Raw genomic sequence first — 72,089 nt, forward strand, 5'->3', positions numbered from 1 at the left:
CAAACCAGCATTGATGGTACATGCCTATTTTGCGCAATAAACAACAAACAAATGAAAATCAAAATGGGGCAGAGTAGTGCTAAGTGTAAGTAAACAGGTGTAATGAGTCTGACATGCAGTGAGCCTTGGGAGGAGAGAGTCTCTGCATTGTGTGCAGGGTCTTGGGCCGTGAGCCTCACCACGTATCTGTCCATATTGCCTCAGCCGATGCCCGTCCTGGAGGCCATCCCTGTATCTCCGTTTCGGGAGTCCGCTTTAGTGCGTCTCTTTTTGGTGTGCTGTCTCACAGTCGCTTGTGTTGTGGCCGCTGTTGGGAAGAGGCGCCTGGTGCTGCACTGATAGCCGGGTTTAAGGTCAGGCGCTTTATTTGTGTGCGTCGCAAGGGTTTGTGGTCTTGGTATTGCTTGTGTGCAGATGGATGCGTGAGCCCGAGAGGCCTGGTGCCGAGTCCTGCCGCGAGGCCCTCCGGTGTCTATGGTGCCTGACGGCCATCTTGGATGCTCGGTGTGCCTGCTTGTAGTACCTGTGTCGCGCTGCTGGTCGTATCCAGGAGGCCACCATTAGATCCGCTTGGCGGAGAGTCACCCCTCGACTTTGCAGTGCTGCCCTGAGGCCAGCGCAGGTCCTGTCAAATATCTCTATTGGGGATGTGTGCGCCTCTGGGCATGTGCTCCGCTTTCTCCTCTTAGGTCGGGCGGCCATATTGGCTGCACCTCGTGGGTCTGTTGCCCCTTCATTTCTCGTGGCTGGTATGCTCATGTTCCATGCTGGTCCATGCGTCCAGAGGGGACCGGGATGTCCCCCACCGGTCCAGGGGGGGGGGGGGTACTCTGAGGTAAGATCGCTTGTGGGCTCTGGCCGAGAGTGGAGCGGCCGTCTCCCCCCTGCCTCAGCCCCAGTAGGCCGCATTGAGATCTCTGCGTTCCCGGGGTCTGCAGACACCAGGGTGTAGTTGATTTGCTCAGCGGGGCACCCCCGATGTGAGTGGTGCACCCTCTGGTGAGTGTGGGCTTGGTAGCCTGCGTTGTAACCCCCGGATTCTGCCTGCCGGTTCGGAGCTCGTAGCAGGTGCGTCCGCTCGGCTCGGCGGCAAACTCCGCCCCCCCTGGAACACATTTTTTAATAACTTCCTTTTAGACCAAAGTGTTGGTAGTTTTAGTCTAGGGCTCTAGGCCAATAGTTCCTAACCAAACCAAAACCAGGTCCTCATGCTTTTTTGGTGGTACAAAGGGCCATGGTAATAACATGTTATCTGCCTATATAATAAAGGGTATATAATAAAGGGAAGTGACCCATGTTCTTTTTGGATTGTGTATTGCCTAACCTCCACAAACTTTGTTCTGATTTTTGTATTTCCTTGATAAAATTAAACACCTTCAAAATCAAAATAAAGAATTTTGAAAATATATATATAATGAACGGAAGGTTGATGAACCAAATTTATATGTTGACCTACTAATCAAGTGAAATATATCTGAAGTTGTGACCAGAAGGAGGGGAACCAAAGCAGTATTTTACTGTAATACATAACATAGACCCGCTTCACAGCAACGATCTTCGGGAAGGCCAGGTCTGACCTCTGTAAGCATTAAGAAGATTGCGAGAAGCTAAGAGTCTCTGCTCTTCTCTGGTTATGTTGGATGACAGCTTCTTGCTGTCTCTAGGGCTAGTAAATGTCATTGAAATGTTAATCCAATCCAATCATTGCTGTGGTTACATGTTTATCTTTTACCATAAAACTGGTTTTAAATAACTGTATTCTATAATGCTAGATTAGATTCCATTTGTAATTGAACGAAAACAAAAACAATCAACTCTGCATGTATACACTGTACCCGAGTTCAGCCGTTGTCTAAAGTATGCATTTTCTAAAATCTAAATAAGGGGCTATTCCATGAAAATATCAGGTTGTCCACCTATAGCCAAATACTGTATCACGCATAGTACTGCATACTTCTCAAATCCCAGGCTCCCTCTTTCCTACCCTGCTGAGTTCCTCATATTTAAGGGCTCTGAATGTTTGTGTGCTGTGTAGGAGTGTGTGCAGTAAAACTCGCATTTAATGTGTTTAAACTGCAGTATACTATGTGTGTGTATAAATGAAAACAATGTTTGTGTAAATAAAAATGTCTTGTTTTGTTGTAAATTTTATTTGCATTGTCTAGCACTTTGAGCACACCCCAAGCAGTAAGATAGCTTAGCTTTTATGAGAAAAACAATGGAAATGATCAAATTGAAAACACAAAACACGGCTTCTTGTAAAAAAACAAAACAGTGCTGTGTTTTTAACCGTAACAAAAATAAGTGTAAGGTCCCTTTAAATATTTCTGTCTTTTCAAGTTGTGCATCCTGTGTGACCACAATTTGAACTCTGTTTACTTACACCAACTTCTAATCAATGATTAGTCTGATTTAAAGACCAATTAAAATAAACTCACAGAAGATAACAGTCTCAGTGTAATCTTGGAACAATTTTTTGTTTTAGATCTCATCACATTTTCATAAACAAACCATGACCTTGTAGTCTTAATTGGCTACCTGAACCATTAGGGGAATGGCTTGCGATAAACACTGCCGGGATTGTGACTTGTGCAGAATTCAACGTGAATTTCAAACTTTGGGTCAAACTACCCAAATTTAAGACACGCTGACTTTCTGCCTAGATTTTGTTTCAATTCTCCAGAATTCACATGGCAGTGAATAGCCCTGTGTGTGTTTGCTTTCAATATCTAATCTGTAAATGTGTTTTGTTTTTTGTTTGTTTTTTTAATTTCCTCTTGCAGACTACATCATTCTCTGCCAGCCGTTGAATGGATAAGCTTTGTAATATCTACTGTCCATAGAATGCATAAGTCTGTGTGTCTGTGGTTTACCTAAATGAGAATTCTTACGTCCATTTGTATTGAGGGCATGAACAACAAATTGGGGTGAATTTTCAAAGGAACTAGAAAAACGAGACGTATGAAACCAAGCTGGAAAAAAATTCTCCAACTCAAATATTTTATAACTTCGTTCAACAGCATTCGCTGCATTCGCTGCATTCGCTGCATTCGCTGTATAGTAAAACAAATTCTGTTCAAATGTTCAAAGCAAATACAATTTAGCAATATGATACCCATTGAACCAATCTAAGTATATATTGTTAATATTGCAACAACTTTCTGTCATTTTGTAAATAGGATACATTAAATAACTAAATATTTTATTTTTTTGATGAGGATTTTACATGTAAAATTATTTAATTATTTAATTTAGTTTTATTATTTTCACCCAATATTCTTTCACAACTTGTTATTAATTTTTTTTATTATTATTATTATTTTTTAATATTTTATTTATTTTTGTAAAAATTTATTTTCATTGTATTGTGGGTAACTTTGTAGACTTGTTGTTAAAACTCGTGTATTATCAATGTTTATTGTTATTACATTATGTTTATATATTTGAAAAACTCAATAAAAAATATTTGAAACAAATTGTGTTCAAATAGCGATTAAGAGAGAATAGAATGTGTATGCACCAATGGCTTCATTCACACGTCAAATCATTTTTGTTTTAATTTGTGTTCTGACGGACAAGGATAGATATCTTTTTCCACCGTGAGTTGGCTGTAATTAGTGCTCCGAGGTGTCCGAGCAGTTTCTGCTCTCCCTGTACTTCCATCCTCCCAGCTTCTGCTATTTACAGCTTTGGAAACCGGCCAACAGGGCTATAAATAATGAAGGCGGCATGTCATTAACCCCAAACAGAAGCGGGCTTGTATTTCAATTAAACATCTAATTGAAAAATCCAAGTCACTGTTTCAAATCTTACCCGCTTATTCTGCTCCGTGACCATTATGTCACCAGAACCGCCGTATACCTCGAAGAAAATCTAACGCCCATTGGAAGAGAAAAATACGTGTACTTGGTTACTTGGATGGCTGTATCCTACACATTTTTTCATGTGAATATCGATCGTCTCCTTATTCTCTGTTTAACGATAGCAGAAATATTAGATTTAATGAAACTATGAGCAAACAAGTCATTGACATTCGTTGGTCCCATCATCTGAATCCTACGATGTCCTTCAAATGTTCAAATGGGCCAGTATCACTCTGCAATCTATGCAAGTCTATAATAAGTAGACAGCCTTAAAGTTTTACACAGGTAGAATTTAATATATAAAATTCCATATATCTCACAAGCACAAACATGTCTATAGTTTTTGTTGAGCTTGCTCTATATACTATGACAAGTAATTCATTACAGCGCTACAGAATTTTTGCTGGTGCTATATAAATAATAAAATAATAATAATAATAATATTTGGTCATATAGGCTAGCAACTTTCCTGGACCAATTTCTAGTATACTGTTACAGGTAAAATCGTCTTGGCTTTAAATCTAATCCCAACAGGCCCACCTTTAACAAGTGTAATCTATATGGTATCTGTATTTTATACATTGAAAGGCCTGGGTATTAATATTTAATAAAAAGGAACATTGAAGGATCATTGTTTTTAATCCCCAATATTTTCAGTAACCAAACACACTTACTTTGTTTATTACACTGGTACTCAGGATAGGGACGATGAAAATTTTAGGGGACTGCTCCCCGTGAGTTGTTTATAGCTGTTTATGTAATAGATCAAATGATTTCATGCTTTAATTCCATGAATTTATTATGTAAACTGACTTATATGTTAGTCAATGCAAAGAAAAAATTAGTAAAAAATAAATAAAAACAAAAAAGAAATCACTGAAAGATAAAGTATGAAATAAATACAGTTAGGGTTATTAAGATTGAAGTGTTAGGAATTTAAAGTGTGTTTAGCTACTTTGTTCTAAAATATAAGAAATCACTATGTATAGTGTAATATGCATATATAAAACAGAGCTTCATAACACACAGTAGAGCACTCACAATCTTCAGAGTTAGCAATTTTCAACTTGTTTGTATGGCTCTAAGGATAACGTTTCTTGATATTGTTCTAACCCAATTTCATCCTGTGTTCCACTTCATTGCTAAGTTTGGATTGAATGCCGAGGAGGAGAGAATTAAGGAGTATATCGATGTAAGCATTATCCTTAGAGGCATACAATGAAACCAATATTGCTGGCTCTGAAGATTGTGAGTGCTAAACTGTGTGGTGTGAAGCTCTGTTTTATATATGCATATACATTATGAGCATTGTTTTGTGTTTTCTCTCGTAGATTTATCTATCTTTTGCGCCTGTAGGGTAACATTGTACTAAGAGTTGTGTGCGTTTCCACTTTATTTTTGCATGTTTTGTGTATGTTTTTGTGTATGTTTTTGCATGTTTTTGTGTGTTGGGTGACCATACCAGTTACCTCCGCTAATTCCCTTCCTTCAGTCGTTCAGGAACCCTTACAACAAGGAGGCATCCATTAACCCCCCAGCAACTGGATGCCACGCAGTTCTGGAGTTCTGAAGACATTGACAAACCTTTATTTATACACACAGCTTTTTAAGTACAGACCCTGGCAGGGGGTCTCTATTCAGTTCAACACAATCCCTGCAAATAGCGGGGCTATCGAAATGTACAGAGCCCAAGAAATAATCGTATCAAGTCTGGGGCTCGAGGCTCTGTACGTCCCTGCAATTAGTTCCACAGCATTGCTTGGTTTAGTCCAGGGAATTCAAACTTTGCGCCTAAACCAAGCAACAGCCAATCCAGAAAAAGGGCTCGAACCAAATCGTGCCAATCAGCGCTCAGGGAGGAGAGTGTGAAGACCCTGCAGGGGAAGCGTATTCTTTTGGGATACGAATGCTCCCCCGGAGTTGCCTTCACCTATATGAAATGGCGGCCACCCAGGAGAGAACTCATTAATAAGTTCCCTTGCGGTTTCACACATGTTGCAGGCGCGAACGTTCTGATTATTGATTGGTGTGAACATTCTAATGGGGCACTGGGGTGGTCCACATTCAGCGGACGAATGGGATTGCGTTCGCAGGAACGCTCCCCAACGGTCAGCAGGGCAGATTACACGAAGTACATAGGAATATATGGGGAAATGTACAATGCACAGGGGTAAACACACAAATGGGCAGTGGGCGGTCCGCCACATTTTGTTTTTGGTTTTGTGAATTGTATTATAATTGTATTATATGGTATAAGCGCCATTATCCACTATGATTTATAACTTTACCTAGCTTCATCGGCCGAGCACTAGAAGGATGCGGTACAATTGGGTTAATACATTTATGGAACATGAAAAAGTCTTGAGGTTCACTGGAAGTGATGTAATAGTGGTGTAGTAGTGGAAGTGATGTAATAGTGGAAGTGATGTAATAGTGGTATAGTAGTGGAAGTGATGTAATAGTGGAAGTGATGTAATAGTGGTATAGTAGTGGAAGTGATGTAATAGTGGTATAGTAGTGGAAGTGATGTAATAGTGGTATAGTAGTGGAAGTGATGTAATAGTGGAAGTGATGTAATAGTGGAAGTGATGTAATAGTGGTATAGTAGTGGAAGTGATGTAATAGTGGAAGTGATGTAATAGTGGTATAGTAGTGGAAGTGATGTAATAGTGGAAGTGATGTAATAGTGGTATAGTAGTGGAAGTGATGTAATAGTGGAAGTGATGTAATAGTGGAAGTGATGTAATAGTGGTATAGTAGTGGAAGTGATGTAATAGTGGTATAGTAGTGGAAGTGATGTAATAGTGGAAGTGATGTAATAGTGGTATAGTAGTGGAAGTGATGTAATAGTGGTATAGTAGTGGAAGTGATGTAATAGTGGAAGTGATGTAATAGTGGAAGTGATGTAATAGTGGTATAGTAGTGGAAGTGATGTAATAGTGGTATAGTAGCGGAAGTGATGTAATAGTGGTATAGTAGTGGAAGTGATGTAATAGTGGTATAGTAGTGGAAGTGATGTAATAGTGGAAGTGATGTAATAGTGGTATAGTAGTGGAAGTGATGTAATAGTGGAAGTGATGTAATAGTGGAAGTGATGTAATAGTGGTATAGTAGCGCAGTTTGTGAAGTGAAGAAGTCCAAACTTTATTCAAGATCATGTTCGATGTAGTACATCAGAAGTGCAGTATTGAAAGCATCATTCACACATAACTAAGCAGACCCTTGTATAATCCCATGAACATATTTAAGGGTTTTTTATCTAGAAATCAATTTTTTACAAAACGTGACCGTTTTGTCCTTTTTCCTGACTTGATCTATAGGTGATACACAACAGTACATTTTGAATTTGCATCAATCAGTTGCCGTTTATCATGTTTTATTCTCATGACAACTTTCTTTGACACCTAGTTTATACTGCCAGAAACACTTCAACTCCAGGGGCAGTACTGTCAGGCTTGCACTTACCTGCTCCTGGCTACTGCACTGTCTGTCGACGTAGGAGGCAGGGCGCCAGGGGGTCTGCATCTCGGGACTCACTGCAGTGACCCCTTACTCTTTCTGGGCTGCATCCTTCCCTGGGAGGTCTGGGGCATTCGGCATTGGTGCATATTGGTGCATTCTCGGCCACCATGGGCAATATATGCTCTCATTCAAAAACACAGAGCACAGTGTTTATACGCTTTGGACCCACTGCCTTTTTGGATCTTTGGCCTATTGCCTGTTTAACCGTATTTCTCCCTTTCCGTCTGGAGTTTGACCTTGGAACGGACTTTGACTTTGCTGTCGGATTTTCCCCTTATTTCCCAGCTTCCCACATTTAGAACTCCCATCTTTATCACATGACAGAATTGCACCAAGTTGATGAGTCCCAGAGAGCAAAACTGTACAGACCATGATTGCTCCTCTGTGCTTTTTGGTCCATCACTCTATCACCCGATTGCTGAGTGCCTATGTTACTCCCTATCTGTTTCAAGAACAGCAGGGATGTTCACTATAGTGAGAATTTAAAAATGTATTTCTCTTTTAAGGCCGAAGTAGCCAAATTGAAAGCATAACGGAGTTAGAGGTATCATTATTTTCCAGTTCACTTACTGTACTCTTGAAATTCACAGTGAATTGTTACTTTACTTAATAAACTTGAAGTATGGTGACTGGTCCAATCATAGCCGTCACTAAAACTAAACCCCCAAAAAGTGTATATTGTCCAAACATAGATACCGCAGGGTATATTCCTTAGCAGTATTTGGGCACTTTGCATGTGTTACTTTTATCACCGATCCACACCATTTTTTGTATTTATATTGTTTTGTTTATTCATTTGTCTGTTATACATGCAATATTATTTGTATAGAGTTAAGTCTCTATTAGTACAGCAGTGTAAAATGTAATGTGTTTGGAAGATTATAGGAGACATATTTTGAGCACACCCGGTTCACTTTTTAAATTGTAATGATCGGTCCATGTCCTATTTGGGGCTGTGTAGCAGAAATCCAGTTTTCTTAATTGTTCCCTTAGAGAAATGTTGCACACACATATAGGCCTGAGACACTGTGTTAGGAGTTATGGGGACAAAATATGTATGCTTATCACAGCCTTCAATCTTACCTGTTCCACAATTAATCTAGGATAAAAATTAACTCCCCACTGTAAAACTACCAAGCGAAGTTGCAGGTATGTCTGTTACTGTTGTTGTTGCGCTGAACTATGGATGTATTGCTGATAACAAGTGTGACATCCCCTCTCCTCCCACCCCACCCCCCACCCTACTTTTTCCTTTCTGTACCCCTCATTCCCTTTCCTTGTGCTTAAAAAAAGCAATAAAAACCATTAAATATAAATACAAAAAAGTTCGGAAGCATGAGAGTACAAAACCGACGTCTATGGATCCGGCAAAACTTCTGGAACTTGCACAGACAAAGCCCTTTTCCCCTTGGCAGGACAGCGCTTTGGAAAATTACATAATAGGAAGTAGCCCCTACTTTGTCTTATGATATCTTTTAACTGTTTAAATTCCAATATCTTTATAAAATACAATCATTTTTTTGAAAAGAGATGTCCACAATATTTGTGAGAACCCACAGAAAAGAAACCCTATGTGTAAACAACATCATTATAGTTATACCCACTTACATGTATTCACACATAAATGCAAACACATATACATACGCACATACCTAGAAATGGCCATAGACATATAGCACTCGACATTACACTGCAATGCATACATGCAAACTTATGTTTATCATCGACCTGGCTTGTGTTTGATTCATCTAAGTTCTAACTTAAGAAGTACAATACGTCTCATGTCTTTCCAGGCTCAAGTTGCCATTTGATTTAAGGCTCCTAAACGGGGCTTTACAGCTTTTTAACATTCCTCAGGTCTCCTGACTCCAGGTAAGCATAAAAACGTCTCGCTTTCACTAGATCCTGAAAGGTTTGTGCGGTTTCCAGTTTGTCTGGAGCGCTGGGCAGCGGACACAGTATTATGGCTGGATGGAAAATTACAGAGAAACTCCAACTTTATCTGCACATCTATTAAATACAGAGAAACTAATTCCTATTGAAACAGATTGCATTCAAGCATTAGGAGGGGATCCCGCTACTCAGTTCAAGCAGCAGAGAGCTCAGCCTTTCAAGGGGATCTAGCACCAAGGACCACCAGCTTGCCATATTTTCTGCCCCTGTACCCTTTTTTAGGAGTTTCAAATGTTTGCTGTGTGTGAATATGCAGAGACGTATTACATAAGTTATTTAGTATCTGGGATAAATATTGCCATTCTCCTCCCCCCTAGAATTGTGTGTGTGTTCCCCTGGACAATTTAGGAAGGGGGAGTATGCCTGCTGCAAACTATTAGACTTTCCTGGGATTAGTTTAATTTAAAGATGTTGTTACAATGTCTCCAAAGTGAGGGTGAGGAATAGGGGATAGCTGGGTGGGCCTTCGGCAGCAGGGGGTTGAGCGAGGCTGGCCTGTTTCCCTGTTCGTCCAAGTTTGATGGTAGGGATGGATAGTTGGGTATTGGGTTGTTTGTCACCTTGTTTTGTGTTTTGTTTTCTTTCTGTGTTGTCACAGCGGCGGTGCCCTTGTCAGCTCAGCAAACATATGAGATTAAAGGATCACTATAGTGTCAGGAAAACAAAGCGGGTCAGGGTCCCCCTCCCTTGGCGCTGAAGGGGTTAAAACCCCTTCAGCCGCTTATCTTTAGCCAGCGCCGGGCTCCCTCGGCGCTGGTGACCTCTCTTCCCCCGCCGACGTCCGCTCCCAGGTGGAGCTGAATGTGCATGCGCGGCTGTCCCAGAAGCAGGACAGCAGGGAAGTACGGTGGGACAGTACCTGAAAATTGGGACTGTCCCGCTAAAAACAGGATGGTTGGGAGGCATTGGTATGTTACAGTATGTACTGGAGAGGAGAGCATTTACAAATATAATGTAACGTAATCTGACATATATAGTTACACATTATTAGTATTTTAAAATACTAGTTTATTCCAATTATGAGACGTGTTTTCTGCTATAGATTAGTGGCAGATTTAAAGTTTCTACAAGGTTACTATATGAGAGTTGTAGAGGAATCCTTGACCCACCTCCTTATTGCAGAGTTAGAAAAGATTAGAAAGGTAAGTGTAATCCTCGGGCCTCTTGGTGGTATACTGGAATAAGCATGCTGCTCAACTAGTAGATCATTTTCCTGAGAATTGATTAAGAACCAGGTAGGGAAGATGAAGGCTACCGGGGATGTCTGCATTCAGTAGTTATAAAAAGATTCAGTTTATAGATACGTGTTTTCCTCATTCTTCATGGATGTTCTAAGTAGCATTTGATTCTGAATTCAGAAACTAATTTGGGATCCGATTTATATATAAATGAAATAATGTATATTTATATATATACATTGGACCCGAATGTAGCCTATTTTCATTTTGACCTTGTCTTAATGCTTATTTACATAATGTTTGCTTTTAAGGGCCCATCATTTCAATATGAATGAATTCTGTAGCACAGCCTCAATATCTGATAGATACTCTATCAGCGAGTGGAATACACTGCGGGCAACCAGCATAAACGGGTTCTGTAGGATAAACACGAATAGTTTACGATTACGAAGAAGTTCTAGAGAAATCAAAAATGTAAAAATAAAGTTTGGCATATCCCAAAAACATCATATTTATTATATAATCTGTGCCAGAACTGCCATTTGGTATGTTCTTACTGATACATAGGGCTTAGTATCTCCAGTAGTGAAACAGGTTCCTAATCTGAAGTCAATCATAAAAGGACGGCAGCCAGACAACAGATGATTTACACGAAATAAAAGTGCAGTTTATATGAAACTCATTGTACTGTATCGGTGGAGTTATATAGGTTTCACTGCAGCATGGGATTATTTACATCACAAGGACCAAACACCATTCAACATTTCAGGTAACATTTGATTATTATTGTATAAAGCGGCAACAAATTCCGCAGCGCTGTACAATGGGATCTAAATGAACCTCTTCCATTTTGTTTGTTCTGTGAAGCCTGTATACTCCGTCGATGCACAGTGATATATTGGGGTTTGCAGGTACCTCTATAAGGTGCTCCAGTTTGGCAGCAGACACGCTTATGATCAATGTTCCTGCGTGCAGTCTCCTACCACTATTGCCATAAACTAATTGTAGGTTAGAATTAATTAACCTCCGTGAGGGTTCTCGGAATACATCACACTATACACCCCATTTGTTTGCTTGGTTACTTTGGGCCAGAAACAAAATATTGCCCATGTTATCTCCCAAGATCCAAACAATGAAGATTTGTCATGTTGTCAATATGCTACAGCTCTCTGGATGCTGGGAATTCTAAAAGCTGTCCCTGTGGTTACATAACTGCAGATTGACCTGAGCCGGTAACTTATGGCAACGGCTTAAGCCACTCAGAGGACCCAAATATGATCTGGCACTGTCTAAAGCTGCCCGGTCAATATGAGTCCTCTGGTAAGAAGGAGAGGTTGGAATCCCGTTACGTGTCATGAGTCATCAGGAACTAACACAGGAAACTGCAGGAAAAGCACCACTGAGATGGTTATTCTCCAAGAGTAGAAACAGAGGCCAGATTGACTCCAAAAAGACATAAACCAACGCCCTTTCTGCACAGAGACATAGAAATGGGCATAAATACCAAGATGTTACAAGGGCCACTAAATGAATAACAAGTAAAAATATACATTATTCTAGATATAACCTCGTCTAGAAAAAACGCTTTCCTAGCTATAATCTCATCATGATCTGCGCATCACGTACGAATAATGTCACCGTTTGTGGAAACCATAGATAAGGAATATATAGTTACACACGTATAGATATATATATATATGTATCATCAGATCGTGTTTTAGAATTCCGTGGGTTACTGCATCGATGATGATGTCATCTGTGCAATGATTCTCCGTTCTGAGTTGGTAATAATGCGCAGATCATCTCCAAGCAGTCTGGGGGCCTAAATATTGGGCAGGAATGAGACATGCAGGTCCCAGTCTGCTCCGAATTAGTAGGAGTTACACTTCGCAGCAGACATACCATTATTTTAATGATGGCAGCTAAAAATGCTGTCAACTGGGCCTGTAACTCACACTAATCTCAGGCAGCAGTGGGACTTATAGGTTCCAGGCTGCCCTAACAAAAAACGTGCCTCATTACAGACCCGGTTTAAAGCTTGCACTGCAGAGAGGCCCAAGAGGATGTCCCAAGCAATGCTCCCTCTCCCTCTAGTCCTCCCGATATTCCTTATTCCTATTCGTGTTCCTACCTCTACTATCTGCGCTAACAACAAAGATGATGTATTTTGGGATAGGGATGGTGAATAAGGGTGAAGGCGAAGGAAGTCAGAAAAATAATTAAATGTGAATAACTTTTCCCACTAGACACTGTCATGGTGTCTGTCTGGTGTGTGAGAAAGGAGGAAGCACGAGGGTTGTGGCCTAAAGGTTTGGAACTGCTGTCCTACTCTGAAAGTTTACAAATAGCCGATCTCAATATTAGGAGACATTGGGGATGTGAATGTGATCTGGGTTACAAGGGAAGCAGCGATAGGACTGCTTCCCCCCCAAATCCCTTTTAATAGCTGTATGTTTTAATGCACTGCTTTCAAACAGAACTGATGATCCTGACAGTGGGAGATCCACACATTTCCACTTGTCATTGGCTAATTGGCAGGTTCAAATATTATGCTTTAAATTAATGAGAGTGAAGAAGCAACATTCAAATTACATTCTATATGAAAGTCAACTATGTATAGGAGAATCTAAATCCTCCTATTGCTTGAATACACCCTCTCCCTATAACGCATTGACGCAAAGGCCTCACACACGGGGAGGACTGGCAATTTCATAGACTGGCAACAAGTTTGAGGAAGCCTGGGTTGGAGGTGAGTGGCCCGTGGCCTCTGTATGGCCCCTCTCTGACTCAATGTTTGGCAGAGCCATTTTATTAATCTACCGACGGCTTCGCTATATGAAATGTCATTGACTGGGGAAATATACACAAACAGTGGGAACTGTAAAGCGAACTCTCCCCATATCACCAGCAAAGCAACATGTGAGCAGCAGTTTAGAAAAGAGGGAGTCTTGGATTTCCTTTACATCCACTATCTCTCCTTGTATCCGGAGTATTCGGTCACAGGGAGGGTTACAAATGTCCCAGCAACTGACCTGGGCATTTTATAGCCTGGGGCCAAAATCCACCCCCCTCCTCCCCTAATTCACTGCTATTACTGCTGGGAAAGGAAAACAAACCAGGACACGCCAGACTGGTTTTGGGAGATGGGATGGACCTCAGAGCCAGCCATACAGGGGGACTTGAAGTGTATCATTTCCAGGTGATGCCAGCAACAGATAACGAGATGCCGGCTGTCTAGACATGTAATAAGACTAAACTAAGGCCAGGGTATCTGCAGGCAGGGTAGGGGGCACCCACTACTCTCAGCACACATACAACAACAACAAACAAACACAAACACAAAACACATTCTATACTGTTTTCAGCAATACAAGTAATCGTAATGTGTTTGTCATTTCAGAAGATAAATTGCACCTTACCGTATGAAAAGAATATTTCACCACAATGATTAATATAGTGATACACATGGCTTAATGTCACCCAACCCAGCTGCCTTCTGTGGTCTTAGGTCAGTGTCATTTTTACAGGCACAGTCCCACTAGTCCAGTGCTCCCCAACCTTTTTATTGCCGCGGACCGGTAAACGTTTGATAATTTTTCCGTGGCCCGCTTGTTTTGATTTAATAAGACAAAAAAAAACCAGTCACATATATTAAAAAAACACAGACACATACATAGTGAGAAAATCACAAACACAGTCACATAAAGACATAGACTCAAAATTGTTGGTTCACGGTCCCACACATTTCAGACTGAATGTATATAGCATGCTCATGTGAGAGTTAATAAAAATGGGGTACATATGAGGGTATGTGACAGACAGGATAGGTAGGTAGTGTTACACCAGCAGACTAATGCTGATGTAACACCACCTATACTCTGCAGGTTCTTTCCCAGTCACAGACTGGGGGAGTTTCTGTGGCTGGGAACTCAAGGCTGTATTTCAGTCTCCTACCTACCTTGTCCCAAGCTGCCTCTGCTTCCATGCAGTGCCCCTTCTCTCTGTTGCCCGATCACAAGTCTCCTCTGCCCTCTGTTATGGCGCCAGTAGTGTATGCATGGGGGCAGTGTTTGTGGGGCAGTGTGTGTAGTGTGTGTATAGGGGCAGTGTGTGTGGGGCAGTGTGTGTATGGGGGCAGTGTGTGTAGTGTGTGTATGGGGGCAGTGTGTGTAGTGTGTGTATGGGGGCAGTGTTTGTGGGGCAGTGTGTGTAGTGTGTGTATGGGGGCAGTGTTTGTGGGGCAGGTGTGTATGAGGGGGCAGTGTTTGTGGGGCAGTGTGTGTAGTGTGTGTATGGGGGTAGTGTGTGTATGGGGGCAGTGTGTGTAGTGTGTGTATGGGGGCAGTGTGTGTAGTGTGTGCATGGGGGCAGTGTTTGTGGGGCAGTGTGTGTAGTGTGTGTATGGGGGCAGTGTTTGTGGGGCAGGTGTGTATGAGGGGGCAGTGTTTGTGGGGCAGTGTGTGTAGTGTGTGCATGGGGGCAGTGTTTGTGGGGCAATGTGTGTAGTGTGTGCATGGGGCAGTGTGTGTATGGGGGGTAAGGAGGGTAAGGAGGCTTTTTAATATTTTTTTTATTTAATGAAAATTAATATATTCATGTCCCCCCTCCCTTCTTACCTTTACTGGGAGGAGGGGGGACATTTCTTAGTCCCTGGTGGTCCGGTGGGGAATCCCTGGTGGTCCGGTGGTGGTGAGATGAACTCTAGCCCAGTTACAGGGCTAGAGTTCACTCTCGCGAGATTTGGAGCGTTGCCGTGGTTACCGCGGCAACGCTCCAAATCTCGCGAGAGGAGGACCCGGAGGAGCTGCAGGTAAGAGCTCCCGAGTCCTCTCTCATTCACTCCGCTGCCGGCTGTCAGCACAGTGCCTGCGGACCGGGGAGGGAGATCTCTGATCTCCCTCCCCGGTCCGCAGGCACATTGCAGGGCTGGCACTTTGACACTGCCAGCCCTGCATTAGCCGGCAGACTCACACACCCCTGGGCGGCCCGGTACCATTTGATCCACGGACCGGTACCGGTCCGCGGCCCGGGGGTTGGGGAACACTGCACTAGTCCATTAAATATGTCTCTGCCATTAGGAGAAGCCTTTTAACTCTCACAGTGCCAGCGCCAACCTGTTTCTCACCAGCCTCTTGCCCATCAGTGAGTTCACCCAGCCTCAAAAGCTGGCAAAGCATCTTGGGAGTTGTAGTTTTACTATAGTTCGGTTGCGAATCGACCCTTCACTGATGAATCTCACATAGCTACCCCGATATGGGAAATATACCAGCAAATAATTATAATTATCCATTAAGCATGTTACTATACATCATTATTATCTAAAGTGTGAATTGATGGACAAATCCGATTAGATTTTTAGAAAATTGAAGTCAGCTATGTTTCCAGATCAGTTGTTTTAGTCTAAAATGTAACATTCAATTCCTTACAATTCACACTTTAGTGACTAACCGTGTATTGCCAGTAACCCTATCATTCAAATATGTTCAACATCTAAGACTAACCTGTGTCTGGGGAATACTTTACATTTTAACTTTTCATTCTCCTAAAGGGTATTTTTTACTCTGCACCCCGCCTGAAAAGCCCAAAAGTTTTATAGTATTATTACGAGTATGAATAATAATTTTTTATATATCGCCAACATAACTCACAGCGCAGTACAACAGGTAAAACAAGCGTGCAAGTATTTATTGACAAGACAAGTTTAGACATGCAGGAAGAATTAGTGAGCGGTGAGAGTCTTGTTTGTAAGGGGTTTATCGTCTGCAGGACTAATTTAAACCAAACTGAGCCCCATATTGGACCCTGCCCTTTAAAAAAATGGAAGGCGCTGATTTAACTCTATATAGCACACAGATGTTACACACAGCCCCAGCCCTCTAACTCTAGCTGAGCGAGCCGAGGGGCATGATTTTAGTGGCATTTGAATGAAAACATGATTTAACCCCTTAAGGACACATGACATGTGTCACATGTCATGATTCCCTTTTATTCCAGAAGTTTGGTCCTTAAGGGGTTAATCGGCCATTATTTAACTTTTTGTTTTACACACTTATATTGTAATCCTCTCAAGTGCTACAAGAATAGGTTATCTGTTGTACCCAGAGTCTGACAGGGCGTATTCACTAAACTGTGAATTATTTTACCATGTGCTGCACATTTTATAAATGAGGGGGAGGAAATAAACCCGAATAAATGAGTTAAGTAAACTGCGACACTCCACCTACTGTGTACTACTGTGCCCAAGATGCTTAGCCACCCTGATGGGACCTATAGTCAGAAACATCTGGAATGTTGAAAGTCAGGTCAGAGCTTACAGATATAACAACTTGTAGATTTTACGGGTCAGGCTGGTTAGACCAAGTCTGTTTAACCCTTTAAACATGTCCTGTTGACCCTATACAAGGATACGGCTTTGCAGCTTTTAACCCATTTCGTCGTCATTATGTAATTTTGCTCCTAATGTCTCCCACTGTCTGAATGTCACGTTAGACTGATCCCTTCTGTAAGATATATTCTTATCCCATAATAATCTACACTTACTCATATACCTCCTGCAAAGCTTCCTGCAAAGCTTTCTTCATAAACACCCAGGGATTTATTCACTAAACACAGCATCGCAGTGAAATTAAAAAACAAACGTAGACAAAAAATAGCCGAGCTATGACTATAAGCGAGTTGAAATCACCCATTTTAATATAAGCATATCAAAAGTTACAGATAATACACATCCGTACACATATAGGAAGGGCTTCTTGTCATACCCTTTCTTACTCAGACTTTGAATAAAAATAAATCATATATTTACATTTAAATAAATAGGCACAGGAGTGTCCCTTTAAAGCATTGTCATAATAAATTATGAAATATGCTGGAATACCGTTTACTGATCATCTAGTGACTCATACAGAGAATTTCTATAATACTAGTCCTTATTTCTCATTTAACTCATTGTTTATCCCCTCCAGAAAATCTAATCTAGAATGAACCATTTCAGTAAAAAAAAAAAAAAAAAAAAAAAAAAGACAGGGGATGTGAGCAGTTCTGGATTGAATACTTAGTTGGCCTGGAGCTGAAGATTAATAAGGGCCGCGCTACTGACTTTTGTCGATTAAAAAAAAACACAAAAACATCATGGGATATTAAAAAAAAAAAAATCTGACTTTTTATATAGCCAATGGGACATTGCAGACAAACCTTGTTTACAGAGGTGACTCTCTAATTAGGCTATTTAGGCGTCCGCCTAAGGTCTCGCGCTGATTGGGGCCTCACAGCCGCCTAAATAGCCTTAGGGCAGAGTGACATGTCGGGTCTTCGGTCTCTGATGAGGACCCGACACAGGAGGGTGCCCGGCGGCTTGCCCTTTATGCCGTGGGGTGCGAGGCCCCTCCAGTTAGGCCCCCCATACCCTCTCACAGCCCCCGTACCCTATCACAGCCACCCTACCCTGTCACAGCCCCCACTACCCTCTCTCAGCCCCCCTACCCTCTCTCAGCCCCCTACCCTCTCTCACAGCCCACCCCACCTTCTCACAGCCCACCTAACCTGTCCCAGCCCCCTACCCACTCACAGCCCCCCACCCTCTCACAGCCACCCTACCCTGTCACAGCTCTCCACCCTCTCATAGCCCCTTGCTCTGTAACTGCCCCCCACCCTCTCACAGCCCCCACTACACCCTGTCACCTCACACCCCACATACACCCTGTCACAACTCCCACACAGACCCTCACAGCCACCCCAGCCCTGTCACCACACACACACACCTTGTCACAGCCACCCACACCCTGTCTCCCCACACACACTGTCACAGCCACTCCCACACACCCTGTCACACCACACCCCACATACACCATGTCACAGCCCCCCACAAACTGTCCTCACACACACTCTCCCAGCCACCCCACCATGTCACCCCACTAACACCCTGTCACAGCCCCCCACGCAACTTGTCAAAGTCACCCTGTCACAGCCCTTCCAACATACCATCACAGCCACTCACCCTGTCACCCCACAGCCTCCTCACACACACACGCTGTCACATTAACCTCCTTCAATCCCGTCACACATCCTCCCTAAGCCATGTCACAACTGCCCTACCATTCTCATCCTGCTTCATTCTGTCACACACGCCCTACTAACTCTGTTTAATTTACTCCCTTCACCATGTCAAAACTCACCAACTGAAGACATTCATTATTCACACACACTTAGTCATGAAACGTAGCTGTGCCATAACACAATGCACAAAGGCCACAGGCAGCCCCCATAAACACAACACACCGCAAGCAGCTACCCCACACACACATAGGTCCCAGACACATGCTCACAAAGACATACATTCACACACAAGGATACTCTCGGTCAGACACACACTTTCGTGCACATACACAGGTAGACAATGACAGACCACCTCAGAAATACACACACCTGCACTTATGTACACCCGACTGCAAAGCTATGTAACCATACCCCTCAATCGTGTATAAACGATTAGCATAATTGCTATTTAAATTTGTCTATTGCAAATTAATTTAGTTTGCTAATTATGCCATAACTTCAGTCAGAGAGCTCACAACGCAGTGGCACATGGAGCCGCAATGCTGAAATACTGCAAGCCTCTGAACAATGAATACAGAGACTATCTCTCTGTATCCAGCGCTGCAAACCCGTTTTTCAAAATAAAAACAGCACCTTATACACACAATGAACCCCTATTTATTTTCACTTTGGGTATTAATGTGGGCTTCGTGTTTGTGTTTCGTCTAAGGCCTCACAAAGTCTAGAGCCGCCACTGCTCGTTTACATGTATATTTAAAATACTCTCCATGTCCATAGGACATCCCACACATGCGTAAGAGACCATGAGAGTCCCTCTTTATGACCGGAAGCACAAAGAGCATCTTCTCATGTGAGCATGAAGGTAGCACAACAAGCTAGACAAGGCTTAGATCAGACATACTTATTGCAAACATTGTTCCCCTTTTCATTTCCAACCCTTCGAGTAACATGGATGAGGCCTTAGTTTTGATGTAATTATTTATTGTTTCATAAGTGCATACCTCCCAAGTATCCCTATTTAAGAGGGACAGTCCCTATTTAGGGTCTCTTTTTCATCCTAATGTCCCCCTTTTTTTTTTTTAAGAGTTGCACAGCAATATTACTGACTGTAATGTGTCTTTAAATAACAACAAATGTGCTTAGAAATCACTATGTGCAAAAGAGGTACATTGTTATTGTTCTAAAGTACATTTTAGTCACATAAATCATTTTTAGGAAGTCACAAAGAAATTCTCAGAATAGCCCCACTTCTGGCCACCACTTCTACCCCCAAGCACAGCCTTAAAATGAAAGCATGATATTGGACTATATCATACAGTCTCAATGCAATGTCAATGAATGGAGACCCTGAAAATACTGCAAGACCATTGCACTCAAATATCAACTATTTTGGAATCGATCAATAAAACTCCCCAGTTAAAGACCTGAGGGTGATTTACATTGGAGGAAAGTATCTGGTGAACAGAGAGATACATTCACACGCAATCCAATAACAGAGATACTCTAATCATAAATATATCGTAGGATGCAAGATATTTAGGAAGAAGGAACAAAAAAATGTCGAAACGATACTCGTTGGTTTAAAAGAAAACACGTGCTATGTCAATTTCTTTATTCAAACACAATATAATGCCAATAAGCCAAGTACCCTCCAATCTTACCGCTGGACAAATAGTAGGATTGCACATCTTAATACCAGATCAGCCCTCTGTGCATTATAATGATCAATGTGCAATCTTGTATAACAGCTCTGATGTCCACTGTCATCTGTACACACATTCACTCACATTTAAACATATACATTCATGCACATAAACAACCATAGAATGCATACACTCATGCACCTTTGTGCACTATAAGATCATATACCTTCATGCAGTGATACACACATACTATTCACTGTGAACCTAGTATGTAAATAATGCAGAACATGAAAAAGATATATCCATCACACAATGCTATACACTCATATACCACATTAATGTTGGCATATTCCTATTCACACTATACAGTGCCTCACATTTAGATGCTTAGTGTAAGAATACAGCCTCCATCCCCAGTAATATGCAAGCTCCCGGCAGGTCTTTTGTCATGTTCAGCCATTGGATGTTTGTTCTAGGTATCCTGACAGCAGCCCTTCCCCCTCTGTCATACAAGCCAAGTGTCCCTGTTTAGGAAGGACAGTCCCTATGTTGGGATAGAATCCCTCAGTCCTTCTATCCTAATGCCTCTCTTTTCTAGGAGCTCCATATTGTTGGTGTGTCTGAGTGCATAACTGAGCTCACAGTAATGTGTCTTTTAAATGAACACTGTAGTTTTGTATTCCTGATGCTATAGTGCTGGACTACCTATTTAGATTACTTACCTGTTAACCATCACCATGCTGGCCCAGCGTGGCGAATCCAATGTTTTCCCATATGAAAGCATTGGGAGCCTATTGCACATGAACAACAAAACAAGATGAATGCATCTCTATGGGGAGATTTTAGTGCCTCCTCGCAGAGCGCAGGTCCTGCATAGATTGCAGGACCTAGCCAGGAAGCCCCTGTAGTAGCTGTCTGAGTGACTGCCACTAGAGGTGTCATTAGCAGCAATTATAAACACTGCGTTTTCTGTGAAAAGGCAGTTTTTACATTGCTGAGCTTGCAGGAAAACATTACGCTGCAGTGGTTCTGGTGACTATAGTGTCCCTTTGAATTACAATGAGTGTAGTTAGTGCACAGGTAACCTTTATCTTTGGTTTGAACAAACATTGTGGCTAGAAATCAGTCTGTGTGAATAAGATACACTGTTATTCTTCTAAATTACATTTTAGTTGCATACATTTTTATTAGTCAGTCAAAACAGCCCTGCCCCAGACCACACCTCCCCTCACACCCCTAACATTAAAGTGTCTCTCTTTGTCCATCCGTCTGCTAAATAATGACTGCAAAACTAATTTAAAAAAAAAATTATCAGTTTTCCTCTCTTTTGGTGCTCTCTTTAACTGTTGAACTTGTAACACTCTAGACATTAGACTCAATCCCAAAATCCATTTGAGTAGCTTGTTGGCTAAGCAGTATAAAAAGATCAACAACTTCCTACTCGTTCCCTGCTACATTAACACCTAATTTATCAAGGAAGATAAAGAGATACAAGCAGTCCATTAAATAAAGGCACAATTGTAGTACAGTGTATCTATAAAAAAGAATGGACCAGGAGCTGCAGCTCCATCAGCTCCTATGTTAATCGAGCGCTAATTGTGACCAGCTCACACATCCATTCCCAGACTCCAAACATGAACCACTTGACCTGAACCAGCTGGTTCTAGAATGAAAACACATAAGGTCACGTTCAAATGAGGACAAAAAAAAAGGACTTGTCATTTTAGGGAGTTAAAACCACACAAAATCAGGCATTTGTTTGTTTTTTTTATTAAGATTTCATAGTAATTCGACATAACGGCAGTTTTGCACAATAAATATTAATAACTTACTTTTTTGTTCGATAATAAAGTCCTCGATCCACAAGATAAATTACCACGGTTGCAAAATGTCTCAGCATTTGATATATATTCATATAAATATTTCTATATCCCATTATTTCAGGTGAGAAGCCAGTACAACACTTAGGAGCACGTGTCCCATATCCTGCTGAAGAAGCACGGTATGGCCAGCGAGCAACCTCCTCTGAGATGAATTATGGGTAATAGCCGTTCAAAAAAAATGAACCATAAAATTCCTTTCTTTTTCTTTTTTCCCCTCCAAAATCCCAGTATAAAGTAGCAGAGTGCAGGATCCAGACTGGTGTGGAGCAAGGCCCCTTGTGTTTAGAAGGAGGAGGGTCCGGCTGGCATAGTGCTGGGGAATGCTGTCTGTCTGGGTGCGGGGGGGGGGTGACATGCAGGTCCATGCTGTCTCAGTCCGAAGTGGGCTTCACGTTTCCACCGGGCTTGGGACCATGCTGTTGGGGGTATCAGGAAGCTGAGAAGATAGAGAGGTGATATCACTCCCAGAGGAGTTACCCAAGGAGCCAGATTCTGAGAATGAAACCTGCAAACAAGAAGTGAAAGACAGCTCAGTGATTTCATGGTAACATGGTCTGATCAGGTCAAAGGGTTGGAAAAAAAAGAAAACAGGCAGGAGAGTGAATGGAAAATATACTTGCGGGAGAAGTCTGGTAGACTAAGCAGCGGGTATAAGTAAAATTAAGGAAAGAGTAATCATTGTGAAACTAATGTGAGATCAAATGAGAAGACAGCAAGACTGCAATCAGAGGATAGGATGTGCCTTGGGATCAGAGACTGCTGAGACAGAAAGAGACTGATCAAAGAGCAAGCTCTGCAAGCAGGGAACAATGAATGGCCATGGTTAGTTACTAAACCAAGACGGACTTGAAAACAAGGAATCTCAATGTATCCGTGCTGGTAGAACATTTTATAAGAAAACGGAGCAGAGATTTTTCATTTTTATTATTTATTTTTTTAATGATTTTAGGCCATACCAGCTGAGCTGGTAAAATGGAGTTGGTTGATTTGTCCAGTGTGTTTATTTTGGCCTGCAATTCTCTACAATTTGCAATCTAGTAATTTACCCTTAATGGGCAGAGAGTCCAAAGGTGGTGCAGGGTCGCATAGAAAATAAGAAATTTAAAACCTGACAAAATGCTCATAACATGCAAGTGAATGGATCCTAAGAGAATGCTGAGTGAACATGATTAGGATGAACGTCTTCCTTCTCCCACCCATGCACACAGCCTATGCTATAAACTGCACTTGATGGCCAAACCGTATGTCCAGAGGTGACCAACAGGTGGATCATCATGATACTTTGTCAGTTTGAGAAACAATGGAGTATTTATATAGCTCTAAACCAGCTAAGGTCTACACCAGGGATAGGCAACCTCCGGCACTCCAGATGTTTTGGACTACATCTCCCATAATGCTCTTACACCCATAATGCTGGCAAAGCATCATGGGAGGTGTAGTCCAAAACATCTGGAGTGCCAAAGGTTGCCTATGCCTGGTCTACACGTTGGCCAACCCTGTTTTCTATAAATGCTCTTCTCTATTCACTCCTCTGCCTAGTCTTCTAGAATTTTCGAAGTATATCCAAACATACCCAGCCAAGCTCACCTGCTTCTCTCCACACTAAGCATTATGTTTTTATTAAAACTTTTGTCCAAGGTCCTAATATATTCCTACCCTGTGCACAGAAACCCCCCTCCCTAAGCCCCAACATGAACCCCAAGTGCGTTCCCTTCTTACCAGTTGCTGAAACGCAGGCTGATCCAGGTCACTCTGCAATGCAAAGTCACTGAGCGCTTTCCAGGGTGGCTGATATGTCTGCACCTCCACCGCATTGCCTTGCAGTGCACTGTCATGTCGGATGGGGCTTCCTGCCACTAGGGGTGTCCCTGTCAGCCCCTGAAGACTCTGTACAAGCAGAAATACACAAGAGTGAAAATTATACAACATTGCCAAATTATGGCATCACGTGCTGAGCAATATAAGTATGTAAAGATTTCAATATATATATATATATGTTTTTACATTTAGTTAAAGTTACAATCTAGACCACTCAGTGAAGCTAAATTGAAGAGACAGTGATTGCCCAGAGCACCTGCCTTACAAAGACTTCTCATTGAGCTGCATTGGGAAGTCTGTGATTGGACAGCCACAGAAAGTCTGGGCGGGGTTAGAAGGGGAGGGTTTGCAAAGGCAGCAAACAAGTGAACTGCAGCTTTTGAAAGCTAATTTTATATATGCATGCATGTTTTCATTGGGGTATATCTACTAAACAGGGTTTGCATTTCTATTTTAATGTTTTTTGGGGGCAGTGGAGTGTCCCTTTAAGTCATCATCGTCTGCTGGAAAGCTCCTTGGCCAGACTTAATTCTCAAAGAATTTGGTAGAAAGTGCAGCCTCACTGAAAAACCTACTATTTATTATTTTATTTATATAAGTCATGCTTTAATTATCTGTTCGTTCCATGGTATCACGTCATTAAATTTATTATTTTGTAACCCACAACTAAGCGTCAGTCAACTCCCAGCTAGGTCTTGGAGTGAACAGCTTGGAGAAATTCAAGTCTCATTATGCATTGTGTGCAGTCTACAATTATAACTTGAAATGAGAGAAAGGAGTTGGCATATTAAATTGGTGAATACTAGAGAATAAAACAGAATAATGTTCAAAAGTCAGAGTCAAATCATCTAAAAATAGAATATAGAGAGAGGCATGGGGTCGTGATGTGGAAATATATTAAGAAGAAAATATGTGTTGTGAATTGTAGTGCAAAGTAGTTGAGTTACAAACTATCAGGGTTATTCACTACAGTAACAATTCAAAATCAATTCAAAGTAAATCTCAGATTTAAGGCCAGAGTATACGAACTGACAGCATAGCTGACTTAGAGAATTTTTCAGGTTCTGCTGTTTTGACCTTAAATTTTAAATTCACTTTGAATTCACTTTAAATTCTTACTTTAATAAATAATCCCGCTCACAATTCCTGGATTTATAAATAATCCTACTTGTTTTCTTAGGATGATCATTCATTGCGTCTTTCTTACAGGTCACGGTCACAAAGCACAGATAGGCAGCTCCTGACTTCCCGACACTAATTTGCTACATGAGAATTTTGGGAGTTGCAGTTCTGAGCTGTGAATGTCTGACTTCTTCTACTAAGGGATAGGACTCTGGAGAACTCACCGTCTTGTCACTGAGCTGCTGCTGCTGTTGGAGCTGTTTCATGAGTATAGATTTCTTCTTGTCTTTACAACGCTTGTTCTGAAACCAAACCCGGATCACCCTGGGACTTAGCCCGGTCATTTCAACCAACTGCTCCTTCATCAGGGCGTCCGGCCGTGGATTGGCTGCGTAGCATGTCCGCAGCGTGTGAAGTTGTTTCTCATTGAGGACTGTCCGTACCCTGGTCGTTTTCTCAGTTTGTTTGTGAATGTGAGATCTAAGAGATGATGACCTGCCAGAGTCTGAGACGGAAGCAGAATGAGATACAGAAACTGTGACTACAGGACAGGTTGACTGGACATCAAGCTGATGGATCTGGATTGTAGAAATGACAGGGAATTTCTATAGGTTGCATACCATACAAAGGGACAAAATGCGTCACAGTTCAGCGTTCATGTTAAATCATTTATTACATGTTTTTATTTTTTTGTTATCTTCAATTGCGTGTTCTGGCAGTTGTCATTTAATTAATTAATCACTTGTATATTTTGCAAAGACCCCAATAGCACTCTTGATTCCGATCAGATATTAAGTTATTCCTGACCAGCTGACACTGGCTGTAATGGAACACTTGTTAAAAGGCAACCAATCAGCATTAACAACAGTGTTAGGAATATCTTTTATCAATCAACTTCCTCAAAACATGATTGACATGTCAAAAATGTTGGAAGAGACCCGTGTAATTAAAAATAAAAGGGAATGTATGCTGTTTGGTTGTGAGCTCGTTTGAGCAGGGCCCTCTTGACGTCTTTGTAGGTCCATAGTTGTGTTATATTCCCATTTTATTATTGTAAAGTGCTGCGGTATATGTTGGCGCTGTATAACTAGTAATAATAATTCACCTGTTCGTGTAGTCAAACACAATAAATACACCCTGACGTCTGCTTTTTCATATGAATCTACACAACATATGTCACCCACTAATTACAATTATTATTAGCCCTTATGTAGCACCAACATTTTCCACAAAGCTTTACATTTATAGAACGGGGATGTTTGGCAACAAGCAATTGACATGATAAAAGAATGTTGAGAGACAGGAAAGGAAGAATACCCAGCTAAACGAGCTGACACCAATTTGTAACATGCTCACAGATATGGTTCCTCTGAATACCTGGAAGGTTGTGATCTGCGGCGCACAGCAGGTCTTGGTCCCTGAGGCTTATTTCTTCTCCCGGGAGAAGTCGCCGACTGCAAACTGAACATCGGAAACAGTCTGTGTGATAAACACGCTCGCCCACCCTCATCACCAGCTCCGAGCGTGGCAGGGTACCCTGACATCGTGGACAGCGGGTGCTGAACAACCTGTGGGTGAGATTAAGGAATACTGGCCTCTAATTATAGTGGTAAAAAATGAAAAGCAATGTTTCCAACACAACTTCTCAGTGCACCCCAGAATGCATTGCAACTGATACACAGCATTCTGAAAAGATACCTTGTATAGCCCATGATATATTGCAGGCATAGGCAACCTTTGGCACTGCAGATGTTTTGAACTACGCCTCCCATGATGCTTTGCCAGCATTATGGGTGTAAGAGCATTATGGGGGATGTAGTCCACAACATCTGGAGTGCCAAACCTTATATATTGCTATGGGGACTGTTTGCCTGTGCAGTAATCTCTGTGTATTGATCATTTATTCCCAGTCAGTGTTATTTACTAAAGTGTGACTTGTTCAGAATTCAAAGTGAATTTTAAATGCTGGGTCTAAATAGCCGAACTGGAAGATATTCTCAGAAATGTGCTCGCATATTTTTATTTTGGCTATTGTAGGTTATATTCTGGACAAAATTGCTCATTAATGAATAACCCAAAAAACACCAAAATGCTGTGAACTTAAAGCTAAATTGGCAAAAAAATTGGCTTGAAAATGCCACACTGTGATTATAGATATAGAGACCTTTTCACTTCAGTTATTGCATCCTCCCTTTTATAGCATGGGTTTTAAGTCACTACAACTGATTTAATGACTAAACCCCATATTATGTTATCCATAAGGAACTAGACAGGCCAGTTCTGTGTCTAGGAAGCTTGGAATGTTGAATGTTCTAAAGAAACTTTATTAACAGGAACAGCAAGAATGAGACATCATGGTACCCTAGGCAAAATGCCAAATGACCCCCTCCTCCTCCTTGTTCACATTGTGCATACGCTAGTACTGGCCCTAATGAGTTAATGTGGCTTTACAGTGTTTATAATGGCTGGTGGTCACTACACATTGTCACGGTCCACAAGAAATAGCATAGTCTGTCTTGCTTTTAGCTCATCTTTTTAAAAGAAAATGGTATACACATGCTTTCACTACTTAGATCACTGTATAAAACAGAATATGCAAGTCTTTATTATTTAGCTATACAAGGGTCATTATAATACTATAGTCTACATATAAACATGATGCCAAAATGTTTGAATAAAAAACTAGTTTTAAGTTATTCACTGGAGAGTGGATTGTCATGAATATAAAGTGAATTCAAAAAAGTTTAGCCTGAAATAGCCAAATTTAAAAAAAATTCTTCAGATGTATTTATAATGCGCCAACAGATCCCACAGCGCTGTACAATTAGATCAACTATGTTTTTTAGTCGAGTTACTCTAGCCTTAAATCCGAAACTCACTTTGAATCCTGATCAATTCACACTCTATTAAATAGCCCGGTGCACTAAAATCCAAATTATAGCAAATCAAAATTTCAATTGAAAACGTGAGACTAAAATTGGCAGGTTAAAGAATTTTTCTAGATCAGCTATTTTTTGTCTAGGTTTTTGACCATCGGGTTTTAATTAGCCTCAGTGTAGCGTTTTGTGATTAACCGTGCCATAATATTTTTGCGTTTGAGGTTATAAGGTTGTTGGTGTATTACATTGCAGTGAATACTTTGTAATCCGTTACGTTCTTATAAGGTTCATTGTGAGCTGCTACGGTCTGATGACACGCTCCCAAACGTACTGTCAGTTTGGAAGAAAAATAGATATACTCTCAGTTTACTTTTATTTTGTGTTGTTAATAAAATAATAGTGAAATGATCTTAAATATAACTTGAGTGATATAACTATCTGATAGCCTACAAGGTAATATGATTGTAAAATGCAGGATGACGGCCTAAAGGGACACCATAAGCACCTAGAACTCTTCATCTCATTGAAGTGGTTTTGGTGCCATTTGCCTCCTATTTTTAATTTGCGGCTGTAAACATTGCTAATCTGCAGATACTGCAATGTTTTCTATGCAGGGTTAACCCGTCTCTAGTGGCCGTCATATGGACAGCCACTAGTACCGCTTTCACTGAAACCCCCCCCCCCCCACTATTTCCAACAAGATGGTCTCAAAAAGACCATCTGATTGGTGCAGCATGGTGTGTAGCCACGCAATGCTTCACCGAGGAGGACAGAGCTGCACGGGACAAAAGGTAAGTAAACTACATGTTTTAAAAGGTGACTAGGGCACTCTAGCATTAGGAATAATGCCTGAAAAACACAATTAATTACATGTGGGTTTAAAATATGAAAATAATGTCAGATTAAGAGAATACTATACCCCAGGCTGATTTCGTAAATTGTGGTGTGATACTATTAAGCAGAGCAAAATGGTGCCTTTGGTGAGAAGTAATGTTATTAAAAATAGTTTTCAAAAAATTCGCCTAGTGGTGTCTGGTTAAAAAGTTTCATACGGATAAATCAAAATGTAAAATAAGAAAATCATAACATATAATACTTGCAGTAGCAGAACTAAAAGCATTGATAACATGAGGTACCATATAGAGTTAAATAGTAACAGACTGACACAGTAACATGCTGAGGTAACATACAGAGTTATATAGTAACAGACTGACACAGTAACATGCTGAGGTAACATATAGAGTTATATAGTAACAGACTGACACAGTAACATGCCGAGGTAACATATAGAGTTATATAGTAACAGATTGACACAGTAACATGCCGAGGTAACATATAGAGTTATATAGTAACAGACTGACACAGTAACATGCCGAGGTAACATATAGAGTTATATAGTAACAGACTGACACAGTAACATGCCGAGGTAACATATAGAGTTATATAGTAACAGACTGACACAGTAACATGCTGAGGTAACATACAGAGTTATATAGTAACAGACTGACACAGTAACATGCTGAGGTAACATACAGAGTTATATAGTAACAGACTGACACAGTAACATGCTGAGGTAACATACAGAGTTATATAGTAACAGACTGACACAGTAACATGCCGAGGTAACATATAGAGTTATATAGTAACAGACTGACACAGTAACATGCTGAGGTAACATACAGAGTTATATAGTAACAGACTGACACAGTAACATGCTGAGGTAACATATAGAGTTATATAGTAACAGACTGACACAGTAACATGCCGAGGTAACATATAGAGTTATATAGTAACAGACTGACACAGTAACATGCCGAGGTAACATATAGAGTTATATAGTAACAGACTGACACAGTAACATGCCGAGGTAACATATAGAGTTATATAGTAACAGACTGACACAGTAACATGCTGAGGTAACATACAGAGTTATATAGTAACAGACTGACACAGTAACATGCTGAGGTAACATATAGAGTTATATAGTAACAGACTGACACAGTAACATGCTGAGGTAACATACAGAGTTATATAGTAACAGACTGACACAGTAACATGCTGAGGTAACATATAGAGTTATATAGTAACAGACTGACACAGTAACATGCCGAGGTAACATATAGAGTTATATAGTAACAGACTGACACAGTAACATGCCGAGGTAACATATAGAGTTATATAGTAACAGACTGACACAGTAACATGCCGAGGTAACATATAGAGTTATATAGTAACAGACTGACACAGTAACATGCCGAGGTAACATATAGAGTTATATAGTAACAGACTGACACAGTAACATGCTGAGGTAACATACAGAGTTATATAGTAACAGACTGACACAGTAACATGCTGAGGTAACATACAGAGTTATATAGTAACAGACTGACACAGTAACATGCTGAGGTAACATATAGAGTTATATAGTAACAGACTGACACAGTAACATGCCGAGGTAACATATAGAGTTATATAGTAACAGACTGACACAGTAACATGCCGAGGTAACATATAGAGTTATATAGTAACAGACTGACACAGTAATATGAGGTAATATATAGAGTTATATAGTAACAGACTGACACAGTAACATGCTAAGGTAACATACAGAGTTATATAGTAACAGACTGACAGAGTAATATGATGAGGTAATATATAGAGTTATATAGCAACAAACTGACACAGTAACATGCTGATGTAACACATAGAGTTATATAGTAAAAGACTGAAACAGTAATATGATGAGGTAATATATAGAGTTATATAGTAACAAACTGACACAGTAACATGCTGACGTAACACAGAGTTATATAGTAAAAGACTGACACAGTAATATGATGAGGTAATATATAGAGTTATATAGTAACAGACTGACACAGTAACATGCTGAGGTAACATATAGAGTTATATAGTAACAGACTGACACAGTAACACGCTGAGGTAACATATAGAGTTATATAGTAACAGACTGACACAGTAACATATAGAGTTATATAGTAACAGACTGACACAGTAATATGATGAGGTAACATATAGAGTTATATAGTAACAGACTGACAATAAGATGATGTCATAACAGTATACACAGTGATAGAATAACATGATGTTCTAGCAGTATACACAGTGATACAATAACATGATGTTCTAGCAGTATACACAGTGATACAATAACATGATGTTCTAGCAGTATACACAGTGATACAACAACATGATGTTATAACAGTATACACAGTGATACAATAACATGATGTTATAGCAGTATACACAGTGATACAATAACATGATTTTATAACAGTATACACAGTGATACAATAACATGATGTTATAACAGTAGCATGATATGATATAGCAGTATACACAGTGATGTAACATTAGATGATAACGTACTACGCACAGTAATAGAGTAACACAGTAATAATAGTAATAGTAATACAGTAACATGTAACGATACTGCTCTATGCACAAAGATATGATAAAATGGTGATAATGCATCCTGCACAATGATACCTTAATATACAATGGCGATAATGCACCAGACATTATGATACATTAAGTTATGATGGCGATAAGGCAAGTACGGGGAAATGTAATAATACTGCACCATGCACAGTGATACAGTAAAATATAATGGTAATATTTCACTAGGCATTGTGATACAGTAAGATATGATAGTGTTAATGCATCATGCAAGGTGACACAGTTATGATGATGATAATGTAACCTGTACAATGACACAGTTATGACGGTTATAATGCACCACACACAGTGCTACACTAACATATGATGGTGATAATTAACCATGTCTAGTAATACAGCAAGATATGATAGTGATATTGCACCATGCACAGTAATACAGTAAAATAAGATATGATAGTGATAATACGTCAGAAACAGTGATACAATAAGATATGATGGGGATAATACACCATACACAGTGATACAGTAAGATGTGATGGTGATAATTCCCCAGGCACAGTAAGATATGATAATGACAATTTACCAGGTACAGTGATACAGTCAGAAATTATGGTTATAATGCACCAGTAAGATGTGATGGTGATAATTCCCCAGGCACAGTAAGATATGATAATGACAATTTACCAGGTACAGTGATACAGTCAGAAATTATGGTTATAATGCACCAGACACAATGATACATTAAGATATAATGATGATAATGCATGTGGCACAGTGAAACAGTAAGATAGGATGGTGAAAATGCACTATACACAGTGATACAGTAAGATATGATACTGATAATGCACCAGGCTCAGTGATACAGTAAGATATGAAAGTGATAATACACTACGCACAGTGATACAGTAAGATATGATGGTGATAACACACTATGCAGAGTGATACAGTAAGATATGATGGTGATAATGCACTATGCACAGTGATACAGTAGGATATGATGGTGATAATACACTATGCAGAGTGATACAGTAATATATGATGGTGATAATGCATTATGCACAGTGATACAGTAGGATATGATGGTGATAATACACTATGCCGTGTGATACAGTAAGATATGATGGTGATAATACACTGTGCACAGTGCTACAATAAGATATGATAGTAATAATACACTACGCACAGTGATACAGTAAGATATGATGGTGATAATACACTATGCAGTGTGATACAGTAAGATATGATGGTGATAATGCATTATGCACAGTGATACAGTAGGATATGATGGTGATGATACACTATGCCGTGTGATACAGTAAGATATGATGGTGATAATACACTATGCACAGTGATACAGTAAGATATGATAGTGATAATACACTATGGACAGTGATACAGTAAGATATGATAGTGATAATACACTATGCACAGTGATACAGTAAGATATGATTGCGGTAATGTGCCAAACACAGTGATACAGTTACAGTAGGATAGGATGGTGATAATGCACTATGTACACAGTGATACAGTAAGATATGATGTTGATAATAGACCAGGCATAGAGTTACAGTAAGATATGATGGCGATAATACACTATGCACAGTGATACAGTAAGATATGATTGTGATAACACCCTATGCAGAGTGATACAGTAAGATATGATTGTGATAACACCCTATGCAGAGTGATACAGTAGGATATGATGGCGATAATACACTATGCACAGTGATACAGTAAGATATGATGGTGATAACACCCTATTCAGAGTGATACAGTAAGATATGATGGTGATAACACCCTATGCACAGTGATACAGTAAGATATGATGGTGATAACAAACTATGCACAGTGGTACAGTAAGATATGATAGGGATAACACTATGCACAGTGATTTGATGGTGATAATGCACTATGCACAGTGATACAGTAAGATAGAATGGTGATAATGCACTATGCACAGTGATACAGTAAGATATGATGGTGATAATACACTATGCACAGTGATACAGTAAGATATGATGGTGATAACACACTATGCACAGTGATACAGTAAGATATAAATAGTGAGAATACACTATGCACAGTGATACAGTAAGATATGATGGTGATAACACACTATGCACAGTGATACAGTAAGATATGAATAGTGAGAATGCACTATGCACAGTGATACAGTAGGATATGATGGTGATAATACACTATGCAGAGTGATACAGTAAGATATGATAGTGATAACACCCTATGCAGTGTGATACAGTAAGATATGTTTGTGATAACACCCTATGCAGAGTGATACAGTAAGATATGATTGTGATAACACCCTATGCAGAGTGATACAGTAGGATATGATGGTGATAATACACTATGCACAGTGATACAGTAAGATATGGTGGTGATAACACCCTATGCAGAGTGATACAGTAAGATATGATGGTGATAACACCCTATGCACAGTGATACAGTAAGATATGATGGTGATAACACACTATGCACAGTGGTACAGTAAGATATGATAGGGATAACACTATGCACAGTGATTTGATGGTGATAATGCACTATGCACAGTGATACAGTAAGATATGATGGTGATAACACCCTATGCAGAGTGATACAGTAAGATATGATGGTGATAATACACTATGCACAGTGATACAGTAAGATATGGTGGTGATAACACCCTATGCAGAGTGATACAGTAAGATATGATGGTGATAATACACTATGCACAGTGATACAGTAAGATATGGTGGTGATAACACCCTATGCAGAGTGATACAGTAAGATATGATGGTGATAATACACTATGCACAGTGATACAGTAAGATATGGTGGTGATAACACCCTATGCAGAGTGATACAAAAAGATATGATGGTGATAATACACTATGCACAGTGATACAGTAAGATATGGTGGTGATAACACCCTATGCAGAGTGATACAGTAAGATATGATGGTGATAACACACTATGCAGAGTAATACAGTAAGATATGAAGGTGATAACACCCTATGCACAGTGATACAGTAAGATATGATGGTGATAATGCACTATGCACAGTGATACAGTAAGATATGATGGTGATAACACACTATGCAGTGATACAGTAAGATATGATGGTGATAACACACTATGCAGTGATACAGTAAGATGTGATTGTGATAACACTATGCACAGTGATACAGTAAGATATGATGGTGATAACACACTATGCACAGTGATACAGTAAGATGTGATTGTGATAACACTATGCACAGTGATACAGTAAGATATGATGGTGATAACACACTATGCAGTGATACAGTAAGATGTGATTGTGATAACACTATGCACAGTGATACAGTAAGATATGATGGTGATAACACACTATGCAGTGATACAGTAAGATGTGATTGTGATAACACTATGCACAGTGATACAGTAAGATATGATGGTGATAACACACTATGCACAGTGATACAGTAAGATATGATTGTGATAACACACTATGCAGCGATCCCAGGCACTGACAATGCATAGTTATGCAGTAGCACAGAATAGTAAATCAAATCATTTAGACACAGTGATTTGTAGGCACACAGATATAATACACTGTGCAGAAGGGCTAGGATGCTGACATACATTTACTGAGTGCTGAGCCCATAGTTTATACTCTTCCCCAGCCATAAACATTTTCAATATACCCACATTTCCACATATACAGAGAGCACTATAAGATCCACCCAGATACTGCCTTACTTCCTTCTGATCACTATCCCTACAATGACTGCAGACAGCAGGCAAAGAGATCTATCTACAGGACTGTATTTACTAAAACTGGGATTCATTCACCAGCAAACGGTACATCTTAGGCCAAAAAAAAGTCAAACTCATAAATTCAGCTAATTTATCATGTGAGATATTTCGGTCTGCAATTTAATGCATTAACCCATTAGATCCTACGGTATGAAATAGTCATTGAATTTTCAAGCAATTCTGAGCGGTCTCACTGGTTTTAGACAGAGCAGATAAAGCGACTGAATTATTATAATAAATCATAATAATAATATTATTAATAATAATAATAATAACAACAGAAATAATAATAACAGTAATAACCATAATAATAATAAAAATAAATAATAATAATAATAATAATAATAATAATAATAATAACAGTAATCATAATAATTATCATTATTATTATAAAATAGCCTCCTTCCTGCTAATATAAACTCTTACCCTCCCCCCTGGCCCCATGGCTCTAGAGAGGTAGTTTCGTTACTGCAAATAATTAAATCAACTTTATCCCGGGGTGTCTGACACATTCGGGGTGCAGTCTAAATGGGCTCGATAGAAATAAAGCGCTTTACAGAAACAGAGCTCAGTAACCGGGTCTCAAGGCACAGAAGCGGCAAAAAAACAATTAATCACGGAACCGGCTCCTAAGAGGTTAAATTCACAAAATATAGAAAGAAATAAAACGGTAATCGGTATAAAGTCAGTTCGATGGTTCATATATCGAGCGGGGAGCGAGGAATGGGATTACTGTCACTCAAACATCAACAAATAAACCGGTTTAATCGCACATTAGAGCCAGGTTTGGGAATAAATAAATACAAAATGTATCAAATCGAAAATGGAACGTGTTTGTTCTTTTTTTATTTTATTTTTTTTAAGAATTGGGGGATAATTAAATTAAATATTAAATAAAACGAAAACATTGTTTTCATGAAAATAAAAATGAAAGATAATTTTAGAAAATTTGTTTAATAGATCAAACGTTAAAAAAAAGGACTTGACATAGATCTACATTTATCTCACTATTTGCAGAAAATCATAAATATAAATAATAAATAATAATGGTTATAAACCGAAATAATGGGCCAAAAAGGGAAATTTCGAAGTATTTGTAACATACAGAAATCTGAACAAGTCAAACTAAAATGAAACAAACAAACATTATAACAGGCTGAAAAAATACACAATGTAACAAAAATATAACTGCGAGATAACGATCGGATTATTAAATATGCTTATAATAATTTATTATATATATTATATCTATTCAATTATTATAATACTCAAATACAAGCTATATAATATATGGGGAAATAATTAGAATAGGAAGCGAAATAAAGAAACGTTCTAAACGGCATTATTAATGTATTTATATTAGTTAACGTTTTATATAACAAGGATAATATGCAACATGCAGATAATGAGAAATAATAATAATAATCAAAGTCCTAATAATAATATTTGTATTTAATAAATTATATTATTAGCATTCGGTCTACGGTGGAAAGAAAGTTGACAATTTTACAGAAAATAAGGTTTTTTTTTTTTCCCTTCTGCAAACATCTAATTTCTATCTGTTATTTTTTTTTTTGTTTTTTTGTTTTTTTATTATTTCTTGTTATGGGTGAATTCTGCAGATTAGAGAAATGTGGAGTATTGGAGAATGGGCCAATATAAACATTAATATAAATTAAAATGTGTTTTAACAATTGTGTGTGTGTATATATATATATATATATATATATATATATATATATATTATCGTTTTTTTGTTTTTAATATTTAATTTTTCTTTAATAATTATATTTTTTCTGCTTTGATCCCATGGAGATGAGAGTGGGCACAGAGGGTTGGAAGGCAGGCTGTATTCACCTGATATAGTCTCTCTTGCAGTAAGTCTTGCCGTCTCTCACAAAACACGTGCAGTTCTCATCCAGGTACTGGCTGCACTCAGCACACTTCAGGCAGGCTGCATGCCACTCCAGGTCTGGGGACACTCTCAGGATGTATTGGTCCAGGATGTGGCTGCCACAGCCAACACACACAGCCAGTCCGGACTTTTCTGCCAGGGAGAGGAGCACACAGTTACCTACATGTGCCAGCAACACACAGCACGTGTGTCACACAGGGACATCACACACAGTCACCTGGGTGCCTGTCCTATGTCACCATCACACACAGTCACCTGGGGACCTGTCCTATGTCACCATCACACACAGTCACCATGAGCCTCTCCTGTGTTACCATTACACACAGTCACCTGGGGACCTGTCCTGTGTCACCATCACCCACAGTCACCATGAGCCTCTCCTGTGTCACCATCACATACAGTCACCTGGGGGTCCTGTCCTGTGTACCCAAAACACAGTCACCTGTGGGTGAATAGCACACCTGGACTGGTAATGGGCTTTAATGTATATGTGTCCCAACCACACACAGTGATGCAGAATTGTGAAAATTATAAATATATCACACAAGTGTCTAAAATTGTGATAATTGTATAGTTGTGCATTTGAACAATAACACAAATAGTTTTGGATTGAGTTGTTATTGTCATAGTCACACACACATTGGATTATGAGTGTAATTTCTGTGTGCGAGGACAGTAAAGATCTGTAACTCGTGTGTAACACAACAATCACACAAATAAATAAAATACAATAATATCTACAAATGCGGCGTGGGGTTTGTGACATTAGGTGTATACTCATTACTTGGGGGCAGTGAGTTCTCTGTGTGACCCAGAGTTTCCAGTCTGTAATCTGGGACTCCCATGTAACTGTCCCCCAGGTATTGGTGACAGGAATGTGTCCCCATCACACCCATTAAATAACGTGGGTCTGCAGCAACAACAAATAATAACTGGGAGATCTGGTTTGTCTCAATCTGTGTCACAAACATACAACATTCCCAGGACATGTCACAAACACACAACAATCCCAGGACATGTCACAAACACACAGTAATACCAGGACTTGTCACAAACACAAAACAATCCCAGGACATGTCACAAACACACAACAATCCCAGGACATGTCACAAACACACAGTAATACCAGGACTTGTAACAAACACACAGCAATCCCAGCACATGTCATAAAACACACAGTAATACCAGGACAAGTCACAAACACAACAATCCCAGGGCATGTCACAAGCACACAGTAATACCAGGACATATCACAAACACACAGTAATACCAGGACAAGTCACAAACACACAACAATCCCAGGGCATGTCACAAACACACAGTAAAACCAGGGCATATCACAAACACACTTACATTGGACAGACTTTACTTACACACTGAACAACCAGAAGGAGAAGATCCCAGAGTGTTAAAAGTTAACCCACATGCAGCAATTTAATGAGGAGTTATCTGTCTGTCTATTTCTATCTATCTATCTATCTATCTATCTGTAATATTATAGATATCGTGTAAATAGGCTAGATGACCAGGGACATTTATATTTTCTAGAATCAGTATAATAACGATTCACATCAGGATAAATTAGTATTTATATTCCGAATGTATTTATCTTATAGCTATACAAATAGGATTGTATAAATACAAACTATACATCAATATAGGGATTTACATTTAAATATATTGTTATATTAATAAATTCATTAACTAGTAGTCCTTTAAACTTTATAAAAAAAAAAAAAAAGAGGGTCTTCCGAAAGCTTGATCTTCCAAAATTCTTAATACAATAATTACTGTAATGCAATTATTTTACATCTTGTGTAAAATATTAAAAAAAAATATTTCAACTACTTGAATGCGGTAGAATATACACAGATCTAAATTCTAATTTCTCATGACCAAGTATAAATACACTTGGAATATATATATATTTAGCGGTGTATATATTTATATACATCACTTCTATATTATATTTAAACAGGTTACAGTGTATAAAGCACACATTCATGCATTATCGCAGGAGGATATAAAGATATATAGGTATATGGATATATTAAAGCAAGCTGCAGCATCATGCAAAGCAATGATAATTTATATCCAGAGGGTTTTTTTTTGGTGGACATTGCATGTCCTCTTCATTGCAGTTTAAATGCAGCTTGGGATGAAGCTATCCTTTATTACAGACACAGTCCTGGGCCAGTCAGAGAGCCAGGAGACCAGGTCAGAGGATGGGAAGAGAAGGGGTAAAGTTGGGGCACAATGTGTGGAGATGGGTACCACTCAGATCCAGTCATCCTGAGATGGGGTGGTAATAAGAACAAAAAAATAAATAAAATAAAAGTTTATGTGAATAGAAAAAAAGAAACTTCAGAGCTGAGATAAACTTACTTTTTGAATGATCCCCCATGGCAGCCAGGAGAGGGTAGGGGAAGATGAGATCCACCATACAGTAAGCTGCAGTGAGAGGCTGGAGGAAGGACAGGGAGCCAGAGCTGCAGTAACCTGCTCACAGCTCCCAGGACTGGAGCCTGAGCTTGGAGCCTGGGCTGGGGACAGGACTGGCCTACGCACACTGCGTGACGTCACGGCGCACAGCTCGGGCACTCGGCCCCAGGGTTCGGAATTAACACGGGGAGGGGCGTGGCCAAAGCAGCCAGAGCGTGCTGGGGGCGGGGTTACAGCTTCATGTTATGTTGGGGGAGGCGGAGGGGGACCCTTTATATGTTCAGTTCTCAAAACAATGAAATCATGTGGGTGAGCTGAGCTGGGTCAGGAGTGTAAGTTAGCCCACTTTGGGGAATCATCACACTTTATTTTTTAATTTATTTATTTTTACATCTGCTTTATTGTGGCATAAATTCTTACCTAAATTGTAAAACCTTAATAAATTAAAAAATAATGAATATATATATTAGATGATATAATATATTATTATATATAGATAGATATAAATATATAAATGTATCTCAATCTATCTGTCTATCTGTCTGTCTCTCTCTCTCTCTCTCTATATATATATATATAAAGTACAGCACATTCACATAATACACGTGCCAGGGGCTAGTTATAGGCAGATGTCTGACCAGTTGTAGGCATGTCACATTGTATAAATGCTTTTAAGTAACTACACACCTCCTATATTAACAGACCTATCCGTTGCCAGTGTGTGTTTTATGTGGTTAAGAAGGTATATAATTGTGAGTTCATATGGTAGATAAATTGATAAATTTTATACTTATACTCACACACACAGATACAGATACATTTTATAATTCAGTTCACAATTCCCTACAAGTCCCTATTTAATTAATCTTCTAAATGGAGATGTTGTGAGATGATATGAGCTGACAGATGCCTAATTTTCTAACACGTTTGGCCTTAATTTTGTAGGTCATTTGTCAACCCATCACAACTAGCTGTTTAGTAAATACACTTCAAGGTAATTTTCCTGTGCTAACAGGGTTATTCTCTTAAGTAAAAATTCAAAGGGAATTTTAAACATAAGTCCAGACTGGACAACCTGCACAGACAGTTCATTTAGAGAATTGTTCCAGTTCAGCTTTATTGGCGTTAAATAAATAAACACTGCACATACTGGCTCATAATCGACTTCTGATTGTTTAAATAAAATAATTAATGTGTATATACTCAGCACTACAGAACATTTTGGCACTATACATATAATATAACTACAAGAAAACACTGTAAACTGTATACCCGAGTAGCTTCATGTTTTTAAAATACCTGACTTGGCAAAGTAACATGGGTTTATTGCATAGGATTGCCACAATGTCATTGTACCCCATTTTAGCTGGCCTGGCTTTAACTTAATTAAAACTCATAACAGATTGACCCACTTAAAAGGGTTATCCATCTTATTGGGGTTTATTGCAGTGCAGGGTTCAAATATGGTCACTATGGTCTGTGATAGTGAGAGGAAACCCCCGATCAAAGACCTGTCCCAGTCTGTCAGGGATTAGTGGGAGTTACACTCCTGAGCGTCAGCTGCCGCCATTTAATCCAGTTTATTCCTAAATGTATTCCTAACTCCCACTAATCTTAGGCAGCGATATATGACATGTGTTTTCCTTCTACTGCCATAACAATAATCACCTTTCGTTAACCCCACGCTGTCCTAACACTTACATTAACCACTCCTACACTATCATAACAAACTAAATCTTAGCATGCTTCCAAGTCCTTATTTCGGACCCAAATCCATCTGTTCCTCTTATCTATCCTAATGTCCCCCTTTTCTAGGAGCTCCATATTGTTGGTGTGTCTGAGTGTATAACAGAGCTCCACAGCAATAATACTCCCAGTAATGTGACTGAGTGTATAACAGAGCTCCACAGCAATAATACTCCCAGTAATGTGACTGAGTGTATAACAGAGCTCCACAGCAATAATACTCCCAGTAATGTGTCTGAGTGTCTAGCAGAGCTCCACAGCAATAATACTCCCAGTAATGTGTCTCAGTGTATAACAGAACTCCACAGTAATAATACTCCCAGTAATGTGACTGAGTGTCTAGCAGAGCTCCACAGCAATAATACTCCCAGTAATGTGTCTCAGTGTATAACAGAACTCCACAGTAATAATACTCCCAGTAATGTGACTGAGTGTCTAGCAGAGCTCCACAGCAATAATACTCCCAGTAATGTGTCTGAGAGTATAACAGAGCTCCACAGCAATAATACTCCCAGTAATGTGACTGAGTGTATAACAGAGCTCCACAGTAATAATACTCCCAGTAATGTGACTGAGTGTCTAGCAGAGCTCCACAGCAATAATACTCCCAGTAATGTGTCTGAGTGTATAACAGAGCCCCACAGCAATAATACTCCCAGTAATGTGACTGAGTGTCTAGCAGAGCTCCACAGCAATAATACTCCCAGTAATGTGTCTTTAAACTACAATAAATATGTTTAGAAATACATTTTTGTGAATACGATACATTGTTCTAAATTACATTTTAGCTGCACACGTTATTATTAGATAGTCACCTAAACTTTCTCTGAATAGTCCTGCCCTGGTTGCACCCCCACGCACACCCCTAACATTAAAGTGTCCCTCTTTGTCCATTTGAAATGTTGGCAGGAATGCATTATAAATAATGCATTATAAAAGATAGATTATAGTAAAGTGTATGTTGTGGTTTTATTATAATATCCCAAAACCCATTGATGGCATTATAATGATAATAATATTTATATTTAAATTCATATTTTATTGTTCTGTATCATGTCAGAACAATAAAATAGGACCTTGGGAAAATCTACCTTTGGCATAGTCATTTTGAAAAATCCTGTTTTCCCTGATTGTTCTAGCATTTCCAGCTTGGCAAATAAGCACAGGCAGGTATAGTGTTTCAGACTTCATCCTGCGTTACTGCAATTACCCTAAGCTATAAAGCACTATTTTAACTATAGCTTTCAAGCCAAACCATGCTTAGTGATCCAGATGGACCAATGACCAAAACCACTGACCAGCCATGAACTGTAGAGGTTCAACCTTTTGGGTCTCATCAGCCTGGTGCTGAAATATGAACTGCACAACATCAAGTTTTGAACATACATAAACCAATGGTTTATGTAGTTATTGCTGTTGGTCTCACCACAACTTAGTACTTGGCTATGGACTAACAAAAAGACTTCAACGTGGACTGGAACTAGTGCCACGCTGATGATACCCAAAACATGAATATGTTATGGCCCATGCATGGTTTTTCATCTTTGCCCATTTTGGTTCACAATCCATGCTTTGGTTTAAAAAGCTGTGTTTAAAATCGTGCTGCATTGCTAAGGGACAAGCGGAAAAGCTGGATAAAGTTTGAAACATGTGATCTTTTGCACAATGAGCCGGGAATTCTGGGAGAATTGAGGAAACAGGATTTGTTTGGAATTACTGTGCACAATGTGGACTGTTCCCAAGGTTCTATCTGAGATATGTAGAAGGTGCACAACAGAACATTTAGCGCTCACTCTCTTTCTCTTATAGAAAAGATGAGACACAATTCCCAGAATTCTTTCTGTAACATAATGAACCACTCCACAAAATCTAGAAAAATGTGTATACATGTCCAGAGATGGGGTCTTTCTAATTGGCAATGCCCATGGGTTAGAGCCATGCCATGAAGTCACCTCTTTCCCTTTTATTTCTTCCCCAGAATATAAGAATTAATCGGCATCACACCTAGAAGACAGACCACCTGTTTTGTTTTGTCAAACGTTTTATGCCACAGCTTTATTAACTAATGTGCAGCTTTATAAACTAATGTGCAGCTTTATAAACTAATGTGCAGCTTTATAAACTAATGTGCAGCTTTATTAACTAATGTGCAGCTTTATTAACTAATGTGCAGCTTTATTAACTAATGTACAGCTTTATAAACTAATGTGCAGCTTTATAAACTAATGTGCAGCTTTATAAACTAATGTGCAGCTTTATTAACTAATGTGCAGCTTTATAAACTAATGTGCAGCTTTATTAACTAATGTGCAGCTTTATTTGCTGCTGGTCCTCTTGTGCGGTGCAGGTAGTCCCCCATATAACAGCCCATGAACTCTTGTACACTACAATCCAGGGTCCACTGAAAAGTGTTCTTTTTTAACTTCATATATATTCTATGATATTAAATGTGATCCGTCCCTTATTCACAGTTGGTAAGTTTTTGTTTTCTTTTGGTTCAAATATAACCATGCAGTATCTCACAAAAGTGAGTACACCCCTCACATTTTTGTAAATATTTTATTATATCTTTTCATGTGACAACACTGAAGAAATCATGCTCTGTTGCAATGTAAAGCAGTTGGTGTACAGCCTGTATAACAGTGTAAATTTACTGTCCCCTCAAAATAACTCAACTCACAACCATTAATGTCTAAACCGTTGGCAACAAAAGTGAGTACACCCCTAAGTGGAAATGTCCAAATTGAGTCCAATTATCCATTTTCCCTCCCCAAGGTCTCAGGTGTGAATGGGAAGCAGGTGTGTTAAATTTGGTGTTATCGCTCTCACACTCTCTCATACAGGTCGCTGGAAGTTCAACATGGCACCTCATGGCATAGAACTCTCTGAGGATCTGAAAAAAAGAATTGTTGCTCTACATAAAGATGGCCTAGGCTATAAGAAGATTGCCATGACCCTGAAACTGAGCTGCAGCACGGTGGGCAAGACCATACAGCGGTTTCACAGGACAGGTTCCACTCAGAACAGGCCTCGCCATGGTCGACCAAAGAAGTTGAGTGCATGTGCTCAGCGTCGTGTCCAGAGATTGTCTTTGGGAAATAGACGTATGAGCGCTGTCAGAATTGCTGCAGGAGGTTGAAGGGGTGGGGGGTCAGCCTGTCAGTGCTCAGACCATATGCCGCACACTGCATCAAATTGGTCTGCATGGTTGTCGTCCCAGAAGGAGGCCTCTTCTAAAGATGATGCACAAGAAAGCCAGTAAACAGTTTGCTGAAGACAAGCAGACTAAGGACATGGATTACTGGAAAATAATGGTGGCCACACAAAATATTGACACTATGGGCCCAATTTGGACATTTCCACTTTTGTTGCCAGCAGTTTAGACATTGATGGTTGTGTGTTGAGTTATTTTGAGGGGACAGCAAATTTACACTGTTATACAGGCTGTACACCTACTGCTTTACATTGTAGCAGAGTGTCATTTATTCAGTGTTGTCACATGAAAAGATATAATAAATAATACATTTTTACAAAAATGTTAGGGGTGTACTTATTTTTGTGAGATACTGTAAGTTATCTTGAAAGGCTTTGTATTTTGTGGCCTTCTGTCTGGGTCTGAATTAATGCCAAAGGGTGTGTGTAATGTAAAACTAGCCCTGGACCTAACAAGTTCACTTTAAAGTTGAATCTATCTGGGATTGGCCCTTGGTTTTTGCAATACATACTGCACCCTTCCTTACTTTATACCTGTCTATTGCAGACTGAAGTAATATTTTTGGTGGTAATCACCTGCTGCTTTCAAGTATTTGACAAGAGGTAATTGTGTGATTAAAATTTGTTGTTGTTCATGTTCTAGTATAATAAAACAAACTTTGATTTGTGTGTGCTTTAATCAAGAGGTATAGGCTTATCAACTATATCAGTATACTTACGTCTATCTTACGTCTATCTTCTGTCCGTATTCTTTTTTTTTTTTTTTTGTAAATCTGTTTATTGTGGTATAACACGTACGATAGATCGGCTCGCAGGCCGGAAACAAAGGAGTACATTGTTTTAAAGGTTAACAGGATAAACATTAAAGTATGCGTTTCATCAAAATACAAATATGCGCATCATGTCTAGTCACATTCCAAAGTTCTGGGTGCATGGTTGGATACAGCACCTATGGCACCTAACCTCAGGGAAGAGGTGCGACATGTTCCTCTCGTCCATGATTGGTATATTCGCATAAACGGACCCAACCGTGACTGTGGGCCCAATAGGCTGCAATATACTTATGATCGCTTTGGGTGAAAGCGTTACGCATAATGTGGGTGTACAAGTAAAAGTATAATTTAACAAACTGCGGATAGGTTCAACAATTGTATGTAGGTACAGGTGCACCCAGCGCACTGGCATTTTTATGTCGGAAACTACTTGTGTTCGTGTTTGTTGTAGGTTAGGTTAATACATCTTATATATAGTCATCTCCAACTAAGCAAAGTCATTTATACCCTGTCATGTTGGGGGGAAGGTGAGTCGGGTAGCCCGTGAAGGGGGGTATGCCATTTCAGGTCAGGAGGGACAGGGCAGAATCGAGCCTAGGAGGGGCAAGGGTCGGGGACCAACTGGGTCATATCGGGCACATGCGGTAGGGTATCAGAGTTATTGCCTCTTCCGCGTCTTGGTCGTGTATCAATTATGCTGTTATGTGGTTAATGACGCCTATGTATCTTTTTCTGCTGGGTTGATCATCCCGTTCCCCGTCCCTCCCCAGCTCCAAACGCGGAGCCCACAACCCATATTTGAGAGTATCATCCCCTAGGGCTCGTGACTAAGGGGGGGGCTCATCCGATCCCCACGACCGCCACCTGAAGCGGAGCTCGAGACTCAGTTGTTGGGCTATGTCGGCCCCATTCCATTGTATCTATGTCAGGATCAAGTCTCATGCGAGTCATGGCCGGAGTTACCGAACCCGTCACTCATGTATTGGTAGGTGCTGTTTAGTCGAGGCATCGAAGTTTAGATTTCGTCCCGTTCATAGGTCGGTCAGGGCGGTACTTATCCCTGGTGATGGGTGAGTAATCCGCGTCTACAACCCGTTCTCAGATTACAGTCAAAGAGTCACTATCCTTAGATGTCATTGTCTGTCACAAGTCGTATGTTGAAACTTCCGTTCTGTATGTGGCCCTACCAGTCCCGGGCCCGTGTACACCTGGCCCTTATGGGTCCAGAGCATAGTGGGGAAGGAGGGGAGTCAGAGGGGGGTGGGCATTGCACTGTCAGCACCGCTACCACGAGCTACCTCCTCCTGTCGATATCTGGCAATATATAAGAACCACGGGGTCCACATTTCGACGTGTTTGGTCCCCCGGCCAGTGATGGTGGCCCGAGCCTCCTCTGCCCCTTGAATCTCCTCCACCCTGTGTATCCATTCTTGCTTGGTCGGCACCACGTCCGTCTTCCAGTGGGCTGGGATGTTTGCTTTGGCGGCGTTAAGTAAATGTCGGAGGATTGACTTCTTGTATACTGAGATGGACTGAGTGGAGATGTGTAATAGGGCAAGTTCTGCTGTCCAATCAGGTATGTCCCCCAAGATGAGTTCCAGCGAGGTTTTGATCAAGTCCCAGTAGGGTGTTATTATTCTGCACTCCCACCAGATATGGGATACCGTCCCCCTTTCGTCTTGGCATCTCCAGCACACCGAGGGGTGGGACGGATTAATGCGGTGCAAAAATACTGGTGTCCTGTACCATAGGGATATGAGTTTGTAATTCATCTCTTGGTAGTAAGAGCTCGTAGTACTCTTATGTTGCCAAAGTAACGCTAATTCCCACTGTTGAGTAGTGAGTGCTCTTCCCAGCTGACACTCCCATTGTCGTTTGAATGTCATCTGGGTGGAAGCGCCACCTGCTAGCAAATGTTGATATAACTTCGAGATAGCATGCTCAAGGGGGGTTCCCCGGTCACATAGTTCTTCGAACCAAGTGAGGTCTCTATTTAAACGTTCGTTATGCGGTATTGAGGCATGGAAGTGTTTCAGCTGTAGGTACCGAAGATGTAAGAGAGGTGTCCGTGGTCTGTCCGCTAGCAATGATGGGAAGTCTCGTACCCTTCCAGCAGAGAGGACCGTGTAAATGGGTATATAGTCACGCGTGTTCTCACTGGTCCACGTTCCCGCTGGGAGGCCTCCGCCCAGCTCCTCGTTATGCGTGATCGGTAGCATAGGGCTGGGTAGTGGGGATATGTGTTCCTGTCCCCTCAGTGTGTGCCAGCTCCGCAGGGTCTGTAGGGTCAATCCCTCCTCGGTCGCTGGGGCGGGCCGTCCCGCATACTTCCCCCAGATTTTTGCCTCCATCGCCCGGCCCATAAGGCCCCTGTCCAGGGTCACCCATTGTTTGGTCGTAGGTGTTATGTGCCAATCCAGTATGCGTTGAAGTACTGCCGCCTGATAATACTTCCGGAAATCCGGCAGTGCGAGCCCACCTTGTATCCTGGGGCGACACAGAATGTCATGACGTAGCCGGGATCGGCTTCCATTCCAGACATATTTGATCACACCCGTTTTTAGGGCAGAGAAGAAAGTTGCTGGCATGGCAAGGGGTATGGTCTGCATGAGGTATAAAACCCTCGGGAGGATATTCATTTTAATCACAGCCACCCTGCCATGCCACGAGATGTGTGGGTGGGACCATCTAGCCAGATCCATTAAGATCTTCTTCAGAAGGGGTGTAAAGTTATGATCGTACATATCCGTAGGTTCCGTGGTCACCCATACACCTAGGTACTTCATCTTGCCATAGCACCAGTGGAACGCGAATTGTGACTCCAGGGAATGGTATTCCTCCGCGGGGAGCGAGATGTTCAGCGTCTCACATTTGGAAATGTTAAGTTTGAAGCCGGATATCCGTCCGAATCTGTTGATTTCTGTGAGGAGGCAAGGTAGAGTGACTCGTGGGTTGTGTACGAAGAAGAGGAGATCGTCCGCGTATGCAGCTACCTTGTGTTGTGTACCCTGCCACTCGTAGCCCAAAACGTCTGGGTTTCGCCTGATCGCCTGGAGAAGGGGTTCCAGGTGAAGCGCGAACAGCAGAGGCGAGAGTGGGCAGCCTTGTCTGGTGCCGTTGCGGATTGGGAACTCGGCAGTTGTGGCGCCATTAATCCGTACCGTTGCTCTGGGATCCGTGTATAGAGCTGAGATCCACGTTAAGAGCCTCTCTCCAAAGCCCAGCCACTTCAACGTTTCCAACAGGTATATCCAGTTGACCCGATCGAATGCCTTCTCCGCATCCGTTGACAGTAGCATTATTCGGGTCCCCCGTTTTCGAGCATGGTGTTGGATAGCGAATAGTCTCAGCGTGCTGTCTCTGGCTTCCCTACCTGGAATAAATCCCGTTTGGTCCGCGTGTACTAGGTCAGGCAGGAGGTGTTTCATGCGGGATGCCAGCACCTTCGTGAACAGTTTGGAATCTACATTTAGGAGCGAGATCGGGCGGTAGCTACCGCACTGTAGGGGGTCTTTCCCCGGTTTGAGGAGAACAGTGATGGTGGCCGCCACCGACTCTCTGCCCAGGGATCCCCCTTCTCCCGCTTTGTTCAATGCATCAGTAAGTCGTGACAAGAGCAGACCTGAGAAGCTTTTGTAATATCCTAGGGAGAAGCCATCTGGACCTGGTGCTTTGCCAGTCTTGGACGATTTGAGAGCAGCTGCCAATTCCTCTACGCTGATCGGGGCATCCATCATCGCCGCCGAATCCCTATCCAACGTGCTCAAGACTGTTTCGGATAGATAGTCATGTATCGTCAAACGTTTCCGTGCAGCCTCGGCGCCAGCAGCAGTTGGGTGTAGATTGTAAAGTTTCTCGTAGAAGATCCTGAATTCCTCTGCGATCTTTTCGGGAAAAGGGGAAATTTCCCCAGTTGACAAGCGTATCTGACGGATTTGTCTATGGGGGGCGGGGCCTCTCAACAATCTAGCTAAATATTTGCCGCCTTTATTAGCGTGGGCGTAGTAAAAGCCCTTGGTGCGTTGCACCGCGCGGAGATGTCTTTTCAAGAGGAGCGCTTTGAGTTTCCGCCTGTGTTCCATCAGTTCGCCATACACCGCGGTCAGTTGTGATCGCTTGTGGCGGCATTCCAGTGCTGCGATTGTTTGATGTAATTCGGTGAGTTCGGCCATAAACGATTTCCGTTTCTGCGAAGCAAGGCGTATGAGCGTACCCCGGATCACACTCTTATGTGCTTCCCAAAGGGATATCGGGGAGATGTCCGGAGTATCGTTTTCCTGGAAGTATCGTTCTAACTCCTGCTGAATCTGTTCCTTAATGTTTGGGTCCAGTAGCAGGGCTTCATTCAATCTCCAGTTCCATCCCGCCGGTTTATATAAGGGGGCAGCGAGTGTCATCTCGACCGAACCGTGATCCGACCAGGTTGCCGGGGTGATGTCAGCTCCCTGCAAGTGTGTCAGCCCCTCACGTGTGATAAAGAGATAATCTATGCGAGAATAGCGGTTGTGGAATGCCGAGTAATAGGTATAATCCTTCACCGAGGGATGAAGCACTCTCCAGCAATCTACTAGTCTTAGATCTTCCATCGTTTGTCTGATGAATTTGATAGTACGCTGCGGTATGCAGCTATGTCCCGTCGAGGAGTCTAAGATCGGGTCCAGCGGGACGTTGAAGTCACCTCCCGCAATCAAGATTCCATCCGAGAAGTCTTCCAACTGCTGTAGAGTGTTGCGGAGGAAGGGGGCCTGCCTCTTATTTGGTGTATAGATGGAGGCTATTGTGTAGATCTTGCCGGCTATAACTCCCTTAAGGAAGAGATATCTCCCTAGTGAATCCTGCTGTCGATCCAGTTCCTCAAAACCGAGTTCAGCTGCCAGGAGAATGGCCACTCCAGTTTTGTGCGACATAGGGTGGTTACTGAAATAGTTATTGGGGTAATGTCGATTCCGTAACCTGGGCTGTGAGCCCTCTTTAAAGTGGGTCTCCTGTAGTAAGGCAATCGACACATGGTTTTTCCTCAGTTCCCTCAGTAGGTGGGTCCTACGCTCTGGTATATTAAGGCCCCTACAGTTCTGTGTGACAATCTTCAGGGGGGTGTTGCAATAGGCCATGGTTACTGGGCCAGTCGACAATGAAGGTACTGTATTGCCCCAGGGAAGGTGCTCAGCCGATAGAGCTACTAGTGCAGTGCCCAAGCGGAGGAAGGAAGGGGGGGGGGAGATAGTGATGGGGGGGGGGGGGTAGAAAGGGTCAGAGAGAAAGCGGGTACGTTAAGAAGGAGAGTAAGTCAGGAGCCGGTGGTCCAGGTGCGGGACTGGTAATCCTGTTGTTAGTTAAAAGGAGGTATGTATCCCTATCGTGGATACCCTCTCAGAATTTGGACTAGGTCCAAATCTATGTCCCCCTTCCCGAGTGGGGGGGGGGGGGATTGTCTCGTGCAGCGACCGACACTAGCGGGACCTCGGACCGGAACCAGCCCAGGTAACCGAAGCACTCCCTGTGTGGCCGCGCTACGGTCAGCACGAGCGTGTGGGTGTGAGGGTGTGTCTCGAGCTCCGACCAGATGAGGTTCACTGATGAACGGTATGCTCCCGCCCCCGTTCGCCCCCTCAGTGCTGTATTAGCAAAGTAAAGCAATCCCTGTAATTGGGCGTCAGCGGTAAGAAGATACATAAGCGTCAGGGGTTAGGTTTTTGGTGATTATTCTAAGAGTTACTTATGATCTGGCTGTTTTCCAGAGGAACCCCACTTTCCCCAGGTATATCCCTCCCACATGGAGCTCCCGTGTGATAGTCCTTCTGCTTACTCTCGGTGTATCCCAGCAACCTATGAGTGAGGGGTGGCCGTAACGGCAGTCTGGTGACGTACGTCTGGTTCCCCAAACTAATGGTATGTACAAGGGTCCGTCGCTAGGGGACCTCAGTCCCCTCCAGAGTGACCCTCTGTATCAACTATCCCCTATCCACCCGCCGCGGTTTTGCGTTACGTCCGCCTTGAGTGTCGCAATGTCCCTGGAGGGGGGGGGCAGGTGGAGAGGTGGAGGGGAGGGGGGCTGAGTGAGAAAGAGGGGGGTCACGTTTGTGTATCAGTTGTTAGGTGGCCGCGGTAAGCGGGCCTGACGTGGGGTGTACACGCGAAGGTGTATGTCTAGGGCGTGAGTAGTAGACATTATGTGGATGTGAGGAGTGGTATGCTTGGGGGTATATATAAGTGTGAACAGTCGTAGTAAACATATGCATTCAACGGTGTGCACATAGCAGTAAAAAGGCAATACATTAATACATGTTTCGACATAGAACATAACCTGATCTCCCTCCATGATCCTCCCCCAAGGCGTAAAGGTGAGTTGTCATGCAAGTGTATCCTATGGGGCGCTTAGATAAATCTAGAAGACCAAGCAATCGCAAGATCCACATGAATGTAACAGTTTATGCATATCGGGAAAAGGTAACATATCAATACATGCATTAAGAATAAAACACAACGCTACTAGGTCTCCTTCCACGAGACCCCTCATCTACCAATATACCACCCAATTTCTTCCATGCCCATCTCTCCCCCCAGATCCCCCCACCCAAGGGTCCGCCAAACTGTTCCACTTAAGGTATTGTCTCTGGTCAAAAAGCTGTGAGTCTCGCTGAGAGAGTGGAGTGGAGTGCGGGAGGTATAGGCGTATGTTTAGATGTAGATGTAAGTATGCCAGGACCAGGTATGTGCCCCCCCCCCAGTGCCCCCCACCCCAAACCTTGAATACAGTGTCCCAGAGTACCTGAAAGCACACTACTCGTGAATCTCGGATTCTGTGGATCGGTAGAAGCAAATGCGAGACCCTGTTCCCGTCAAGAGGGGGAGCTCAAGTCGTGGTGTCAGCATCGTCCTGAGACAGGACCCTCTAGTGGAAAGTATCCTGCGGTTACCCGCGGTGGGTGGATGGGGCTGCAACTATTCTTCCGGTGATGTCGGTCTTCCATATCGTCCGGGGTGGGGGGTAGCCTGGGCACCCGTGGCCCGTTGTCTCGGCTCCCTCCGCGGCCTCGGGGGGGGGGGCCCAATGAGCTGAGAATCCAGTTGGGGACTGTCTGAGAGGGGAGGCCTAGTTCCTCCAGGAATCTCGGTACCTCCTCAGGCCATCTCAGGGTAATCCATCGGTTTTGGTGTCTTGCCATTAAAGCGAAGGGGAAGCCCCATTTGTAGGTTACGTTATGTTCCCTCAGGGCCGCTGTTACAGGGCGAAGAGCTCGCCTGGCATCTAGAGTGATAGGCGATAGGTCATTATACAGCGAGACCTGGGCTCCCCGGAAGGGCCAAGTGGGCCTTTCCCGGGCTTTTGTCATGATGTTACTTTTCACCGGGAAGGAGCTTAGGCAACAGACAAGGTCCCTCGGGCCATCTTCTGCATTCCTGGGTCGCAGAGCCCTATGAGCTCTGTCGAAATCAATTTGTGGCAGGGGGGTAGGCAGCATAATGAGTTGAAAGAGTTCCCTAAGGGTGTTTGTCGCATCTTCCACCCCTTCTTCTTCGGGTACACCCCGCACGCGGATGTTGCATCGCCTACCTCTATTGTCCACATCTTCAAGGTGGCGACGCATATTCAGCAGCATCTCCCCCTGTCTGGCCACCGCTGTGTCTGTGGACGCTGCACGCGCCGCCAGGGCTGTATCCGCCTCTTCCAACGCGGTAATGCGGCCCGCATGAGTGGTTAGTTCTGCGCGGAGCCCTGCGACCTCCGCCCTCATGGACTCCTGAAGCGTGGCTGTGGCGGTCTGTAAGTCGGCCTTCGTGGCCATAGCTGTTGTTAGGTCTCGGAGTGTGCCCTCAATCCGCTCCAGTGCAGCGTCTGTTGAGGTGTGGTTAGGCCCAGCCGCCATCTTGGGGCTCGCGGGATCACCGCTCGCTCCGTGTTGCGGGTGAAAGAACCCGTCTAAGGGGCCCTGTTGGGAGTTCCCTGGGGTCTGGGGATGCTCTGGGCGTTTTGTGCGCCCCATGGGTGCTTACTTGCGGCGTAGAAAAGCTTCAACGGGGGTTCGGCGGGACGGAGCTCACTCCTCACGCGGCCATCTTGGTCGGCGCCGAAACCACGCCCCCCCTTCTGTCCGTATTCCCACCTCTGATGGGAAGATTCAAGATTTCTCGAGGGCTGCACCGTTCCTGTGGAACTCGCTTCCCTCCTCCGTTAGATGCTCACCCAGTCTCCACTCCTTCAAAAAATCATTAAAAACCCACTTCTTCATAAAAGCGTATCACTTAAACTGTTAATAGCTCCCAACTGATTCCTCTTCTGCAACTGTCACTAGTCTAATACTATCCTTACCTTTTTGTGTCATTTTACCCCACTCCCTCTAGCATGTAAGCTCATTGAGCAGGGCCCTCAACCCCTCTGTTCCTGTGTGTCCAACGTGTCTGGTTACAACTACATGTCTGTTCGTCCACCCATTGTAAAGCGCTGCGGAATTTGATGGCGCTATATAAATACCATAATAATAATAATAATAATAATAATATACCAATTTGGAGTTTTTTTTCAATAAAACGAAGCTGCTACAACACTAAATGTGTAATTCTCCCAAAACCGCACAAACACATTCCCCTTATAGTTTTCCAACATTAGAGCTGTAAGGAATATTTTGGGAGATGTAGTCCAGAAATTCTGGAGTGCCGAAGGGTGCCTATTCTATACTTACTAGCTGACATAGCGCATAGTGAAATACATATTCAAGTCTATTTCTCATGCTAGTAAAGATATAGTTAATGTGTGTTAGTAGTTTAAATGTTTTATTCCTATAACATTTACTGCCCCCTGTGGAATTTTGGAGTCTTGTCCAATATTCTGGTCCAGTATTCTAAGAACCTGAGTTTCATAGGAATCGGAGAAGACGATCCAAGGTGGGTGATGTATGTACAGATGGGCTTGCTAAGCAGACCTATAACAGTTGTAAGGTACGTATCGATCACAGCCTATTAGAATTTTATAATAATGTGAAATCATTTGTTTTTTTAAATAATTTATTTCTTAATGCAGATTATTAGTTTGGATTCTAAAGTGTAGTTGGTACAATTCAGTCAGAGGTGTCTCTTTAACGTACAGTGATTTTTCACTTGAAATGAGATCAGAATAATGGTCACATAAACTGGGTAGAGACATAGTTTGCTTGTTTGACTTGCAAATGCAGTCCAAGACTATTCCGATTATACATCGAATTGCTCCATATAACCTCTCCCTATAACTCCTCCTATTACTCCATATAACCTCTCCCTATAACTCCTCCTATTACTCCATATAACCTCTCTCTATAACTCCTCCTACTACTCCATATTACCTATCTCTATAACTCCTCCTATTATTCCATATAACCTCTCCCTATAACTCCTCCTATTACTCCATATAACCTCTCTATATAACTCCTCCTATTACTCCATATAACCTCTCCCTATAACTCCTCCTATTACTCCATATAACCTCTCCCTATAACTTCTCCTATTACTCCATATAACCTGTCCCTATAACTCCTCCTATTACTCCATATAACCTCTCCCTATAACTCCTCCTATTACTCCGTATAACCTCTCCCTATAACTCCTCCTATTACTCCATATAACCTCTCTCTATAACTCCTCCTATTACTCCATATAACCTCTCTCTATAACTCCTCCTATTACTCCATATAACCTGTCCCTATAACTCCTCCTATTACTCCGTATAACCTCTCCCTATAACTCCTATTACTCCATATAACCTCTCTCTATAACTCCTCCTTTTACTCCATATAACCTCTCTCTATAACTCCTCCTATTACTACATATAACCTCTCTCTATAACTCCTCCTATTACTTCATATAACCTGTCCCTATAACTCCTCCTATTACTCCGTATAACCTCTCCCTATAACTCCTATTACTCCATATAACCTCTCTCTATAACTCCTCCTTTTACTCCATATAACCTCTCTCTATAACTCCTCCTATTACTCCATATAACCTCTCTCTATAACTCCTCCTATTACTCCATATAACCTCTCCCTATAACTCCTCCTATTACTCCATATAACCTCTCACTATAACTCCTCCTATAACCCCATATAACCTCTCTCTATAACTCCTCCTATTATTCCATATAACCTCTCCCTATAACTCCTCATATTACTTATATAACCCCTCTCTATAACTCCTCTTATTATTCCATATAACCTCTCCCTATAACTCCTCCTATTACTCCATATAACCTCTCCCTATAACTCCTCCTATTACTGCATATAACCTCTCACTATAACTCCTCCTGTTACTCCATATAACCTCTCTCCATAACTCCTCCTATTACTCCATATAACCTTTCTCTATAACTCCTCCTATTACTCCATATAACCTCTCCCTATAACTCCTCCTATTACTCCATATAACCTCTCCCTATAACTCCTCCTATTACTCCATATAACCTCTCCCTATAACTCCTCCTATTACTCCATATAACCTCTCTCTATAACTCCTCCTATTACTCCATATAATCTCTCCCTATAACTCCTCCTATTACTCCATATAACCTCTCCCTATAACTCCTCCTATTACTCCATATAACCTCTCCCTATAACTCCTCCTATTACTCCATATAACCTCTCTCTATAACTCCTCCTATTACTCCATATAACCTCTCCCTATAACTCCTCCTATTACTCCATATAACCTCTCCCTATAACTCCTCCTATTACTCCATATAACCTCTCCTTATAACTCCTCCTATTACTCCATATAACCCATATACCCTCTCTCTATAACTCCTCCTATTACTCCATATAACCTCTCCCTATAACTCCTCCTATTACTCCATATAACCTCTCCCTATAACTCCTCCTATTACTTATATAACCTCTCTCTATAACTCCTCCTATTACTCCATATAACCTCTCCCTATAACTCCTCCTATTACTCCATATAACCTCTCCCTATAACTCCTCCTATTACTTATATAACCTCTCCCTATAACTCCTCCTATTACTCCATATAACCTCTCCCTATAACTCCTCCTATTACTCCCTATAACCTCTCCCTATAACTCCTCCTATTACTTATATAACCTCTCCCTATAACTCCTCCTATTACTTATATAACCTCTCCCTACAACTCCTCCTATTACTCCATATAACCTCTCCCTATAACTCCTCCTATTACTCTATATAACCTCTCCATATAACTCCTCCTATTACTCCATATAACCTCTCCCTATAACTCCTCCTATTACTCCATATAACCTCTCCCTATAACTCCTCCTATTACTCTATATAACCTCTCCATATAACTCCTCCTATTACTCCATATAACCTCTCCCTTTAACTCCTCATATTACTCCATATAACCTCTCCCTATAACTCCTCCTATTACTCCATATAACCTCTCCCTATAACTCCTCCTATTACTTATATAACCTCTCCCTATAACTCCTCCTATTACTTATATAACCTCTCCCTATAACTCCTCCTATTACTTATATAACCTCTCCCTATAACTCCTCCTATTACTCCATATAACCTCTCCCTATAACTCCTCCTATTACTCCATATAACCTCTCCCTATAACTCCTCCTATTACTTATATAACCTCTCTCTATAACTCTCCCTATAACTCCTCCTATTACTTATATAACCTCTCCCTATAACTCCTCCTATTACTTATATAACCTCTCCCTATAACTCCTCCTATTACTCCATATAACCTCTCCCTATAACTCCTCCTATTACTCCATATAACCTCTCCCTATAACTCCTCCTATTACTTATATAACCTCTCCCTATAACTCCTCCTATTACTCCATATAACCTCTCCCTATAACTCCTCCTATTACTCCATATAACCTCTCCCTTTAACTCCTCCTATTACTCCATATAACCTCTCCCTATAACTCCTCCTATTACTCCATATAACCTCTCCCTATAACTCCTCCTATTACTCCATATAACCTCTCCCTATAACTCCTCCTATTACTCCATATAACCTCTCCCTATAACTCCTCCTATTACTCCATATAACCTCTCTCTATAACTCCTCCTATTACTCCATATAACCTCTCCCTATAACTCCTTATATTACTTATATAACCCCTCTCTATAACTCCTCCTATTACTCCATATAACCTCTCCCTATAACTCCTCATATTACTTATATAACCTCTCTCTATAACTCCTCCTATTATTCCATATAACCTCTCCCTATAACTCCTCCTATTACTCCATATAACCTCTCTCTATAACTCCTCCTATTATTCCATATAACCTCTCCCTATAACTCCTCCTATTATTCCATATAACCTCTCCCTATAACTCCTCCTATTACTCCATATAACCTCTCTCTATAACTCCTCCTATTACTCCATATATCCTCTCCCTATAACTCCTCATATTACTCCATATATCCTCTCCCTATAACTCCTCCTATTACTCCATATAACCTCTCTCTATAACTCCTCCTATTACTCCATATAACCTCTCCCTATAACTCCTCCTATTACTTATATAACCTCTCTATATAACTCCATATAACCTCTCCTTATACGTAATGAATAGTATAAACATTCCAAAATAGCCCAGGTATTTCACTATCATTTTCCTGTAACGGTTCCTAGAATCGTAGCTTGGAGGAGGGGAGCCCTCTGCTGGACAAGTGACAAGCAAGTAAATACATCAAAGTTATGTAGATAATACTGCTGTCTACATTTATGAATAACGTGGTCAATGGTGTTTTTTTTTTTTTTTTTTAAACTGTTTTTTTATTGAATGGATCAACGTGTAGCTGAGGTGAATGCCAGATCAAGCAAATGTTTGCAAACACAAAAAAACTCAAAAAACAAAAAAAAACAAAAAACATTTGCTGCATAGTTCAGAAAAATCAGTCATATACAATAAAAACTAAGAAAACAAACAAACAAAGAAACAATTAGATGCAGAATTTAGGGGAAAATTAGAGTAAAGGGATAGAAGGAATAGAAGGGAGACAGGCGAGGTAAGAAACGCTGGTTATTGGGGGATACAAGGTGTCCCAAGAAGTCTGCATTTATCACAGTGTCTTTTGGATTTGGTTTGCTGCTGGAAGGAATGAACCAGAGTAACAATGTTAGTGTTTAAATATTGGAAATATTGCGTTTAATAGTGTTTAAATATTGGAGATTTTTTTTTTTATTATTGTGAAGAGTTTGAAGTCAATTTATGTGAAAGGGAACTGCAATTGGGTAATGCTCAATGTATTGGCGGAAGGTGTGTGTTTGTCACATAGTATATCCTACATTCTAGCGACAGAGCATGCAGAGAGAGAGAAGTAGGAGCCATTATTATTATTATTAATACTGCCATTTATAATAAGAATAATAAAGGATAAAGAGGGTTCTGTGTTGTTATTTTGTCCAGTCACGTGTAAATAAAGATTTATTTATCTATTTAATTTAAAAAGAGCGTTCTGACACTCTCAGAAGTCTAAGGCAGACAATGCAGACAGAGCTGGGTTAACTTAGGGGTTAGGAGCCCCAGGCCCATTCCCATGCAATAGGCCATTAGAAAATTAATAAATAAATAAAAAATGTGTGAATTTTTTTATATATATATATATATATATATATGAATATGACTATGAATAGTTTGATGTGTGTGATTGGATGAATATGACTAGTTTGGTGTGTGTGATTGGATGAATATGACTAGTTTGGTGTGTGTGATTGGATGAATATGACTAGTTTGGTGTGTGTGATTGGATGAATATGAATAGTTTGGTGTGTGCGATTGGATGAGTATGAATAGTTTGGTGTGTGTGATTGGATGAATATGACTAGTTTGGTGTGTGTGATTGGATGAATATGACTAGTTTGGTGTGTGTGTGATTGGATGAATATGACTAGTTTGGTGTGTGTGTGATTGGATGAATATGACTAGTTTGGTGTGTGTGATTGGATGAGTATGAATAGTTTGGTGTGTGTGATTGGATGAATATGACTAGTTTGGTGTGTGTGATTGGATGAATATGACTAGTTTGGTGTGTGCGATTGGATGAGTATGAATAGTTTGGTGTGTGTGATTGGATGAATATGACTAGTTTGGTGTGTGTGATTGGATGAATATGACTAGTTTGGTGTGTGTGATTGGATGAATATGACTAGTTTGATGTGTGTGATTGGATGCATATGACTAGTTTGGTGTGTGGGATTGGATGAATATGACTAGTTTGGTGTGTGTGATTGGATGAATATGACTAGTTTGGTGTGTGCGATTGGATGAGTATGAATAGTTTGGTGTGTGTGATTGGATGAATATGACTAGTTTGGTGTGTGTGATTGGATGCATATGACTAGTTTGGTGTGTGTGATTGGATGCATATGACTAGTTTGGTGTGTGGGATTGGATGAATATGACTAGTTTGGTGTGTGTGATTGGATGAATATGACTAGTTTGGTGTGTGTGATTGGATGAATATGACTAGTTTGGTGTGTGTGATTGGATGAATATGACTAGTTTGGTGTGTGCGATTGGATGAGTATGAATAGTTTGGTGTGTGCGATTGGATGAGTATGAATAGTTTGGTGTGTGTGATTGGATGAGTATGAATAGTTTGGTGTGTGTGATTGGATGAATATGACTAGTTTGGTGTGTGTGATTGGATGAATATATGAGTAGTTTGATGTGTGTGATTGGATGAATATGACTAGTTTGGTGTGTGTGATTGAATTAATATGACTAGTTTGGTGTGTGGGATTGGATGAATATGACTAGTTTGGTGTGTGTGATTGGATGAATATGACTAGTTTGGTGTGTGTGATTGGATGAATATGACTAGTTTGGTGTGTGCGATTGGATGAGTATGAATAGTTTGGTGTGTGTGATTGGATGAATATGACTAGTTTGGTGTGTGTGATTGGATGCATATCACTAGTTTGGTGTGTGTGATTGGATGCATATGACTAGTTTGGTGTGTGGGATTGGATGAATATGACTAGTTTGGTGTGTGTGATTGGATGAATATGACTAGTTTGGTGTGTGCGATTGGATGAGTATGAATAGTTTGGTGTGTGTGATTGGATGAATATGACTAGTTTGATGTGTGTGATTGGATGAATATTACTAGTTTGGTGTGTGCGATTGGATGAGTATGAATAGTTTGGTGTGTGTGATTGGATGAGTATGACTAGTTTGGTGTGTGTGTGATTGGATGAATATTACTAGTTTGATGTGTGTGATTGGATGAATATTACTAGTTTGGTGTGTGCGATTGGATGAGTATGACTAGTTTGGTGTGTTTGTGATTGGATGAATATTACTAGTTTGATGTGTGTGATTGGATGAATATTACTAGTTTGGTGTGTGCGATTGGATGAGTATGAATAGTTTGGTGTGTGTAATTGGATGAGTATGACTAGTTTGGTGTGTGTGTGATTGGATGAATATTACTAGTTTGATGTGTGTGATTGGATGAATATTACTAGTTTGGTGTGTGTAATTGGATGAGTATGACTAGTTTGGTGTGTGTGTGATTGGATGAATATTACTAGTTTGATGTGTGTGATTGGATGAATATTACTAGTTTGATGTGTGTAATTGGATGAGTATGAGTAGTTTGGTGTGTGTGATTGGATGAATATATGAGTAGTTTGATGTGTGTGATTGGATGAATATGACTAGTTTGGTGTGTGTGATTGGATGAATATGACTAGTTTGGTGTGTGTGATTGGATGAATATGACTAGTTTGGTGTGTGTGATTGGATGAATATGACTAGTTTGATGTGTGTGATTGGATGAATATGACTAGTTTGGTGTGTGTGATTGGATGAATATGACTAGTTTGGTGTGTGTGATTGGATGAGTTTGACTAGTTTGGTGTGTGTGATTGGATGAGTTTGACTAGTTTGGTGTGTGTGATTGAATGAATATGACTAGTTTGATGTGTGTGTGATTAGATGAGTATAACTAGTTTGGTGTGTGTGTGATTGGATGAATATGACTAGTTTGATGTGTGTAATTGGATGAGTATGACTAGTTTGGTGTGTGTGATTGGATGAGTATGACTAGTTTGATGTGTGTGATTGGATGAATATTACTAGTTTGATGTGTGTGATTGGATGAATATTACTAGTTTTTTTTTTTTTTTTTTTATTTATTTTTTTTAATTCTTTATTTTTGTAGTGCATATGACGGTAACATACAAGCACCTGGTACCCCAAAGGCAATCCACGTGTATATTGCAAAACAAAGATTACATAGTATAGAGAGCATTGGGGTGTAGTAGTACTGTGCACTATTTTTTATATATATGTGATCACGCTTAAATCATGCTGAGTAGGTATTGTATAGATTGCGATTCTATGAGATATCAAGAAAATATACAGGAAGATAGCTTTGCGTTAGATTTATACGGTTACGTGCAGGTAATAAGCTTATTTTAGGTAAGTACATGCTTAGGTATGAACGATTTATTTTCACCCCTTACTCCCCTTAGCCACACATGGATGCAGTAGGTAACGCTCGAGAGATATACTGTCAAGCCCTAGCCGCTGATAGCTATACATGAATACAGAAAATACTTAAAATACAGTAAGGCAGGTAGCATTTCGTTATATTTACACTAGGGAGGGTAAGGACTATTCAGATCATGCTTAGAAGGTCCCTTTGTGTCTGGAAAGTCCTGCCTTCTGTGGAGTCAATTTGGTCTCCCTGTTGTCTGGTGTTCAGCTCGCGTTGCGGCTGCTGTGGGCTGGCTAGCCGGTGCTGCATGGGGTGCTTTGCGACATCGGATTTTCTGGGCTTGGACCCCGGAGTGTCCAAGTGGTGATGTGGTGCAGAGTGAGGGCTGATATGCTCTGCTGGACTGGTGGCTGCAGGCTTGGTGCGTTGTGCCCTTTTTCCCGCCACTGGTTGCTGATCCCTCTCCTTACCGGAGCTGAGAGCCTGAGGAGGGATCCACGAGGTAAGTGTCCCAGTATGGTGCCTTTTTGCAGGTACACGGCTGGAGTCTATGGGTGTTTGATCCTGCAGCGCTATGGAGCCGCGTTGGATGCGGCGGTCGTGGGGTAGTTCTCTCCTGCCGAGATCTTGAGGTTAAGTGTGTTCCCCGCCATTTTAAGATCTGGCAGTACTGCAAGGCCTCCGTCCCATTCGTGGCGGTCAGGGTGCCAGGGTTTCAGGGTGAGGACCGGGATCACCCCCCCGGTCCAGGGGGGGGGGGGAACAGGGCCGGTTCCTCGAGGGCCCAGGCCCCCGGCTGGGTACCATTCGGCGGGATAGCGGGGCAGCGGCCGTCCGCTCCGCTCACCGCTGGAGTAGGCCTCAATTTCAGCCTCGAAGATTACCCTCCCAGGGGACTAAAACTCAGCGAGCTAGCCTCTCCCTGGGTCCCGGGCACTATGCCCATCGAGGGCCGCCACTGCCGGTCGGAATATGTGGCCAAAACTGCAGATTAATCGCTGAAAAGCTCATGTTTTGCTGGAGCTGGTCTGTCTTGCGACCGTCCAGCTCGGCGTCCGGCCCCGCCCCCTTACTAGTTTGATGTGTGTGATTGGATGCATATGACTAGTTTGGTGTGTGTGATTGGATGCATATGACCAGTTTGGTGTGTGTGATTGGATGAATATGACTAGTTTGATGTGTGTAATTGGATGAGTATGACTAGTTTGGTGTGTGTGATTGGATGCATATGACTAGTTTGGTGTGTGTGATTGGATGCATATGACTAGTTTGGTGTGTGTGATTGGATGAATATGACTAGTTTGGTGTGTGTGATTGGATGAATATTACTAGTTTGATGTGTGTCATTGGATGAATATGACTAGTTTGGTGTATGTGATTGGATGAATATGACTAATTTGATGTGTGTGATTGGATGAATATGACTAGTTTGGTGTGTGTGATTGGATGAATATGAATAGTTTGGTGTGTATGATTGGATGAATATGACTAGTTTGGTGTGTGTGATTGGATGCATATGACTAGTTTGATGTGTGTGATTGGATGAAAATGACTAGTTTGGTGTGTGTGATTGGATGAATATGACTAGTTTGATGTGTGTAATTGGATGAGTATGACTAGTTTGATGTGTGTGATTGGATGAATATGACTAGTTTGGTGTGTGTGATTGGATGAATATGACTAGTTTGATGTGTGTGATTGGATGAATATGACTAGTTTGGTGTGTGTGATTGGATGAATATGACTAGTTTGATGTGTGTGATTGGATGCATATGACTAGTTTGGTGTGTGTGATTGGATGAATATGACTAGTTTGGTGTGTGTGTGTGATTGGATGAGTTTGACTAGTTTGATGTGTGTGATTGGATGAATATGACTAGTTTGGTGTGTGTGATTGGATGAATATGACTACTAGTGGGTACCGAGTGAGAAGGGGAAAGAGCTATTCTCCTTCTTGATCGAATACTTCAGTTGTATCACCAACGATACATGACCCTGCAGTGCTGCTCAACTCCCTTGGGCCGCCCCGAGGCCATGACCTCAGTTGCCTTCTGGGAAATCCGGCCCCAGGTGCAGTGTGGCGAGTGATATGGGGTGAATGTGATCGAGTGAGGAGAAGTGACTTAGACAGGGTGGGGGGTGGTGAGTGTGACAAGGTTGGGGGATGAGTGGCTGTTGTAGGGTGGTGACAATGTATGTGTGGGTAGAGTGACGTTATGTAGCGATGCTGTGTGAAACACAGTCTACCCACACAATAATGTTTTATAATTTTTTTAATATTACATTTGCCGCCCCCCCTCCCCCCCCCCCCTGCTTACATTCCCTGGTGGTCTGGTATCTTTTCTCATGGTTCTGTGTGCCCGCAGTGCAGACACAGGTCTTCCGGTCCAGCACTGTGATGAAGTCAGAGTGGAGGCTGGGAATCCTGACGTCTATGCTCTGACTCTCTTACAAAAGCTCCTGAACCGCGAGGGATCATAATTAGAGCTCTTTTGATCCTACTTCCAGTTTGAGGGAAGCCCACTCAGAAGCAAAGCTCCAGGCTCAAAGAGGCCCTATATGAGCTGGGGTCCAAGTACCTGCCTTGGTCGCCTTATAAGTAATCTGGCTGTGCCTACACTAAGTCCCTTATCTTTTCCTATTCTCCTTATTAGTTTTAAACTAAACAGGTCTCAGATTATTATTATTTATAAAGTGCCAACAGATTCCGCAGTGCTGTACAAAATTCAAATGAAATTTTCATTAGAACAGTGCATCTAAGCTGCAGGTCTCCCTTTTTCCTATGACCTGCTTTTTTTTTTTTTTTTTACTAATTCTACAGTAATTTTTACTAATAATACAGTAATTTTTACTAATAATACAGTAATTTCTCACTAAAGCTATATTGCAGAGGAGCAAATGTGAAATGTTAAGGTTGTTCCTGAACTGGGCTGACTGTGATGTCGCTAGACCAGACCTTTCCATTTTGGTAGCTCTCCTTTCCAAGGTGTCGAGCTCGGAATGAGTCCTATGTGCGAATAATGTAGTGGTAAAACAACAATCCCTATGTACAACCGAGCTATTACTATTAAATAAAACATTAGCAAATCAAGCTGTATGCTTATTTTTATATATCAAGGCAGGATCTAATCAACATAAAAAAGAAAAGTAAGAGCCACAGGTACATTAGTTCTGTAATATTAATATATTCGCATATGGATCCTTCGACTTTGACTTATTATATTTGGTATAATATTTCACTAAATTTGCTTCTGTTCAAATATATTGTAACGCTGATTTATTGAAATTTTTACATTTTTTTTAGCAGTAAATATATTTTATATTAATAATGAGTAAAAAAATATATCAGTGAAGAAGTAACAAAACAAAATAAAACAACAGAATAAAGTTCTTTATTTTTTTTTTCTTTATCGGAATAAATTGGCTATGGATAACAGTGATTTCTTATTTACGTTTTGTGCGTTTATTGGATAGAGCAAGATTCTTAATGGATGTATCAATAATGAATGTCACTTCCACAATGTTTTCCACATGTGAATATTTTATATGATTTTTTTTTTTACTATGCTTTTAAGAAGAAAAAAAAATAATAAATTCACAGTGCAAAAAAACAAACCTTCCAGACAGGCCCCCAAGCTCTGTAACCTCTCAGTGACTGAGGCTGCTGTAATTTATTTTGGATTGAATTCTACTGCTGTTAAAAAAACATGTATAATATTTTAACACATACAGGGCCGTCTATAATATGAATAGGACCCTGGGCAAAGAATTTTGTTGGGCCCCCTCGGCCCTGCGACCCTCTCAATCCACCAACCCCCCAATTACGCCCAACCCCCAATCACACTGACATATTGACACCAGGGCCGGTGCTTGGATTTTTAGGTACATAGGCGAAGATGCATTTTTCCGCCCCCCCCCCCCCCCCCCCCAAAAAAAAACATCTTCACCTATGTGCCTCTTAACCAGCCCCTCCCTGGTCCCTTCCCTGTCCCTTAGTGTTCTTCTCCCCTCCCCCCTCTTTTCCCTGTCTCTTGGTGTTTCTCTCCCACTCCCTCCCTGTCCCTTGGTGCACCCCACACCCCTTTAGTGGTCACACTCTTCTTCCTGGTGTGTCAGTGTGTACAGAGTGTAGCGGAGCGGAGCGCGGTACAGGAGCTTCAGTTTTCTGTACCCGGCCGAACTGACAGGGAGTGCTCTCTCTGTGAGCACCTCCTGTCAGTCTGGCCAGGTACAGGAAACAGAAGCTCCTGTACCGCGCTCCGCTCCGCTACACTCTGTACACACTGACAGACACAGACTCATTGACAGACACACTGATAGTCACACACAGACTCAATGACAAACATACTCTCACTGATTTGACAGACACACGCCGTCACTCGCACACACACACACGCCGTCACTCGCACACACACACACACACGCCGTCACTCGCACACACACACACACACACGCCGTCACTCGCACACACACACACACACACGCCGTCACTCGCACACACACACACACGCCGTCACTCGCACACACACGCACACACACACACGCCGTCACTCGCACACACACACACACACGCGCCGTCACTCGCACACACACACACACACGCCGTCACTCGCACACACACACACACGCCGTCACTCGCACACACACACACACACACACGCCGTCACTCGCACACACACACACACACTCACACACAGACACATACACTCACACACAGACACAGACACTCACACACAGACACAGACACTCACACACAGACACAGACACTCACACACAGACACAGACACTCACACACAGACACATACACACAGACACATACACTCACACACAGACACACACACTCACACAGACACACAGACACACACACACACACACACACAGACACTGACTAATTATTTTACAAATACATATTTTCCACCCAGCCTCCCTACCTGGAGAGCTGGTGTGGATGAGGAATCCTTCCCTGGGGTCCAGTGGGGCTGCTGGGCGGCGTGCGGCTGTGCCGAGATCAGATGCGGCGAGGGAGCTCTAACCTCTCTGCTCTGCTCCCTCGCGCGCTGCCTGTCTGCTGATACCGCGGGAGCCGGAATATGACGTCATATTCCGGCTCTCGCGGTATCAGCAGACAGGCAGCGCGCGAGGGAGCAGAGCAGAGAGGTTAGAGCTCCCTCGCCGCATCTGATCTCGGCACAGCCGCACGCCGCACCGGGGGCCGAGATGGTGGCCCGGCAGGAGGGAGAGCTTCCCTCCTGCCGGTCACTGAAATCTTGCGCCCCCAGAGCCCGTGCGCCCTAAGGCGGCCGCCTGTGCCGCCTTATGGACGCGCCGGCCCTGATTGACACATACACACACGGACAGACATATTAAAACATTCACAGATACATACTGACACAAATATATACTGGCCGACATATTGACACACATTCAGACATACTGAAACACACAGACACACATACATACACACACAGACACATACACTGACAGATATACTGACACACATACAGACACACACACACACACAGACATGCTGACACACACAGGCATACTGACATACACACAGGCATACTGACATACACACAGACACACTGACACACACACAGGCATACTGACATACACACAGACATACTGACACACAGACATACACACACACAGCCACATACACTGACAGATGTACTGACACACACACACAGACACATACACTGACACATACACAGACACATACACTGACAGAAATACTGACACACACACAGACACACTGAAACACAGACAGACGTACTGACACACACACACAGACAGACATACTGACACACACATAAATAGTGACACACACAGACATGCTGACACACACACACACACTGACAGAAGTATTGACACACACACAGACACACTGAAACACAGACAGACATACTGACACACACAGACATACTGACACACACACACAGACATACACACACACACACAAACATACTAACATACATTTAGCCACCCTCCAACCACCCTTACCTTTTCTGGAGGGTGGTTTCCCTGGAGTCCAGTGGCAGGCTGAGGCAGTTGGGAGTTCCACTCTGAAACTCCCCCCCTCCCTGCCTTTCTCCTCCTGTGCGGCTCTAATCTCCGGTGGGAGGAAGTGACGCGCGGCACTCACTTCCTCCCATCCGGCTGCCGAACAGGAAGGGGCCCGGTCGCGCTGTTTAAGCGTATCAGCGCCCGACTGGGCCCCTGCTGGCACATGCCCACCGGGTGGCCCTTTGTGCATGGGCCACCCAGGGGCCCTCTTTAGCATGCGGGATGGTCCATGCACAAAGCCTGGCCCAAGGGTGGCTGCGCAAATCACGGGGCCCACGGAGCAGCTGCTCTGGGGCCCCCCAGGAGCAACTGGGCCCGGGGCAGCTGCCCCGTTTGCCCCGCGCTAAAGACGGCCCTGAACACATATATACTATATAGGGGTATTTTATCTAAATATATATATTTATTTTGTGATTTTTTAAAAAGTCTAAAATGTGCGATATGATATATTTATCTAAGAAAATACATGAAACTTTTAATTGCATATAAAAAAATTGGGAGTCCATGGGATGGTTTTATTAAAATATTTTAAAGTTTACACTACATATCATAAATGCACTATGATGTTTTATCGGGGTCTATTATTTAATTTTCCTTTCAACGTCATCTGTTTTGTTACTAGAAGATGAATCTTCAGATTGAGAGGGGAGATCAAACTATGAGCCGCTCAAGTTTTTTGCAAGCTGGCTGTAGGATCTATAATCCAATTAACCAAAAGAACCAGACTAAAATGTCTAGATCAATCTTAAATTAGGTTAATATTCAATCCATAATCACATTAATGACAATCTGCCCATAATTAGCTATTTGATAATCCCTAAGAGCATACAGACTGCTATTATCAAGAGGACTGAGTCCATTGACATGTAACTTAAGATAATGCTGTCATCTACTGCACACGCCAAGTACTAAAACTACATGGGTACGTATTAATCAGATCATCAGTGGGTTCTAGAACTGCGTGGTGTGGGGATTGATGAGTCAGGTAAAAGACACAGAAAAAAAATCCAATATAAAAGAATCAATCCCAAATCCACAGACATCCTAGATAAATAATCTTAACAGATCTTATCATAATTACCGTACAATTAGTAAATTACATCTACTTGATCTTGGGGACTCCTGTTCTAAGCTGTCAAAATCCAATAAAGTTATAAACAATCTGTTCACTAATGAACTTATAAAGAACAGATGTATCAAACAGATAAGAGCAGAACTCCTTTCTAGAATAAATATGAATTGGGCTACTTTTAAATTAGAGTGCTGTCCGACGTTCTGTGGTCTTCACAAACCTCCATGTTAAGACACACAATTACTATTTCCTTTAATTCAGTTTGGTGCTTGAAACTCTACACTCATTAAGATTAAAGAGGAACTATTACTACCTTATGTTTAGCACACCCTAATAGGTAGGTAAAAATTAGCTGTTGGTTGCGCTATTTTCTTTAGAAAAATATTTCTAGCCTCTTTAATGTTAGGTGACGTGCTTACAGAAATTTGCGTTACTGCACCATATGCATGGCACATGTGTTTCTAAGGAGCACCTAGAGAAAATGGCGAGTGCGCATGTGTGGCCCAAGGCACCGTGGGATAACGATTTTTTTTTTTTTTTACTAACCTCTTCTGCATTCGTTACACCAGAAAACTCTGCAATACTGGTGTGAGAAAAACTAGGAGCTGTCACTTCTCTGGAAATTAGAGTTCAATTAACATATTAAATTATATACCATCCTCTTATTTATCATTCTAATATAATTTTTCAATGGGTTGTGCAAGGCTGTATGTGTTTATTTATATAAAACCATATTCTACTTTATATTCTTTGATAGTAACTTCTCCTATTACTCCATATATCCTCTCTCTATAACTCCTCCTATTACTATATATAACCTCTCTCTATAACTCTTCCTATTACTCCATATAACCTCTCCCTATAACTCCTCCTATTACTATATATAACCTCTCTCTATAACTCCTCCTATTACTCCATATAACCTCTCTCTATAACTCCTCCTATTACTCCATATAACCTCTCCCTATAACTCCTCCTATTACTCCATATAACCTCTCCCTATAACTCCTCCTATTACTCCATATAACCTCTCCCTATAACTCCTCCTATTACTCCATATAACCTCTCTCTATAACTCCTCCTATTACTCCATATAACCTCTCCCTATAACTCCTCCTATTACTCCATATAACCTCTCCCTATAACTCCTCCTATTACTCCATATAACCTCTCCCTATAACTCCTCCTATTACTCCATATAACCTCTCCCTATAACTTCTCCTATTACTCCATATAACCTCTCTATAACTCTTCCTATTACTCCATATAACCTCTCTCTATAACTCCTCCTATTACTCCATATAACCTCTCTCTATAACTCCTCCTATTACTCCATATAACCTCTCTCTATAACTCCTCCTATTACTCCATATAACCTCTCCCTATAACTCCTCCTATTACTCCATATAACCTCTCTCTATAACTCCTCCTATTACTCCATATAACCTCTCCCTATAACTCCTCCTATTACTCCATATAACCTCTCCCTATAACTCCTCCTATTACTCCATATAACCTCTCCCTATAACTCCTCCTATTACTCCATATTACCTCTCCCTATAACTCCTCCTATTACTCCATATAACCTCTCTCTGTAACTCCTCCTATTACTCCATATAACCTCTCTCTATAGCTGCTCTTATTACTCCATATAACCTCTCTCTATAACTCCTCCTATTACTCAATATAACCTCTCCCTTTAACTCCTCCTATTACTCCATATAACCTCTCCCTATAACCCCTCCTATCACTCCATATAACCTCTCTACATAACTCCTCCTGTTACTCCATATAACCTCTCCCTATAACCAGGGCCGGCGCTACCATAAGGCGGCACAGGCGGCCGCCTTAGGGCGCTCCGGCCCAGGGGCGCAAATGTCCGGGTGACCGGCAGGAGAGAAGCACACAGCACTCCTCTCCTGCCGGTCACTTCTTGTAGCGTGACCGAGCGGCGGCGGCAGCATCCCCACAGACTAGCCTTTCTTCCTGCATCATGCCGCGGACTGTGTGGAGGGGGCGGGGATATGAACACGTCATATCCCTGCTCCCCGCGTAGCACACAGCCCGGCTGGCTCCTTGCAGGAGCCGGAAATACCGCCCCCTCCGGATCTGCATGGTTGGAGCTGCGTGGGAGAGCAGAGAGGAGGGGCTGGGAGAGGAGATCAGCCCATAACTCCCAACTACCTCAGCCACATCTTCACACTGGATTCCAGGGAAGCCACCCTCCTGCACCCAAAAGGTAGGAAACAGGAGGGTGGCTATAAAAGTATATATGATTAGCATATGTATGTGTGTGTGTATCTGTGTGTGTATCTGTATGTCTGTCAGTGTGTGACTGTGTGTGTGTCTGTATGTCTGTCAGTGTGTGAATGTGTGTGTATCTGTATGTCTGTCAGTATGTGCATCTGTATGTCTCTGTGTGTAGGTGTTTGTATCTGTATGTCAGTGTGCATGTCTGTCACTGTGTCTGTGTGTGTCAGTGTGTGTGTGTGTGTGTGTGTGTATGTTGTCAATCTGTGTATATGTATATGTACCAGTATATATATATATATATATATGTATGTGTGTATGTGTATCGCAGTGTTTGTGGCAATGTTTGTGTAAATGTGCATACATCTCAGCAGTAAAACACCAACACTACATACAAAGACACCCCTGCATTCAAACGTCAACACAACACACCCCTACATTCACATAAACATACTCCATACTGTATACAAAAACATGCTTACATTCAAATACATAAACGCTGGCCTGAGATGTAAATATGTACATGTGACTGCATGTGTGACTGCTTGTGTCTTTATGTCTCTCTATGACTGTATGTCTGTGTCTGTATGTCTCTGTATGACTGTGTCTGTATGTCTCTGTATGACTATGTCTGCATTTATATGAGTTTACCTGTAAGTGTAGATTGTTTGACTGTCTGTATGCATGTGTTTGTTTGATTGTGTGTCTGTATGTCTTTGTCACTGAGTGCCTAAATAACGGTCTGTATGCCTGTATGATTGTGTGTTTCTATTTTTGTGTCTTTGTGCATATATGTATTTTTGCCCATTTATCTATGTTTGTATGGGAGAAAGAGACAAAAAGGGGCTGGGGGAAGAAATAGACATAGAATGTGGCTGGTGGGGAAGTAAGAAATAAACAAGAGGGGTTATAAGAGACACACTAAAGGGGGTGTAAGAAACAAAAGGGCAAGACATTAAAGAGAGGGGATATGAAGCACTAAAGAGGGTAAGAAACTCAAAAAGGGGCTACGAGACTCAAAGGTGAAGATGCATTTTTTTGTTTGGGGGGCAGCAAAATGCA

General features: G+C 41.5%; 1 protein-coding gene across 1 annotated transcript; it reads right to left on the bottom strand.

Moving 5' to 3' along the window:
* Nucleotides 1-22,018: 22,018 nt before the first annotated feature.
* ISL2 (ISL LIM homeobox 2) lies at nucleotides 22,019-39,695 on the bottom strand. The gene is made up of 6 exons (XM_063445917.1): nucleotides 39,426-39,695; nucleotides 36,983-37,172; nucleotides 26,415-26,605; nucleotides 25,262-25,542; nucleotides 23,817-23,984; nucleotides 22,019-22,602 (listed from the first exon to the last, which is right to left on the bottom strand). The coding sequence occupies exons 1-6, from the start codon at nucleotides 39,481-39,483 to the stop codon at nucleotides 22,486-22,488; spliced, it is 1,005 nt and encodes a 334-aa protein (XP_063301987.1). The 5' UTR covers nucleotides 39,484-39,695; the 3' UTR covers nucleotides 22,019-22,485.
* Between the last annotated feature and the right edge of the window lie 32,394 nt (nucleotides 39,696-72,089).

The sequence above is a fragment of the Pelobates fuscus genome, chromosome 3, assembly GCF_036172605.1.
Source record: "Pelobates fuscus isolate aPelFus1 chromosome 3, aPelFus1.pri, whole genome shotgun sequence".
NCBI classification, from domain to species: Eukaryota; Metazoa; Chordata; class Amphibia; order Anura; family Pelobatidae; genus Pelobates; species Pelobates fuscus.

Excerpts from the sequence above, each read along its gene's own strand:
- ISL2 (XM_063445917.1), bottom strand. The coding sequence starts at position 39,483 with ATGGTGGATCTCATCTTCCCCTACCCTCTCCTGGCTGCCATGGGGGAT. Across the intron at positions 37,173-39,425 it reads CATGGGGGATCATTCAAAAA|AAAAGTCCGGACTGGCTGTG; the intron begins GTAAGTTTATCT and ends TCTCCCTGGCAG. Across the intron at positions 25,543-26,414 it reads CGCAGATCACAACCTTCCAG|ACTCTGGCAGGTCATCATCT; the intron begins GTATTCAGAGGA and ends CTTCCGTCTCAG.